A 72,089-nucleotide genomic window follows, 5' to 3' on the forward strand; every position below is an offset into this window, starting at 1 on the left:
CTTATAGTTGCTCGAAAATGAGGGAATGGCTAGGTTAAATTTGAGGTTTAATTAGATGCAATAAAAGTGCTTAATTATTATTTATTGGAGATTTAAAAGTGAGGGAATTATCATACAAAGAAAGGCTAAGGAAAAGAATCAAAAATGGAGAGTTGCCAAACATGTAAGGATTTGAATCAAGGAAGGCTGAAATTTTGCTATCAAAATGGAGGTAAAATATTGCTTAATTCATGAATTTTAACTCTTTAAAGTTTTAAACACTTATTATGTATTTTGATGAATTAATAATTTAATTTAGGATAGAAATTTTCTTGCATGCATGGCTAAGTCTTAAAATAAATTACTAACATGTTAAGCTACAATTTCTTAAATAAAATAGGCCTAGATTAATTTATCTCAATTGGTTACTGTAAGACCCGAGAATTTGAGTACCGTAATCTGAAATGAATTGAATATATTTATCGTAATCTGAAAATTAATCTGAAATGATTTATTGATTAATGAATGGGATATAAACGGGACACGTCGATATTAGATTTTGGAATGAGGAGTATTAATTGTGCGTGACCCGAAGGTCTCGCGCATATGCGCGGAAAGTGTGCGCGCATATGCGCCAGCCATGAGAGAAGCCAAGGAGGAAGTCCAGAGGAGTTGGCGCACATGCGCGATAAGAACGGGCGCACATGCGCGATAAGAACGGGCGCACATGCGCGCAACTGGAAGAGACTTTGGCGCATATGCGCCGGATGGAGGCGCGCATTTGCGCGAAGGGAGATAAGCCGAGATAGTAGGTCTCGCGCATATGCGCGAGACTTGGGCGCGCATATGCGCGAGTCATGCAAAACGTAAAGAAGCCACGTTTTTATGCAGGCGTGAGATGTATATATATATATATATCTATATATACATACAAACGTTGATAGATTCAACCGGAAGAAATCGAGAAAAACTTCTGTATATATGTTGAAAATCCTTACGCCTTTTTGCGAGAAATCCGTCCGTCTGATTTTAAATCTGAGGACAGTATCGTGTTCCTAGCGACGACAGCTACAACTGGACGTATGTTTTGTTACGTTTAGACACGATTTGAAATTATGATATTGTCAGAATGGGATAGAACTCATATATGATGTTCTTGTCATGTTAGACATCATAGAATCGAAGTCAGATTGAAGAACGGACTGGTTATGTAATTGTTATGATTTTTGGAATCAAGTTGACTGAGATTTCATATCAGATTTGTATTGTTATTGAGATTATGAGTTGAACTGATACTGATTATGAGTTCTGGTATTATATCTGTGATGTTGGGACTGACGGGGTTATCGAGACTGTATTGTTATGCCGTCAAAACGTCAGTTGATTGATATAGATCAGTTTCAGTAGTGACTTCGATTATATCGGGATATTATCGATATGGATTAAATTGTATATGATCCGATATGATCAGTTTATGTTTTGATTTGAGTATTGATCAGAACAGATTCTGAATTGAGTTATATATTGATATTGTGTCTATTTGGTATTGTTATTATCAGATTGAGAATGGACAGAGTTGAATTCGGGACTTCGTCTTCGTCAGAGCTGGAAGATAAAGGTATAAGTCAATGTGGTATTGGGAGATCGACTTGAGTCGGTTTAGACTTGAGTTTCCCTAAATCACATACTTTACTTTATTACATTGATATTTGCATTGATTGGACTGATATACTTGTCTTCTTGAATTATAGATAGCAGGTATCAGACGAGTAATATTGTGACAGAAGTGCCTGATAGTGGCGGGATCGCCACTGGCACATTGCACGATGTCTCAAGATAGGATATTAGCGATAAATCTACAGTCTATGACGGTTAGGTCAGGACACCGGATGTTTGGTTATATCGAGTAAATAGAATTGGAATTTCTTCTATTACGGAATTCGATATAGGAACACCATATTTGGTTATATCGAGTAAATAGAATCACAGTTCCTTCTATTACGGAATTCGATATAGGAACACCACATCTGGAAACCGGGATCCCTAGGCTAGGATTGAGTCTAGTCTGAGTCGTGGAGTCACGAGCATTGTCGACAGTTTGATATTAATTATGTTTCAGCTTTTGATATATATTGCTGTTATCTGCCATGCTTTTATGTTTATCATATGATTGCATGTTTCGTTGATTTATACTGGGATTTATTCTCACCGGACTTATCCTGCTGTTGTCTTTTCTGTATGTGTACATGACAACAGGTGGGACAGGTTCTGGGTTGAGGAGATGAAGAGAGATCGTGATTAGAGTGGAGATTCCGGACTTGGATTAAAGATAGGGTTGGACACTTGACATTAGATGTTAAACCTCAGTTGAATAAATGTATGTGATACAGGATTTGTACTTTTATATACTGAGATGTATATATATGTTTTATTTCACTACGTTCCGCATTTAAAAAAAAAATTAGACCCTGTTTTATAATTGATTGATTAGTCCCAATGATGATTAAGAACATGATTAGCGTCCGGGTCCCCACAGTTACACATTTTAATTTATGCTTTTAATTAATTATTGGACATAAAAGAACTTATTTACTACTTAACTCCAATTAATTAAATAAATTCTTAAACATTATTTTACATTAAAATAAATTATTCTTTGGTTTAAATTAAATTTAGGAATATTTTCTTATTATTAAATTTTATCTCACTACTCCAACTCCAGTCTGGCATCGCGTATTTAACCGAAAAGATAAAACTAAACTTCTGTGATTTAAAATAATTGATCATGAAACAAATTTTAAAATGCCTTAAATACTCCATAAATATAAAAGAAATTATTTTTAATTTAAATAATAGTAATTATGTATGGCTTATACGTAAAATACGTATAAGCTGATTTACCGGGTTCGACAAATCCCCTCCCCTTTAAAGAAATTCGTCCTCGAAATTAAAACTTAGCGAATAACTCGGGATACCGACTCCTCATTTCTGGCTCAGATTCCCACGTAGCTTCCTCCTCCGAATGGTTAAGCCATTTGACCTTCACTAGCTTGACCAGTTTGTTCCGAAGCTTCTTCTCCTGTCTGTCTAGGATTTTCACAGATCTTTCTTCATAAGACAGGTTCGGAGCTGCAATGGATCGAAATTGAAGACATGCGAAGGATTTGCCATATACTTCCTCAGCATAGAGACGTGGAACACATTGTGTACTCCGGCCAGATTCAGCGGAAGAGCAACACGATAAACTAATGTCTCAACTCTATCAAGGATCTCAAATGGTCCGATGAATCTCGGACTAAGCTTTCCTTTCTTCCCAAACCGCATGACACCTTTCATAGGTGCTATCTTCATGAAAATATGGTCGCCAACGGCAAACTCTAGATCTCTCCTCCTCTGATCCGCATAACTCTTATGTCGACTCTGAGCAGTCCTCAACCTATCACAGATCCTGACTACTACATCGGTAGTCATGCTGAATAATCTCCAGACCCAATTCTGATCTCTCCTCTATTTCATCCCAATGAATAGGCGATCTGCACTTACGACCGTACAGTGCTTCATATGGAGCCATACCTATAGACGACTGAAAACTGTTGTTATAGGTGAACTCTACCAATGGCAACTTCGACTCCCAACTCCCTGAGAAATCGATGACACATGCACGGAGAAGATCCTCCAAACTCTGGATAACTCTCTCTAACTGACCATTCATCTAAGGATGGAAGGCTGTGCTAAACAACAACTTTGTACCCACAGATGAATGCAGATTCTTCCAACAGGAGGAAGTGAATCTAGGATCTCGGTCACACACTATAAAAATGGGAATACCATGAAGTCTGACTATCTCTCGGATATACAACTCGGCATACTGAATCATGGTGAAAGTTGTCTTAATGGGCAAGAAGTGTGCGGATTTAGTAAGACGATCAACAATCACCAGATAGCATTTGACCCTCTGGCTGACTTCGGCAAGCCTACCACGAAGTCCATGGTAATATTCTCCCATTTCCACTCGGGAATAGGAAGAGGCTTGAGCAAGCCTGCTGGTCTCTGATGTTCCGCTTTCACTAGCTGGCACGTCAGACACTCGGATACAAAATGTCTGATATCCTTCTTTATTTCGGGCCACCAATACAACAACTGCAGGTCTTTGTACATCTTCGTACTCTCAGGATGAATAGAGTACGGCGACATGTGGGCCTCAGATAAAATATCTGCTCGAATAGAACTGCCGCTAGGAATCCACATTTTGTCTCGATATCTCACAATACCGTCACTAACTGTATACAAAATACTGCCCTTGACCTCATCTCTCTACCTCCACTTCGCCAACTGCTCATCTGCTGACTGTCCACTGTAAATACGGTCTAGAAGAGAAGACTGAATCGCCAAAGTAGATAGACGGGGAACTCTACCTCGAGGATATATCTCTAGATCAAACCTCTGCATCTCAAACGGAAAAGGTCTCGGAATCGCCATATGAGCCATCACTGCGACTTTCCTGCTCAGTGCATCCGCACCTACATTAACTTTGCTCGGGTGGTAGCTAATGTCACAGTCGTAGTCCTTCACTAGCTCCAACCAACGCCTCTGATGCATATTCAGCTCTTTCTACATAAAGAAGTACTTGAGGCTCTTATGGTTGGAAAAAATCTGGCAAATTTCGCTCCACACAAATTTCGCATTTTTCTTTGTCAACGACGTGAGTGGAACTTCGATATAGGAGAATCCCTAAATAAACTTCCGATAATATCCTGCTAGCCCAAGGAAACTACGGATCTCTGATTCATTATGCGGCACAACCCAATCTTTGACTGCTGCAACTTTCGCTGGGTCTACCTCGATACCGCTGCTAGAAATTATGTGGCTTAAGAATGCCACTTTCTCTAACCAGAATTCGCATTTACTGAACTTCGCGAATAGCTGGTGCTTCTGTAAGGTCTGCAAAACTGCGGTCAGATGTCTGCTGTGCTCCTCATGATTCTTTGAGTAGACGAGAATGTCGTCTATGAATACTATCATTAACTGATCAAGATACGGCTGAAATACGTGATTCATGAGATCCATGAAGATCGCTGGCGCAATCGTCAAACCGAAAGGCATCACAAGGAACTCGAAGTGGCCATAACGAGTCCTAAAAGCAGTCTTGAGAACATCGGCATCTTTCACCCTCAACTTGTGATAACCAGAACGCAGATCAATCTTTGAGAATACCGAGGCTCCCTGCAACTGGTCAAATAAATCTTCAATCCTCGAGCGTGGGAATTTTTTCTTCACTGTAACCCTGTTCAACTCTCGGTAGTCGATGCAGAGCCTCATCGAACCATCCTTCTTCTTCACAAATAAGACTGGCGCGCCCCATGGGGAAAAACTCGGGCGAATGAACTCTTTGTCAAGAAGTTCCTGAATCTGCTTCTTGAGTTCTGTCATCTCTGTTGGTGCTAATCGGTACGGTGCTTTTGAGATTGGTGTGGTACCTGGCATAAGCTCAATAGAAAACTCCACCTCTCGCACAGGTAGCATACCAGAGACGTCATCAGGAAAAACGTCTAGAAAGTCCCTAACAACTGGGATATCGGAGGTTGACTGAATGGGTGCTTCGGGAACAGATACAAAGGTTGCTAAAAACGCTCGACACCCTCTATGCATGAGCTTCCTAGCCTGGACACAAGGTATAATATGCGGTAAAGGAAAGTACATGTATGGCTCGAATAAGAACTGCTCTCTCCCAAGCGGTCGGACTAGAACAGATCTCCACTGAAAGTCAATCAAAACTCTGTTCCTTAATAGCCATTCCATACCCAGAATGATATCAAGTTCTGGCATCGGCAGTACGATCAGATCCGCATAGACAAGATTACCATGAAGTTCGAGGTATATGTCACGGATCACATTAGTAGCTTTCAGCTCCTCTCCAGAAGGTAGTACTACTAAATATGCTATGTCTAGCCCGATGGTCTTGACCTTGAGGAAATTTGCGGAAGTCTCGGAAATGAACGAATGAATGGCCCCTGAATCTATCAAGGCATTCGTAGCTGAACCCTGAAAGGTTGGAACATCAAGCTGAACCCAATATTTACAAGAACTAAACTTATAGACATGCGAAGGTCAAAGTTCTTCTAACCCAAATTCCCGAAATAACGCTGATTAGTGCATGCAATCCTATCACAAATTCTAAGTTCAAAACCTTAACCCAAAACATTAAATTCCAAATACAAACTTAAAGATTTAAGGTACCTGTCATGAGCATGGTCTCTGGGTTCGTCTCCGCTGCATGGAGGGCAAACACCCTGCCTTGGGTAGGCAGACTCTCCTGAGGGCAATTCTTCAGTAATTGGTCAGGACTACCACACTTGTAGCACTTCCCTGAGCCATACATACAAACTCCAGCATGGCGGCGTGTGCACTTGGCACAGACTGGATACTCCGGGGCTCTCGAGACTACACATCCCTGCTGTTGCTATTCTCTGTCCCTGGATGGGCCGTGGAAAGGCCTCTTCCTCTGATGATGTTGATGGGGAGGGCGTTGCGGTGCTTGGACTGGTCGCTTGCCCTGGCGATCTCTCTTAATATCATTCAGATCCTGCTCTGCATCTAGCACTCTGGAGACAGCGACATCGTAGGTAGTAGGGCCAGCCACCCTAACATCGCGGCGCAAGATCGGCCGTAGGCCAGCCAGAAAATGTCTCAACTTGGCTCCAGCATCATTGGCAATTAGATGCACAAAATGGCAACCCCTCTCAAACTTATGGATAAACTCCGTAACAGTCATGTCTCCCTGCCTCATGGTCATAAATTCTCTGGTCAACCTGGAACGCACCTCTTCAGTAAAATAGTTAGAGTAGAATACCTCTGTAAAGCGCGTCCAGATCAGAGTGGCCAAATTCAGGGCTATAGATGCCATTCCCAACATAAGCGAGCGTCTCCTCCAAACAGATAGGTCGTACAACTAACCCTATCCTCATCTCCAAGCCCCATGAATTCGAAGATAACCTCAAGGGACTTAATCCAGCCCTCGGAAATCATAGGATCTGTCGTCCCTGAGAACTCCTTCGGTCTCATCTTCATGAACAGCTCATAGGTAGCCTCAGGCCCCGTCTGCCTGGCTACCCCAGCATTGTTCCTCGCAACCTGTGCGAAGAACTGAGTCATTCCGTCTAACATCTGAGCGTTCATGTCCGATGGAGGGGGTGGTGGTAAGTCCCTCTCTTGCCTATGATCCTCACCGTCCTCATGAGCATTGTCTTTGGGTTCGTCTCCGCTGCATGGAGGGCAAAAACTTTGCCTTGGGTAGGTAGACTCCCCTGAGGGCAATTCTTCAGTAAGTGGTCAGGACTACCACACTTGTAGCACTTCCCTGAGCCATACATACAAGCTCCAGCATGGTGGCGTGTTCACTTGGCACAGACTGGATACTCTGGGGCCCTCGGGACTACACATCCCTGCTGCTGTTGTCCTCTGTCCCTGGATGGGCCGTGGAAAGTCCTCTTACTCTGATACTTCTGATGGGGAGGGCGTTGCAGCGCTTGGACTGGTCTCTTGCCCTGGCGATCTCTCTCAATATCATTCAGATCCTGGTCTGCAGCTAGCGCTCTGGAGACAGCGACATCGTAGGTAGTAGGGCCAGCCACCTTAACATCGCGGCGCAAGATCGGCCGTAGGCCAGCCAGGAAATGTCTCAACTTGGCTCCAGCATCATTGGCAATAATGGGCACAAAATGGCAACCCCTCTCAAACTTATGGATGAACTCCGTAACAGTCATGTCTCCCTGCCTCAGGGTCATAAATTCCCTCGTCAACCTGGAACGCACCTCGTCATTAAAATATTTAGAGTATAATACCTTTGTAAAGCGCGTCCAGCTCAGAGTGGCAAAATTCAGGGCTACAGATGCTCCTTCCCACCACAAGCGAGCGTCTCCTCCAAACAGATATGTCGCACAACTAACCCTATCCTCATCTCCAAGCCCCATGAATTCGAATATAACCTCAAGGGACTTAATCTAGCCCTCGGCAATCATAGGACCTGTCGTCCCTGAGAACTCCTTCGGTCTCATCTTCATGAACAGCTCATAGGTAGCCTAAGGCCCCGTCTTCCTGGCTACCCCAGCATTCCTCCTCGCAAACTGTGCGAAGAACTGAGTCATTCCGGCTAACATCTGGGCGTTCATGTCCGGTGGAGGGGGTGGTGGTAAGTCCCTCTCTTGCCTATGATCCTCACCGTCCTCATGAGCATTGTCTCTGGGTTTGTCTCCGCTGCATGTAGGGCAAAAACTCTGCCTTGGCTAGGTAGACTCCCCTGAGGGCAATTCTTCAGTAAGTGGTTAGGACTACCACACTTGTAGCACTTCCTTGAGCCATACATACAAGCTCCAGCATGGCGGCGTGTGCACTTGGCACAGACTGGATACTCCGGGGCCCTCGGGACTACACGTCCCTGCTGCTGCTATCTTCTGTCCCTGGATGTGCCGTGGAAAGGCCTCTTACTCTGATGCTGATGATGGGGAGGGCGTTGCGGTGCTTGGACTTGTCGCTTGCCCTGGCGATCTCTCTCAATATCATTCAGATCCTAGTATGCAGCTAGCGCTCTGGAGACAGTGACATCGTAGGTAGTAGGGCCATCCACCCTAACATCGCGGCGCAAGATCGGTCGTAGGCCATCCAGAAAATGTCTCAACTTGGCTCCAGCATCATTGGAAATTAGGGGCACAAAATGGCAACCCCACTCAAACTTATGGATAAACTCCGTAACAGTCATGTCTCCCTGCCTCAGGGTCATAAATTACTTGGTCAACCTGGAACGCACCTCATCAGTAAAATATTTAGAGTAGAATACCTCTGTAAAGCGCGTCCAGCTCAGAGTGGCCAAATTCAGGGCTACAGATGCTCCTTCCCACCACAAGCGAGCGCCTCCTCCAAACAGATAGGTCGCACAACTAACCCTATCACTACAATAAAAACGCCAAACGACAACGGATAAAATCCGTTGTCGTAGGCCATTTAAAACTGTTGTAACTGAGGGTATTGTTGAAAGTGTCTTCAACGAAAACGGTTTTAAACCGTTGTTTTGTCTATCAACGACAACGGTTATGCAATGGTGTTAAATCGTTGTAATTTCTACCAACGACAACGGTTTTGCAAGGGTTTTAAACCGTTGTTTTTAACCGTTTTCGTAGCTATTTTAAAACTGTTGTTAAATTCAGTGTTGTTAAATGGTCTGCTCAAAGACAACGGTTTTTGACCGCTGTCGTAGCTACAATTTGCGACGTTTTTAAAACCGTCGCAAAAGAAAAAGTGTAGTCGAAACTACAATTTGCGACGGTTTTGACAACCGTCGCAAAATATACTTGCGACGGTCTTCAAATAACAACCAATTAGCGACTGTTTAAAACCCCATCGCTAAATTTAGCATGAGTTTACATATTACCGTCGCTAAATTTAGCGACGGTATTTATGTGCAAAACCGTCTTTATTTAGCGACGGTTTATAGATTACGTCGCTAATATTTTAGGTAAAATTAAAAAAATTAAGAATTTAATAAATCTGTGTTTTCAATTGGTACAATCGTGTAAGAGATAAAAAATTTAAAAGTCGTGAAGTGATAAAATCGTGTAAGAGATAAAAATTTTAATTGTTTTGAAGTGGTAAAAAAATCGTGTAAGAGAGAAAAATTTTAAGTGTTGTCAAGTGGTAAAATCGTGTAAGAGATAAAAATTTTAAGTGTTGTGAAGTTGTAAAATCGTGTAAGAGACAAAAATTTTATTGTGAAGTTGTAAAATCGTGTAAGTGAGAAAAATTTTAATTGTTGTGAAGTGAAGTGGAAGAAATTCAAGTAAATTTGCATTTATTTATAGAGAGTGGTGAAAGAAAATGGGGGGAAGTGTAGGCGGGAAGGAATTTTTTTGAAAATGGCAACAGTTTTACTTAAACCGTCGCGAAATTATAAATCGGTGACGGTTAAATCTAAACTATCGCTAAATGTTGTGACGGTTTTTATTTAACTGTCGCCAAATTTAGCAATGGGTTTGGCAAATCCGTCGCTAGTTTTAAACATGCAACAGTTTTTTTAACTATCGCTAAATGTAGCGACGGTACAAATTAAACCGTCGCAAAATTATAAATCGGCGACGGTTTAAGTAAAACCGTCGCTACATTTAGCGACGGTTAAAGAAAAAACCGTCGCTAAATAGTTGTCGAATGTCTCAAAACTACGCTTATACAAATGTCGTTTACTATTTTTCTTGTAGTGAGAATCCAAAACTGTTGTTTTTAATAATTTTTTTCATTAGATAAAATTTTTGTATTAAATTTCTTTTAATTTATAATATATATAATAATAATTAAACCAAAAATAACAATCGAAAACAAAATATTTACCACGTTAAATCCGTGACTATGTTATGTTCAAAATCCATCTTCCAAAATATGCCAACGATAAACAAAAATTTTACAAATTTGAATTTAGTATTGCAATTGACCTTGATACATGTTCGTCATCAACATGGCAATGTGGCAGTAGAGTCCTACAATATCAACATTTTCCAAACAAAATATACGTATATACTGCAATCTTTTGTCATCATCGGCCTCGATCTCCTCAAACATCATCAACATTTATGCATCAAAACCTTCCCCTGCCATTTCATCCTTGGCATATAATCCACACATAGAAATCCCATTAAAAACCCATTTTCGTACTTACAGAGTTGCATTCCAAAATGGCGATTCCTTATCCAGCAATATTCGAATCAAACCTATTCGAGTAGATTCGTCACTCACCCAACATCCGGATTCGGATTTAGATCCAGGAGATTCTCCTTGCATAGTTTCTCGAGCATCTTGGCCCTCAAATCCCTAACAGATTCGACCGTCTGCATCACCGGAACTGCTTCATCCCATGCGTCAAAATAGCTAATCTCAGTTTGGGTCAAGATCCCGGTTGGAGTCGTTGGGAGGCTGAAGTTCTCGGATCGTGTCAAGTGCGTCCTCAGAGAAGAATTTCCACCCATCCATGAATGAGGCATGGACTTCACTTTTCTCAACTACAGCTGGCGCATGGAAGACATCATATCGTTGACCGAGATGCTCATAGGAGACATCGGGGAGACTCGGCTAGCTTCTGCTGCTTCGCAACAGTGATATTGCAATTCTTGTTGATGGCGTAGTAGAGGCCATAATCGGGAATTGTATCGGAGAAGCGCTGGTCAATTTCGGAGGAGTCAAAGCCAAAACAGAGCTCTATGCAGGCGGCGACGCGGCTTGAAGAGAAAGGGAGAAGGGGCGACTGGTTTGGGGTTTGGGATGTATGTGTATGTATTGTGTGTATATAGGTGTTATAATTTAAAAATTTTGGGTGATCAAAAGTTAATTATCCGTTCATATTTTACAAATTAATTAAGAGAAATTAAAAATTAAGTATGATTATTTTTTTACTTCACTAAATATAAATTTTAATTTTTTTTAATTTTTTACTTCATCAAAACTACTATGTCGAAGTAAAATGTTACAAAAATTTAGAAGTGAAGCCCGTGTTTTTTAAATTTTGAAGTAAAAAATAATGTTTTACTTCGTCGATGTTATTACCGAAGTTGAACGATATATACTACTTCATCATTAATAATCGCCGAAGTAACCAGTGGCGAATTAAAAAAAATAGTATAACATTACAAATTGTTAGTGATTGATACACAAATTGAAATAAAAGTTAATTAATGACAAGCACAAATGCATACCTTTACTACTTCCCATATAGCTTGTTTTTTCCCTTTCCTTTCCTTATTTGAATTATACAATCTTACTGTGAGGGCCTTGTTCCTGATTAATATTTTATTAACACACAATCAGGATAATTAGTATAAACAGCGAAAACGAGTTAAAATTTTGCTTTTTGGCCCAATAGAAATTTCGGCATGACCTCCCCGTAAATAGGACATACCGGAAAAATATAAAATAACCAAAACGACTAAATAGAAACCCTCAACAAACATCCAAAACAAAACAATGCCAACCAGGCACAATCACAACAACGATCTTCCACAAACACAATATACAACTACTCGGGGCATACCCCGGTAATACATAGACTCCATAATACATAAATATAATATCTGGGGACTCGATGACTGAACTCACAGAGAAAAACAATAAAGGCTTGAGCTCAAAACTCAAAGAGCTCTAGCGCCCCTCGGTGCTTCATCCTGAGCAGCCGAAGACGAACCACCTGCATGACCTGCTATGGAAACACAGAACAAACCACAGCAGTCCCAAAGGACAGGGGTCAAACCCCAGTACGAAGATCAAATAAATTACAGCATATATAAATGACATGTAATGAAATCAATGCAATGCATGTACGGGTGCAAGATGTATGGATATCAGGAGTCAAAGGATCGATATCAACAATCATAATATGCTCGAGCTGGTCCACGACTCAGTGGACCTGTCCACGACTCAGCGGACAGTGTCTGGGGATATGGCTTCACACTTGATGCCAGCAACTACCTAAGCCGGACCGAGTCAAGGTGCCCAAAATCCACAAGACACAATATAATATCATATACAGATCTCAATCGAATATCAACGGGTATCAATAACTGAAGGGCTCAATATGAATGTGTGCTCAACAATGTATATCAATCCATAGATTATTCCAATATATTTGAAAATCATGTTTTATTTTAAGAAAATAAGGAATAATCTTAAATTTGCATCCAAATTCCACAAAGAGCACATAATCACATAATTCACATAAAATCAATTAACTCACATCAATTAAATTACACGTCGACATAGACGCTGTAAGAAATCGATCAATCCGTACCTTAACCTTCAAATTAAATTACCACAATAATTACGAAGACCTCGGCGCTTCCTGGTTATCAAAACCTGTGGCAATTAATTTATTTTCATCAATTAAATACTCAACTCTCATCCAATTACAATTTCCAAATTCCAGCTTGGACCTAAGCTCGGTTGTAAGGCCATAACTCAACCAAAACTTAACCAAAGCATACTTATCATACATGGTTGGAATCCTAACGCAAAATCCCACATTTCATCAGAAGATACCGACACAAAAATCCGTCATCTAGATGCTGATAAACACCAAAAACAAGAAACTTTGAAAACAATAAATCTGTACAGATTCTGGTTCGACACCTTGTAGCATAAAATTCATATCTAATACATTATTGACCCAATTCAAAATCCGCCAATTGTAAATGAAAGACAACTCAAATATCTAAGTTTTCCTAGAAGAAATCATTCCCAAAATCTTAGTAGATAATTCCAGAATTAAGCAAGAACATGCTGTTACTCCCAAACTCGCGGACTGAATTCCCAGACTGAGCAGTTTCGGTAAAATGAGCATAACTCCCTCAATTCTTAATGGAATTTAACGGGTCAATTATCGTTTCGAAGAAAAGACATAGCTCTACAACTTTCATATAGATCACAAGTCCAGAATCCGAGTGAAAACAGGTAAAACTCGAATTACAGAATGTATTCTGCACGCATGAGTACAGAGTTCGGTTTTTGACACATTATGGTAGAAAAATCATATCAAATCCGTTTCTTATCCAAATTCGATGATTCTAGTGGCTATAGAAAGCTAACAAACAGAGCTACCAATTCTTTTTGAACCACAAGTCGAGATTCTTAACGCACAATACACAAAACTTCAAATTTCAGAAGCACAAAAACTGAACTCACCAAAATTCTGCACAGAACAGGGCTCACGAAATGGTGCTTCGATCTGCTCGCTCCCTTGATCAAAATTCGTGATTTCTGACTTGAATCGAAGCCTAGGATGTTAGAAAGACACCCCTTCAGACCGATCAAGATTTGGACACCGGACGAAGGAGATATCGCAACTTTCCCGCAGCTACTCCAAGGGTTGCGGGAATTGGGTTTCTTCTTTCTTTTTCCCTTTTCTTCCTTCTCTCACTTCTTTTCTCTTTTTATGCGATATGTGTGTATGTATATGAATATTTATAACTCAAGCCCATTTATCTCGGTCTGTAATTATTTTGCTCTCGTGTGTTATTAAATTCCAATATGCATTTTAATATCGTCTATAAACCGATATTTTCTAATACATATTTTTAAACACACTATTTAATTTTTGGCTTAATTATTTTAAATTCCTCAATTTAAAATAATTACTCTTAATTATCGCCAAATAACATATAATTAAATCGGGTCATTACACTTACACTCCTGCATACATCATTAACAGTCAACATATGAGTGTTTTATTCACTGAATTAAATTTGACATAAAAACAAAATGTTAACTTAAATTAATTACAAAAAAAAAGTAGTGCTGATGCACTAGTTATTTATATAGCCTAATTAAAGATAATAAAATTATATAACATTACAATTTTTTTTAAAAAAAAATTCTACGACAATAATAACCGTTGTCTATTAGCTTTTTTTTTGGGCTACGACAACGGTTTTAAAAACCGTTGTCCTAGCAAAAAAACCACACTAATAGACAACAGTTTTTAAAACTGTTGTCGTAGGCCAACAAAAACAAGCTAATAGACAACGGTTTTTAAAAACCGTTGTTGTAGTCCAAAAAACAAGCTACTAGACAACGGTTATTGAAACCGTTGTTGTAGCCCAAAAAACACGCTAATAGACAACGATTTTTAAAAACTATTGTCGTAGCCCAAAAAATAGAAGCTAATAGACAACGGTTTTTAAAAACCGTTGTCGTAGACATATCAATGACAACAGTTTTTAAGAAACTGTTGTCTATGAGCGGGTTTTTTGAGCCTACCACAACGGTTTTTCTTGAAACCGTTGTTAAAAGACAAAGCACAACGGTTTTTACAAAAAACTGTTGTCTTTGATGTGTTGTTGAATTAAAATTTTCTTGTAGTGTATCCTCATCTCCAAGCCCCATGAATTCGAAGATAACATCAAGGGACTTAATCCAGCCCTCGGCAATCATAGGATCTGTCGTCCCTCAGAACTCCTTCGGTCTCATCTTCATGAACCGCTCATAGGTAGCCTCAGGGCCCGTCTGCCTGGCTACCCCAGCATTGTTCCTCGGAAACTGTGCGAAGAGCTGAGTCATTCCGGCTAACATTTGGGCGTTCATGTCCGGTGGAGGGGGTGGTAGTAAGTCCCTCTCTTGCCTATGATCCTCACCGTCTTCATGACGATGCTCATCATCTCTCATACGCTCAGGAATGCGTCTGGGAGGCATATTGTTCCATACATAACCCATACGTAACTAACATGCATAATTTCTATTATTTCTTTAAAATTTAACAAAATACTGCATTATCATAATCTTGACATAAATCATTTCATGAAAACATGCTACTAAAATATTTCATGCTTTAAACGAAATGCGTAAACATAAAAATTACAGACCGAAGACGTGACTTCATGAGCTTCTCGAGATCAGTAGTAGTACAACCCTTTACAAGAACATTGGCTCTGATACCAACTGTAACGGCCCGTATTTCGTACTCATAATTTTGCGGAATTATTTAAAAATTTTCTCTTTAAATAAATAATATTCAACATTCATAAAATAAATTGATAAAATAGCTTTAACTTAAAAGTAACAGCAGAAGTAAATATTGTGTTCAAAACCACAACTTAAAAATAATTCATTAAAGTAAAAGTTGAGTTTGAGCATAAAAAGTAAATGATGAAATGTGAGGTCCTCGGGTTCCTACTACTGCTGACCCAAGCTAGCTCACTGGTCCCCGCCCTCGATCTCGACCTCATCAGTACCTACAACAATCAAGTCTAGTGAGTCTAAAGATTCAGCATGCATATATCGTGAATAACAAGTAAATATATCATAAAATCGCATGCAACGTAAAAATATCATATCGTAAAGCGTAATGTAAAAATCGTGTCATGAGTAATTAAAATCGTACGTAAAATATTTGCTCGATAGAGCCCTGTCACAAAATATCATATTGATATTTTTCTAGTAGAGATAATGTTATTAAGAAAGTGGCCTGTAACATAACATGAACGTCTGATCAGACTAAACCACAGTATACTTGGCGGTATAGATCACCACAGCCCTTGAACTGGATGTCCGTACCCATACATGAACTTGAACCGTTCGTAGGTCACCGAGTAGAGAGATCCCATAAGCGTGAGGTGGCCACAAGACATCGTATATATCTCTTAAATAAACATTTTATATTTTATGCACGTAATATAATTTATAACCCCCTGTTTATACCGAATGAGTTGGATCATTCCCAGGTTCGCTGCCACCTAATTCTAACATGAGAAACATGCAAATAATTTCAACTTGACCAACACTTCGTAACTGAACCAAAAACGAGACAATTACGCCCAACAAACTTAGTATCCAACCATGGGTTTGTATCATCCCTAACCAACATTTAACCATCGTTGGGACATGATTAAAATACACCTAAAATGATGAAAAATATATACCTAGGGCTGTAATACACGAAAAATGTGAATGGAGGCCAAAATCATGAAACGCTCTTTCGAGAGTCACTTCAGCACATTGCACCGTAAATTCTCGTATGACTTCTAACTTTCAGCAAATCACGAACGGTCAAAAACATGACCTTCCTAACTCATTGAGGTACTGTCCCATCCAAGTCAATAGGGTAAAAGCCAACCAAGAACTCATACATGACCTCTGAACCGAAGCCAAAGTTGTTGTCATAACACAGTGGCAGCAACTGCGCTTCCTTGTGTGGTTTGTGAAACCAATGGCCATTGGGGCCATAAGGGCACTTGGCCAACCACAACTCAAGAAAACACCTAGGACAACTCGAAGCTCAAACCGAGAGCACCAAAGAAAATTCTGTATTGTGATGTATCGAAATGTTTGTTGTCTTGCATCATTCCAGTGGCCATATGATCGACCATGGCTCGATCTAGACACGATGAGGTATTGTATGAATCAAGGCTAAGGCTAAAAGCCAACCAAGATCCACCCAAACCCCAAAAGCAGAAGCTCATCCCCCAAACCATAAATGAAAGGAACCGAGGGACATGTGTTTTGTTGTTATGAAAACTTGATGGATGCGTGAACCAAGCCTTGAAAGGCTGACTTGGTCATGTCCTAGACATGCTAAGGAAGGGTTCTAACCATGGCTACAGTCCCTAGAACAGCCATGGTTCGAACACACACCTTAGACAACCCAAACACAAAATCGAGCCTCAACTTGCAACTATGGGAAAGTTGCTATCAACTCTTGATTCCTGAGTGCATGTGTAAGGGCCAAGATCTTGATTCTGTTAATCTGTGATTTTAATTTTATTAATCTAAGATTATTGAGTTTGAATTGATGTAAGTATAGTCGGGCCATTCCGAGACCAGACTCGACAAATTGTATGAACTGCACAGATTTTGGGCCGAGAGTTTGGCGCCCGGGCGGAAGTGTTTGACCGCCCGAGCGCTTATGTTAAAAGCAAGAAACCCGAGCACCTCGCGCCCGGGCAGAAGTTTATAACCGCCCGAGCGCGATTGAATAAAATGAGAGGGCCGAGAGTGTCGCGCCCGGGCGGAACTTTATGTCCGCCCAAGCGCGAGTCGTGCTGCGGAAAGAATCATGCCACGTTTTGGAAACCATGCAATATATATATATATATATATATATATATATATATATATATACTCAGAATTTCAGATGAAATAACGATAGCTTCCGGGGGAAATTACGTTCAATTCGATTTGTGATCAATCCGCCCGTTAGATTTTAAATCCGACTTCGGTACTGTGTTCCTATCAACGCAGGCTACAACTGGACGTAAGTTTTATTACGTCTTGACATGTTTTGAAAATATGATGTTGTTAGAATTGAATACACGTCATATATGATGTTCTTGACCTGTTAGACAGCGTAGAATCGAAGTCAGATTAAGAAACAGACTGATTATGGAATTGTTATGAATTTCAGAATAAAATTGACTAGGAATGATATCAGATTTGTACGGTGATTGATTGTAAATTATTGGAATTAGTAGATATTGGTTTGGTATCACCAGTATCACAAGATTGTACTGTTATACCGTCAGAATTTGATAAAACAGAAATGTTGCGATTTGATTATAATATTGATACAGAATATTGATATTGTCATTGCAAGATTGTACAGTGATAGACTTTGAATCAAGACTTTGATTGTATCAGATCGACAGCACGAAAGGTATAAATAAATGTTGATTCGGGATTGCACAACTCGAGTTAGGTTTGACTTGAGTTTCCCTAAATCACATACTTTATTTTACTGCATTGATGTTTGCAGATTATCAGATTGATATGTTAATCTATTGACTTAGAACAGAGTCAGAATTTGAGTCTAGGGCAGATCAGCCTAGCTAGGGCAGAACCGCCGAGTCTTTGTCAGAACCGCGAAGACTCTAGACTTACGGTGTATCGATGAGCTTAGATGTAGATCGACGTCTATTGTAGACACTCGATACAGCATACCAAAAGTCTAACTAAGATCGGGATCCCTAGATTAGAAATAAGATAAGAAAGAGAACAAGTCATTGATTTAAATACAGATTCGTATTTGTTCATGTAGTCAGATTGGATACATGTTTTATTGACTGTTTATGCTTTTATATATGTTTTATATGATTGCATGTATACATTGTTTATAAGGGGATATTTATATCTCACCGGAGTTATCCGGCTGTTGTCTTGTTTGTATGTGTGCATGACAACAGGTGGGACAGGTACAGGGTCACAGAGATGAAGAAAGATCGAGATTAGAGTGGAGACTACGGACTTGGACTAGAGATAGGGTTTAAACACTTGATAGTTAGGTGTTGAACCTGAGATGTAAATTATTGTATGATGTATGAGATTTATACTTTTATACTGATATGTATAGGAGTTTAATTCCATTACCTTCCGCATATAAAAAAAAATTAGACCCTGTTTATTATAATTGATTAGATTAGTCCCAATGACGATTTAGAAGATGATTAGCGTCCGGGTCCCCACAACAGGTGGTATCAGAGCGATAGATCCTTTAGACTAAGATAGAAGAGGCTAGTGAGCGGGGTAGACTGAGGTTTTCTTTCCTGCTTTTGAATGCTAGCATGTCTTACTGCTTTAATACATGTTACTTGTTTATCTGATTTGATGTAGTAATATGTTTTATTGAGATTGGATCAGCACTGATGCTAGATCAGCAGTAAGATGATCAGAGGAGAATTGAAACAGAATTGTTGTATTTGTTAATCTATTTGATTATCAGATATGCCTCTGAGACGAGTCCCAGAACAGGGAAGTACACCAAATCCTCCAATGGATGTCACCCCGACTCCAATGGAAATGTTACTGAAACGATTTCAGTCATTTCATCCGCCAACGTTGAAAGGAACAGAGAACGCTGTGGAGTGCGAGAGTTGGCTTGATGATATAGAGATGTTGTTTGAATCATTGGAGTATACAGATGAGAGGAGAGTGAAATTGATTGGACACCAGTTACACGACGTTGCAAAAGACTGGTGGATTACGAGGAAGAGAGCCATGGAGCATAGAGGTACGATTATTTGGAATATATTTAGAACTGAATTTTATCAACGATTCTTTCCAGTGTCATACCGGAAGGATAAGGGGGCGGAATTTGCCAATCTAAAGCAAGGACAGATGAACATAGAAGAATACATGTCTAAGTTCTCCTCCTTGCTGAAATTTGCTCCACATGTGGCTGACAGCGAAAGAAGCTACTGCTGACCAGTTCATCAATGGCCTGAACCCCGATATTTTCACATTGGTGAACACAGGGCGACCGAATAATTTTACTGATGCCCTGAACAGAGCTAAGGGAGCAGAAGCCGGTCTGATGAGACAGAAAGGGGCTTCATTTGTGCCTCCAGCACCGAGACCACAGCAACCACCTCCCAGATTTGAGGGTGGCAGCAGCAGTGGAGGAAAGAAAGAATTTTTGAAAGCCAGGGGAAAGCCATTCAAGAAATCTGGCAGTAGTTCTTCCAGCTCCGGTGGTTCCAGACAGAGCCAGAGTTACACTGGAGTTTATTGTAAGACTTGCGGAGGAAGACATGCAACTGAGCAATGCCAGGGAGTAACTGGTAGTTGCAACATCTGTAAACAGCCGGGACACTTTGCCAAAGTGTGTCCCCAGAGAGGTTCCCAAAGATCTCAGGGGGCCGAGTCATCAGGATCAGCAGCACAGACGGAGAGACGAGCAGCTGCTGTTCATACATTCCAGCCAGCGCCAGCTCAGTCACAGCAGAGGCCAGGAGGTAGCCAGACTATTAGCCAGCCTCCGAGACAGCAGGCCAGATTATTCGCTTTGACAGAGGAGCAGGCCAGGAGGTAGCCAGACTATTATGTGGTTACTCTGCTTATGTACTGATTGATACCGGTGCTTCACACACATTTATTTCTGAACGATTTGCACTGAGTCATGCATTGCCTGTAGAGTCTTTAGCTACTGTAGTGTCTGTCTCTTTGCCATTGGGGACGGGTTTGATATCTGTAAATTCTGTTAAGTATTGTGTACTACAGTATGACGGGCATGAGATTGAGTTAGATTGTATCGTACTTGGATTGTCTGACTTTGACTTTATTATCGGTATTGATATGCTGACCAAGTACAGAGCGACAGTTGATTGTTTCCACAAGATAGTGAGATTCAGACCAGATATGGCCGAAGAGTGGAAATTTTACGGTAAGGGTTCTAGATCGAGAATAGGGGTGGATTTTTGGTATACCGTGGCAAAATATCGATATCAAAAAATTCATACCGGTACCGATACCGGAATTCCGAAATTTTTCTATGGAAAAAATTCACACCAATACCATAATGATACCGAAAAAAAATTCGATATACCGAAAAAATGTGGTATACCTAAAAAAATGTCGGTATGGTATGATTATTTTTCGGTAATTTCGGTATTTTTCCCACCCCTAATCGAGAATTCCTTTAATATCCGTATTATCTATGACTCGATTGTTACAGAAAGGAGCAGAAGGATTCCTTGTATATTCAGTAGATTTACTGAAGTCGAGTCCAGCATTGGCAGATCTGCCAGTGGTGCGTGAGTTTGCTGACGTCTTCCCAGATGAGATCCCGGGATTACCTCCAGTCCAAGAGATAGACTTCAGCATTGAATTGATGCCAGGTACAGTGCCGATCTCTAGAGCTCCGTACAGAATGGCACCAATTGAGTTGAAAGAATTGAAAGATCAGCTGGAAGATTTACTGGCCAAGGGGTACATCAGACCTAGTGTGTCTCCTTGGGGTGCTTCAGTACTGTTTGTAAGAAAGAAAGACGGTTCGATGAGACTCTGCATCGACTATAGGCAACTGAACAAGGCAACAATAAAGAATAAATATCCTTTGCCTCGTATTGATGATTTATTCGATCAGTTGCAGGGTTCTTCAGTATATTCCAAGATTGATTTAAGATCGGGATATCACCAGCTGAGAGTCAGAGATTCTGATATCTCAAAGACGGCATTCAGAACCAGGTATGGACACTATGAATTTATTGTCATGCCGTTTGGTTTGACGAATGCTCCAGCTGTATTCATGGGATTGATGAACCGTATCTTCCAGAAATATCTCGATGATTTTGTGATTATTTTCATCGATGATATTTTGATTTATTCAAAGAATATGAGTGAGCATGCTGAGCATCTAAGAACTGTGTTGCGAATTTTAAGGGCTGAGAAATTATATGCTAAACTGTCGAAATGTGAGTTTTGGCTAAGACAGGTAGTATTTTTGGGTCATATTATATCCGGAGATGGGATATCAGTGGATCCCAGTAAAGTGGAAGCCGTGATTTCTTGGCCAAGACCGACGTCAATACCCGAAATTCGCAGTTTCATGGGTTTAGCGGTATATTACCGTCGTTTCATTAAATATTTCTCGAGTATAGCTATACCAATTACTCAACTGACTCAGAAGAATGCTCCATTTGTTTGGTCTGAATAATGTGAGACCAGTTTTCTGGAGTTAAAGAATAGATTGACCAGTGCCCCGGTGTTAACTATTCCCTCCGGTACTGGCGATTTTGTGGTTTATTGCGACGCTTCTCACAGAGGATTGGGATGTGTGCTGATGCAACGAGGGCATGTTATTGCTTATGCCTCAAGACAGCTTAAACCACATGAGACCCGTTATCCAATTCATGACCTAGAATTGGCAGCCATTGTCTTTGCATTAAAGATATGGTGACATTATCTTTACGGGGAGAAGTTTGAGATATATTCTGATCATAAGAGTTTGAAATATCTGTTTTCACAATCTAAATTGAATATGAGGCAACAAAGATGGCTTGATTTGCTTAAGGATTTTGATTGTGAAATCAAATATTATCCAGGAAAATCTAATGCAGCAGCTGATGCACTGAGTCGAAAGGTATGTTCTTTATCTTTGTCGACGATTGGTGTTTCAAACTTGATAGAGGACTGCTGTTTGTTTGGATTAGCATTTGAAACAGATTATAGACCGTTAAGACTTTATACGGTGCAAGTAGAACCAGAACTGATTATGAAGATTAAAGCGGCTCAGAAAGTTGATCAGAATGTACGGAAATCAATATCGATGGTTAAAATAGGACATCGATCAGAATATCAGGTACGTGATAACGTCTTGTATGTGAATAATCGTCTAGTTGTGCCGAATTTTTCAGATTTGAGACGACAAATATTGTCAGAGGCGCACAACAGTCGATTCATTATTCATCCTGGTGGCAGAAAGATGTATAACGATTTGAAAAGGCAGTTTTGGTGGAAACAAATGAAGGCTGACATTACCGAATTTGTTTCCAAATGTCTGAATTGCCAGCAGGTGAAGGCAGAAAGAAAGAAACCAGGAGGTTTATTACAGAGTTTGTCTATTCCTGAATGGAAATGGGATCACATTTCCATGGATTTTGTGACGCAGCTGCCGCGGTCCTCCAAAGGTTGTGATGCGATTTGGGTCGTGATCGATAGATTGACCAAATCCGCGTGTTTTATACCGTACAAGATGACGTACAGATTTGACCAGATGGCAGAGATATATGTCAGAGAAGTGGTCAGATTGCACGGAGTGCCGAAGTCAATTGTATCAGACCGTGATCCATGTTTACTTCGCACTTCTGGCAGAGGTTGCAACAGGCTCTCGGTACGAAGTTACATCTGAGTACCGCATATCATCCACAGACTGACGGATAGTCAGAGCGGACTATCCAGACACTGGAAAATATGCTGAGAGCAGTAGTGCTCGATTTTAGCATTAATTGGCAAGATGCATTGCCTCTTTGTGAATTTTCGTACAACAATAGCTATCAGACGAGTATTGAGATGGCACCATTTGAAGCGTTGTACGGAAAGAAGTGCAGATCCCCTCTATATTGGGATGATATCTCTGAAGTGCCTGAGAATGGACCAGATATGATCAGAGATATGACAGAAAAAGTGAAGCTAATTCGAAAGAAAATGAAGGCAGCACAAGACAGACAGGCCATATATGCCAATGTTCGACGTAGACCATTGGTATTTGAAGCAGGAGACCGAGTATTTTTGAAGATTTCACCTTTCAGAGGAGTTGTCAGATTTGGAAAAAAAGAGAAACTGTCTCCACGATACATTCGGCCTTATGAGATTCTTGAGAAGATAGGAGATCGTGCCTATCGACTCGCTTTACCGCCTTCATTTTCTGGGATACATGATGTCTTTCATGTATCGTTATTAAGGAAATATCGTCCTGATGCTTCACATGCTATTCAACCAGACGAGGCAGAACTGGACGAGACGTTGAGCTACGTTGAAAAACCGATTCAGATTATTGATCGTAAAGAGAAACAGCTCAGAACGAAGACTATTCCACTTATAAAAGTTCAATGGACTCGTCATGGTACTGAAGAAGCAACCTGGGAAACTGAATCAGATATGAGACAAGAATTCCCAGAGTTATTTCGATAATGTAAATTTCTTATACAATTTGTATATATATACTCCTTAGAAATACGATTGATTACCTGTGATTTCAGGGACGAAATCGTATCTTAGGGGGGGATAAATGTAAGGGCCAAGATCTTGATTCTGTTAATCTGATATTTTAATTTTATTAATCTAAGATTATTGAGTTTGAACTGATGTAAGTATAGCCGGGCCATTCCGAGACCAGACTGGACAAAGTGTATAAACTGCACAGATTTTGGGCCGAGAGTTTGGCGCCCGGGCGGAAGTGTTTGACCGCCCGAGCGCCTATGTTAAAAGCAAGAAACCCGAGCACCTCGCGCCCGGGCGGAAGTTTATAACCGCCCGAGCGCGATTGAATAAAATGAGAGGGCCGAGAGTTCCGCGCCCGGGCGGAACTTTATGTCCGCCCGAGCGCGAGACGTGCTGCGGAAAGAATCATGCCACATTTTGGAAACCATGCAATATATATATAAGAAACGTATTCCCTCAGAATTTCAGATGAAATAACGAGAGCTTCCGGGGGAAATTACGTTCAATTCGATTTGTGATCAATCCGTCCGTTAGATTTTAAATCCGACTTCGGTACTGTGTTCCTATCAACGCAGGCTACAACTGGACGTAAGTTTTATTACGTCTTGACATGTTTTGAAAATATGATGTTGTTAGAATTGAATACACGTCATATATGATGTTCTTGACCTGTTAGACAGCGTAGAATCGAAGTCAGATTAAGAAACAGACTGATTATGGAATTGTTATGAATTTCAGAATAAAATTGACTAGGAATGATATCAGATTTGTACGGTGATTGATTGTAAATTATTGGAATTAGTAGATATTGGTTTGGTATCACCAGTATCACAAGATTGTACTGTTATACCGTCAGAATTTGATAAAACAGAAATGTTGCGATTTGATTATAATATTGATACAGAATATTGATATTGTCATTTCCAGATTGAACAGTGACAGACTTTGAATCAAGACTTTGATTGTATCAGATCGACAGCACGAAAGGTATAAATAAATGTTGATTCGGGATTGCACAACTCGAGTTAGGTTTGACTTGAGTTTCCTTAAATCACATACTTTATTTTACTGCATTGATGTTTGCAGATTATCAGATTGATATGTTAATCTATTGACTTAGAACAGAGTCAGAATTTGAGTCTAGGGCAGATCAGCCTAGCTAGGGCAGAACCGCCGAGTCTTTGTCAGAACTGCGAAGACTCTAGACTTACGGTGTATCGATGAGCTTAGATGTAGATCGACGTCTATTGTAGACACTCGATACAGCATACCAAAAGTCTAACTAAGATCGGGATCCCTAGATTAGAAATAAGATAAGAAAGAGAACAAGTCATTGATTTAAATACAGATTCGTATTTGTTCATGTAGTCAGATTGGATACATGTTTTATTGACTGTTTATGCTTTTATATATGTTTTATATGATTGCATGTATACATTGTTTATAAGGGGATATTTATATCTCACCGGAGTTATCCGGCTGTTGTCTTGTTTGTATGTGTGCATGACAACAGGTGGGACAGGTACAGGGTCACAGAGATGAAGAAAGATCGAGATTAGAGTGGAGACTACGGACTTGGACTAGAGATAGGGTTTAAACACTTGATAGTTAGGTGTTGAACCTGAGATGTAAATTATTGTATGATGTATGAGATTTATACTTTTATACTGATATGTATAGGAGTTTAATTCCATTACCTTCCGCATATAAAAAAAAATTAGACCCTGTTTATTATAATTGATTAGATTAGTCCCAATGACGATTTAGAAGATGATTAGCGTCCGGGTCCCCACAACAGGTGGTATCAGAGCGATAGATCCTTTAGACTAAGATAGAAGAGGCTAGTGAGCGGGGTAGACTGAGGTTTTCTTTCCTGCTTTTGAATGCTAGCATGTCTTACTGCTTTAATACATGTTACTTGTTTATCTGATTTGATGTAGTAATATGTTTTATTGAGATTGGATCAGCACTGATGCTAGATCAGCAGTAAGATGATCAGAGGAGAATTGAAACAGAATTGTTGTATTTGTTAATCTATTTGATTATCAGATATGCCTCTGAGACGAGTCCCAGAACAGGGAAGTACACCAAATCCTCCAATGGATGTCACCCCGACTCCAATGGAAATGTTACTGAAACGATTTCAGTCATTTCATCCGCCAACGTTGAAAGGAACAGAGAACGCTGTGGAGTGCGAGAGTTGGCTTGATTGATATAGAGATGTTGTTTGAATCATTGGAGTATACAGATGAGAGGAGAGTGAAATTGATTGGACACCAGTTACACGACGTTGCAAAAGACTGGTGGATTACGAGGAAGAGAGCCATGGAGCATAGAGGTACGATTATTTGGAATATATTTAGAACTGAATTTTATCAACGATTCTTTCCAGTGTCATACCGGAAGGATAAGGGGGCGGAATTTGCCAATCTAAAGCAAGGACAGATGAACATAGAAGAATACATGTCCTAAGTTCTCCTCCTTGCTGAAATTTGCTCCACATGTGGCTGACAGCGAAGAAGCTACTGCTGACCAGTTCATCAATGGCCTGAACCCCGATATTTTCACATTGGTGAACACAGGGCGACCGAATAATTTTACTGATGCCCTGAACAGAGCTAAGGGAGCAGAAGCCGGTCTGATGAGACAGAAAGGGGCTTCATTTGTGCCTCCAGCACCGAGACCACAGCAACCACCTCCCAGATTTGAGGGTGGCAGCAGCAGTGGAGGAAAGAAAGAATTTTTGAAAGCCAGGGGAAAGCCATTCAAGAAATCTGGCAGTAGTTCTTCCAGCTCCGGTGGTTCCAGACAGAGCCAGAGTTACACTGGAGTTTATTGTAAGACTTGCGGAGGAAGACATGCAACTGAGCAATGCCAGGGAGTAACTGGTAGTTGCAACATCTGTAAACAGCCGGGACACTTTGCCAAAGTGTGTCCCCAGAGAGGTTCCCAAAGATCTCAGGGGGCCGAGTCATCAGGATCAGCAGCACAGACGGAGAGACGAACAGCTGCTGTTCATACATTCCAGCCAGCGCCAGCTCAGTCACAGCAGAGGCCAGGAGGTAGCCAGACTATTAGCCAGCCTCCGAGACAGCAGGCCAGATTATTCGCTTTGACAGAGGAGCAGGCTAGGAGGTAGCCAGACTATTATGTGGTTACTCTGCTTATGTACTGATTGATACCGGTGCTTCACACACATTTATTTCTGAACGATTTGCACTGAGTCATGCATTGCCTGTAGAGTCTTTAGCTACTGTAGTGTCTGTCTCTTTGCCATTGGGGACGGGTTTGATATCTGTAAATTCTGTTAAGTATTGTGTACTACAGTATGACGGGCATGAGATTGAGTTAGATTGCATCGTACTTGGATTGTCTGACTTTGACTGTATTATCGGTATTGATATGCTGACCAAGTACAGAGCGACAGTTGATTGTTTCCACAAGATAGTGAGATTCAGACCAGATATGGCCGAAGAGTGGAAATTTTACGGTAAGGGTTCTAGATCGAGAATAGGGGGGATTTTTGGTATACCGTGGCAAAAAATCGATCTCAAAAAAATTCATACCGGGTACCGATACCGGAATTTCCGAAATTTTTCTATGGAAAAATTCACCACCAATACCATAATGATACCGAAAAAAATTCGATATACCGAAAAATGTGGATATACCTAAAACAATGTCGGTATGGTATGATTATTTTTCGGTACATTTCGGTATTTTTCCCACCCCTAATCGAGAATTCCTTTAATATCCGTATTATCTATGACTCGAATTGTTACAGAAAGAGCAGAGGATTCCTTGTATATTCAGTAGATTTACTGAAGTCGAGTACAGCATTGGCAGATCTGCCAGTTGGTGCGTGAGTTTGCTGACGTCTTCCCAGATGAGATCCCGGATTACCTCCAGTCCAAGAGATAGACTTCAGCATTGAATTGATGCCAGGTACAGTGCCGATCTCTAGAGCTCCGTACAGAATGGCACCAATTGAGTTGAAAGAATTGAAAGATCAGCTGGAAGATTTACTGGCCAAGGGGTACATCAGACCTAGTGTGTCTCCTTGGGGTGCTTCAGTACTGTTTGTAAGAAAGAAAGACGGTTCGATGAGACTCTGCATCGACTATAGGCAACTGAACAAGGCAACAATAAAGAATAAATATCCTTTGCCTCGTATTGATGATTTATTCGATCAGTTGCAGGGTTCTTCAGTATATTCCAAGATTGATTTAAGATCGGGATATCACCAGCTGAGAGTCAGAGATTCTGATATCTCAAAGACGGCATTCAGAACCAGGTATGGACACTATGAATTTATTGTCATGCCGTTTGGTTTGACGAATGCTCCAGCTGTATTCATGGGATTGATGAACCGTATCTTCCAGAAATATCTCGATGATTTTGTGATTATTTTCATCGATGATATTTTGATTTATTCAAAGAATATGAGTGAGCATGCTGAGCATCTAAGAACTGTGTTGCGAATTTTAAGGGCTGAGAAATTATATGCTAAACTGTCGAAATGTGAGTTTTGGCTAAGACAGGTAGTATTTTTGGGTCATATTATATCCGGAGATGGGATATCAGTGGATCCCAGTAAAGTGGAAGCCGTGATTTCTTGGCCAAGACCGACGTCAATACCCGAAATTCGCAGTTTCATGGGTTTAGCGGTATATTACCGTCGTTTCATTAAATATTTCTCGAGTATAGCTATACCAATTACTCAACTGACTCAGAAGAATGCTCCATTTGTTTGGTCTGAATAATGTGAGACCAGTTTTCTGGAGTTAAAGAATAGATTGACCAGTGCCCCGGTGTTAACTATTCCCTCCGGTACTGACGATTTTGTGGTTTATTGCGACGCTTCTCACAGAGGATTGGGATGTGTGCTGATGCAACGAGGGCATGTTATTGCTTATGCCTCAAGACAGCTTAAACCACATGAGACCCGTTATCCAATTCATGACCTAGAATTGGCAGCCATTGTCTTTGCATTAAAGATATGGCGACATTATCTTTACGGGGAGAAGTTTGAGATATATTCTGATCATAAGAGTTTGAAATATCTGTTTTCACAATCTAAATTGAATATGAGGCAACAAAGATGGCTTGATTTGCTTAAGGATTTTGATTGTGAAATCAAATATTATCCAGGAAAATCTAATGCAGCAGCTGATGCACTGAGTCGAAAGGTATGTTCTTTATCTTTGTCGACGATTGGTGTTTCAAACTTGATAGAGGACTGCTGTTTGTTTGGATTAGCATTTGAAACAGATTATAGACCGTTAAGACTTTATACGGTGCAAGTAGAACCAGAACTGATTATGAAGATTAAAGCGGCTCAGAAAGTTGATCAGAATGTACGGAAATCAATATCGATGGTTAAAATAGGACATCGATCAGAATATCAGGTACGTGATAACGTCTTGTATGTGAATAATCGTCTAGTTGTGCCGAATTTTTCAGATTTGAGACGACAAATATTATCAGAGGCGCACAACAGTCGATTCATTATTCATCCTGGTGGCAGAAAGATGTATAACGATTTGAAAAGGCAGTTTTGGTGGAAACAAATGAAGGCTGACATTACCGAATTTGTTTCCAAATGTCTGAATTGCCAGCAGGTGAAGGCAGAAAGAAAGAAATCAGGAGGTTTATTACAGAGTTTGTCTATTCCTGAATGGAAATGGGATCACATTTCCATGGATTTTGTGACGCAGCTGCCGCGGTCCTCCAAAGGTTGTGATGCGATTTGGGTCGTGATCGATAGATTGACCAAATCCGCGTGTTTTATACCGTACAAGATGACGTACAGATTTGACCAGATGGCAGAGATATATGTCAGAGAAGTGGTCAGATTGCACGGAGTGCCGAAGTCAATTGTATCAGACCGTGATCCACGATTTACTTCGCACTTCTGGCAGAGGTTGCAACAGGCTCTCGGTACGAAGTTACATCTGAGTACCGCATATCATCCACAGACTGACGGATAGTCAGAGCGGACTATCCAGACACTGGAAAATATGCTGAGAGCAGTAGTGCTCGATTTTAGCATTAATTGGCAAGATGCATTGCCTCTTTGTGAATTTTCGTACAACAATAGCTATCAGACGAGTATTGAGATGGCACCATTTGAAGCGTTGTACGGAAAGAAGTGCAGATCCCCTCTATATTGGGATGATATCTCTGAAGTGCCTGAGAATAGACCAGATATGATCAGAGATATGACAGAAAAAGTGAAGCTAATTCGAAAGAAAATGAAGGCAGCACAAGACAGACAGGCCATATATGCCAATGTTCGACGTAGACCATTGGTATTTGAAGCAGGAGACCGAGTATTTTTTAAGATTTCACCTTTCAGAGGAGTTGTCAGATTTGGAAAAAAAGAGAAACTGTCTCCACGATACATTCGGCCTTATGAGATTCTTGAGAAGATAGGAGATCGTGCCTATCGACTCGCTTTACCGCCTTCATTATCTGGGATACATGATGTCTTTCATGTATCGTTATTAAGGAAATATCGTCCTGATGCTTCACATGCTATTCAACCAGACGAGGCAGAACTGGATGAGACGTTGAGCTACGTTGAAAAACCGATTCAGATTATTGATCGTAAGGAGAAACAGCTCAGAACGAAGACTATTCCACTTATAAAAGTTCAATGGACTCGTCATGGTACTGAAGAAGCAACCTGGGAAACTGAATCAGATATGAGACAAGAATTCCCAGAGTTATTTCGATAATGTAAATTTCTTATACAGTTTGTATATATATACTCCTTAGAAATACGATTGATTACCTGTGATTTCAGGGACGAAATCGTATCTTAGGGGGGGATAAATGTAAGGGCCAAGATCTTGATTCTGTTAATCTGATATTTTAATTTTATTAATCTAAGATTATTGAGTTTGAACTGATGTAAGTATAGCCGGGCCATTCCGAGACCAGACTGGACAAAGTGTATAAACTGCACAGATTTTGGGCCGAGAGTTTGGCGCCCGGGCGGAAGTGTTTGACCGCCCGAGCGCCTATGTTAAAAGCAAGAAACCCGAGCACCTCGCGCCCGGGCGGAAGTTTATAACCGCCCGAGCGCGATTGAATAAAATGAGAGGGCCGAGAGTTCCGCGCCCGGGCGGAACTTTATGTCCGCCCGAGCGCGACACGTGCTGCGGAAAGAATCATGCCACGTTTTGGAAACCATGCAATATATATATAAGAAACGTATTCCCTCAGAATTTCAGATGAAATAACGAGAGCTTCCGGGGGAAATTACGTTCAATTCGATTTGTGATCAATCCGTCCGTTAGATTTTAAATCCGACTTCGGTACTGTGTTCCTATCAACGCAGGCTACAACTGGACGTAAGTTTTATTACGTCTTGACATGTTTTGAAAATATGATGTTGTTAGAATTGAATACACGTCATATATGATGTTCTTGACCTGTTAGACAGCGTAGAATTGAAGTCAGATTAAGAAACAGACTGATTATGGAATTGTTATGAATTTCAGAATAAAATTGACTAGGAATGATATCAGATTTGTACGGTGATTGATTGTAAATTATTGAATTAGTAGATATTGGTTTGGTATCACCAGTATCACAAGATTGTACTGTTATACCGTCAGAATTTGATAAAACAGAAATGTTGCGATTTGATTATAATATTGATATAGAATATTGATATTGTCATTGCCAGATTGAACAGTGACAGACTTTGAATCAAGACTTTGATTGTATCAGATCGACAGCACGAAAGGTATAAATAAATGTTGATTCGGGATTGCACAACTCGAGTTAGGTTTGACTTGAGTTTCCCTAAATCACATACTTTATTTTACTGCATTGATGTTTGCAGATTATCAGATTGATATGTTAATCTATTGACTTAGAACAGAGTCAGAATTTGAGTCTAGGGCAGATCAGCCTAGCTAGGGCAGAACCGCCGAGTCTTTGTCAGAACCGCGAAGACTCTAGACTTACGGTGTATCGATGAGCTTAGATGTAGATCGACGTCTATTGTAGACACTCGATACAGCATACCAAAAGTCTAACTAAGATCGGGATCCCTAGATTAGAAATAAGATAAGAAAGAGAACAAGTCATTGATTTAAATACAGATTCGTATTTGTTCATGTAGTCAGATTGGATACATGTTTTATTGACTGTTTATGCTTTTATATATGTTTTATATGATTGCATGTATACATTGTTTATAAGGGGATATTTATATCCCACCGGAGTTATCCGGCTGTTGTCTTGTTTGTATGTGTGCATGACAACAGGTGGGACAGGTACAGGGTCACAGAGATGAAGAAAGATCGAGATTAGAGTGGAGACTACGGACTTGGACTAGAGATAGGGTTTAAACACTTGATAGTTAGGTGTTGAACCTGAGATGTAAATTATTGTATGATGTATGAGATTTATACTTTTATACTGATATGTATAGGAGTTTAATTCCATTACCTTCCGAATTTTTAAAAAAAAATTTAGACCCTGTTTATTATAATTGATTAGATTAGTCCCAATGATGATTTAGAAGATGATTAACGTCCGAGTCCCCATAGCATGGCCTTGAACCAATGGACCAACATGACTCCAACACACTGTAGTACGTGCCTAGATGCAGCCTTGAGTGCCTGGAATCTAGCCAACCTCCTGAAACCACAAAAACAATCAAAACCGTGAGGCAACAAGTGATGGCCGAGAAAATTCTGCACAGATTTTTCAAGAAAGTTGCTGTCATATTTCGAAATTTGCTTCATGATTTATCAACACAACATAGTTTAAAAATATGTATAAGACTTGATTGAAGAGAAAAGAATAACATATACATGCCTGGAAATTTGTTTAAGAAAGAAAACAAATTATACGACGAACACGGCACGGCGGAGACGGAGTTCCTTTTCTTTCTTGTTTTCTTTCAAATTTTTTTGAACTTTTCACTTCATTAATACTATTCTGTCGAAGTAAAATGATACAAAAAATTAGAAGTGAAGCCCGTGTTTTTTAAATTGTGAAGTAAAAAATAATGTTTTACTTCGCCGCTGTTATTACCGAAGTTTATTGATATATACTACTTCATAATTAATCATTGCTGAAGTAACTAGTGGCGAAGTAAAAGCCAAAAATTCTACTAGTGATGGCTAGGCTAATTTTGAGGTTTAATTAGGTGCAATAAAAGTGCTTAATTATTAATTATTGAGGATTTAAAAGTGAAGGAATTATCATACAAAGAAAGGTTAAGGAAAGGAATCAAAAATGGAGAGTTGCCAAACATGTAAGGATTTGATTGAAGGAGGGCCGAAATTTTGCTATCAAAATAGAGGTAAAATATTGCTTAATTCAGGGATTTTAACTCTTTAAAGTTTTAAACACTTATTATGTATTTTAGTGAATTAATAATTTAATTTAGAATAGAAATTTTCTTGCATACATGGCTAAGTCTTAAAATAAATTACTAACATGTTAAGTTACAATTTCTTAAATAAAATAGGTGTAGATTAATTTATCCCAATTGGTTACACATTTTAATTTAGGCTTTTAATTAATTATTGGACATAAAAGAACTTATTTACTACTTAACTCCAATTAATTAACTAAATCCTTAAACATTATTTTACATTAAAATAAATTATTTTTTGGCTTAAATTAAATTTAGGAATATTTTTTTATTATTAAATTTTATCTCAATATTCCAACTCCAGTCCAGCCTCGCGTATTTAACCGAAAATATAAAACTAAACTTCTGCGATTTAAAATAAATGATCATGACTTAACAAATTTTAAATGCCTTAAACACTCCATAAATATAAAAGAAATCATTTTTAATTTAAATAATAGTAATTATGCATGGCTTATACGTAATGTGATTTACCGGGTTCTACAGTCCTAGTGTTTAGAGAGGGGTGGGCGTGAGTTGTGAGTACTGGGGGAAGGGTTTGGGGCCTTTTTATTTTAATTAAAACAAGTGGTGTAAGCTTAGACCCATTAACATTGTATATTAGGCCCACTAAACCCATTAAGTAATGTTTAAATATTTTATTTAGAAAAGGTTGTGAAAATATTAGTCGAATTATCAAAAAGTTGATATTTTCGTCGAAAATCGAATACGTTTAAAAATACGTCTTGTCATTTAAATTCACCTCAAAACACATCATTTTGGAGGATACCATATAACATATACAATATTTTAAATAATTATAAATAATTATTTAATAAAAATATTTTTCATTTTTCAGCCATCTGTCTCCGTTCCTCGATCGCGTCTCGAATAAATTTTAAAACACAATTTTATGTATTCTAACAGTGAACCCTACTTTTAAACATGTAATCATGGATATAACAATTTATTCATGTCATTAAAACCATTTAATTAGTCGTTTCTCATTGTCCCTAGATTTGCATGCAGTTGTATTACGTCATTGTATTTTGGACCTTACAATAACCAACTTCAGTGACTGCAGTAGATAGAAGATTTTTCACAACCATGTCCAAGTTGGAAACACAGTGTGCATTAAAAGTCACAGAGACTGGAATAACCAACAAAGAAGGTGGCCAGATTGTGATTTAAAGGTAAGATACAGCGGCAGTCAGAGATGCAGGAACTCGCAGCTGTTGGTGGTGGAGTCGTGAGTAGAGGCACAGAGGTGACTCGTGCTTGCAGCTTGGGTGGAGACCTCAGATGGATACTTGAGTGGCAAAACTATGACACAGATGCATGAAGCAACAGCACAGGCACGACATATGTGTGATGGTAGCATAAGAAGGCTCCATGATTGGAGCAAGTTTGGTATTGCAAATGTTTATGGATTTTCATTAGGGCAAATTCACAAACACCTTTAAAGCACAATACGGATCAAAGTGATTTATGGGTTAAGAGGTGACAACAGTGCAGGGAGTAGAGAGCAAGAGTGGTTGTGAGTGAAAAGTGTAAATAACACACAAAGAATCACAAGAAAGTGTAATAAAAGATTTGGAGATAAGGTTATTGGATTCAAAATTTAGAAGTTAGATGACAAATTTTTTAATTGATTGAAGATTTTTACGTAAGCATCGGGAATAAATTTGTAGTAAAAGGTGAATGGGAGAAGAAATTTTTTTTTTTGATTTGAAATTGGTTTGGGGTGGGCTTTGCTTTTTGGATCCTGTCCAAAAACAGATGACCCAAGTCAAAGCAATTTTGGGCCACATTTTTACAAATAGGTAAAGTGAGATAATAGATGACTTTATATACAAGCATTTTGGTCCAAATGACCAATGCTTGTGAGGACATTTGTTGGGTTTATTTTAATCAGACCCAAAGTTGGACGGGTACAAAACTTATTCATGCCGAAAAAGAGGGTGAGAAGGAGCAAATCAGATAAAAAAGCACATTAATTCAAAATTGGTTTGAGTGGATAAAATGATGTGTAGATAGAAGAAGAAAATGGAAAAAAAACATGAGTAGATCGTCAGTCGAGGAGAGAGTGAGAAAAACTATACATCAGAGAGAAGAAAAGGAAGACATCCATAGAAGGAAAACATACAATCTATCACAAATTTTAGCAAACTCTCTGCAGAATTCTAATAGCTTTAGTCAATCATTTTCATAATTTTATTTCAGATTTCGTTAGCTCAAGTCATCTTCTTTCATATTCATGTAACGTCCTCTGCTGGAAATTAGAATTAACTGGAAAAAATATGAACAAAGATGCTGAAACTGAAAGCTACAATATTTGCAAAGTGTTTGCTTGAGTTTGCGAATGAATGAGTCGGTGTCCCTTTTTTTTTATCCTTCCTCTTGTTGTCTTCAACACTTCTCGTTAGCTTTTTGCACAACATTTATCGTGGCTTCATGACCTAGTTACAAGCCCTTGACTTGTCAATCCTCCCACCTTACCTTAAATGGTTCGTAGGACAGTTGATTAATTTTTTGGGCGACAGAATTTTCAATTTGTAACGATTTACTAATTACCAAGCCTAAATCCCACGACCCAATACAATGAATACATATTATTTTCCCATACAATTTTCAAGAATTTGATCTAAATTATAATTTGAGGAAAAATAAAATAAAAATGGGACACTGGCTTTAAAATAGATCCGTTGAAGAAATAAATTTCATTGTAATAACTCGTAAAATAGTAAAGTACAAAATATTACCAAAATGATAAAATGTAATGATATTAGCTAGTCTAGTCTCCTAGCTTCCCCTAGATAGCGCCTTCTCCGCAGTGTCCATCTCCTCCAGGATTCTCTGCTTTCTCTTCACAGGCATCGGAGCCGTCGGGCCGAAGCTAATATAATGGCCCGAAACAGCATTCAGAGCCGAATACATCTCGCGGAACGACGACCGACTCAGCAGGGTTTTCTCCTTCCTGTACTTCGCCACCCAACCGTTGGAGATTTCCCTCAGCTCCGAAACCGCGGCGGCGATGTTGGGGTCATTCTTGTCCAGGGTCAGGGTAGCTCTCACCTTTTTTATCGCCTCCGCCGTCTCCTTCGCGTATTCATCGTCCGAGGCAGCCAATGCGTGTTTGACATGTGATAGAAACAGGAAACCGGCTGACAGAGATATGAGGTCGCGGCGGTGAATGGGTAGCGAGGCTATGGAGGGTGGGGCAGTTGGGTTTGAGGTGAGTCTTGACTTGACTGGGGGAAAGGATTTACTGGAGGCGGCGGCGGCGGCGGCGCCTGTGGGGGTAATGAGAGTTGGGGAGGCCATGGGTTGTTGAGTTTGTATAATTTTTGGCGAAGCGTGTGAAAATAATTGGTTATGGTTGTGTGTAATTTTTGCCACGTAGGCTTATCGTCTTATCTTGTTTTGTAGTTTATGGATGAGAGAACATCCAACGACGATATTATGACATGCTCACCCTAATGTATAACTTTCACAAAATTATATTCATTTTATGTCTATTAAATTCATATTTATAATAGAAAAATGATATATTTTTACATTAAAATAATAAATTTTCATAATCGCGTTTGATTGAAAATTCGTCTAACAAAATTAATATATGAAACGGTCTCATAAAAATATTTTTGTTGATTTATATCTCCTCCAAGATTATTTATGCAACCACATGGAAAGTTTTCTACATTTGGATTTTTTTCAATATCAATTTTATGAATATAAAAATATGATTATAAAAATTTTAATTTGGTAAACCATTTTAAATTTCAAAATAAATATAAGATTTTGTGGAAATGTTTTATAGTAAGTTTTGCTGGGACATCATTTTCTCGTGTCTAAGACGTAACAAAAGTTTAAAATTTTTAATTTCGACATTCGAAACTTTGTTTGAGAGTCGTATGTATTTAAACATCCTTAAATAGTTTAGAATTTTTATTTGCCTAAATTATGATGGACACCAAATTAGAATGAGATTAGCGTTGTTGGCCTTTCCCATATATCCTTTTGAACGGATCTCCTATTTTTATCGTCAAATCAATTACACGATCAGAGATTGTGTTCCTTGTTTTGATTGCACAAAAAATCACAAACAATTCGTGCGTTGAGACTAGGACACCGGAATTTAAAAAATTCGGAGTCGGTGAAATGGCGCATTGTTGAGGATCGGGTTGGGTTTAGAAAGGGGGTTGATTAAACTCAACGGCAAACTTAAATAATTCTTCTGAATGATGTGCTAAAATCATGTTAGAGATATTAGCAATTCTTGTTCAAGTTCAAAGACCAGCAGATCACAAAATAATGTGCGGAAACGATCTGTTGGTTAGTGGGTGAAAAATAGTAAAGCAGAAAAACAATAGAATAAAGTTTGTTTCTGGAAGTTCGAAGATAAATCTTTTACGTCTCCCCTTCTTCTGTTTCTAGAAGGTATCACTAAAAAACTTTGGTGAATACAGTACAATAGTTGTACACACCCACTTCAACAGGACTTACTCTTCGCCTACTGAAACTCTTAGTTTTACAACTCAACTACTTGAAAGATCTTAAGTTCTGGAAAGGACTCTTTTTCAGTTACAAATTCTTCTATCAATGAAATAGTGAAGTGAATAGCTTAATGGAGATACGACGAAAATAGCTAGCACAATATGATCTCAACGATCAAGAGTATGCAATGAAATGTGTGCTGCTTTTTCAGTGTTGAGCTTCTTGAGATGACTGAAAGTTCTAGTGATGCTCAAATGATATTGTTTTATTTTGATTCGTTCACTTCTCTATATTTTAAAAGTGCTTCGTCTTCATATATATAGACTTTATCCAACGTCAAAATCTAAACGGCTCTCTTTACTTTTCAGTGGTTCAGCTTTATTGCCGAAAATGGATCCTGCAGAATACATTAAAGCAATTAGTCTCAGTTCATACTAAAAATAGTAAACCGTCTTAAATGTTCTCGTACAACATTTAATGGCATTTAATGAAGCAATAAATGCTAGTATCACGTTAATAAATCAACGGTAATATTTAGAGACTTTGAGGTACACAAGATTCTATTAGTGTATATTTCGAATTTTTGTATCCTTCTAGTTCTGTTTTTAGCTGAGAAGTCATTTGGTTATGCAGCACTTGATAAGTGTTGCTACTGGTTTTAGCGCGATACAAGTGCTTCTGTTTTTCTGCTAATTTACATCTACTGGTTTTGTGCTAAACCAATATCTACTTGTTTTTCCTTAGCATCTCCACAACAATTTTAATTCTAACAATTTCCCCCTTTGTGGTGATGCCAAAACCTAGATGTACCATGTTAGTGAAAAGCAGAAAAAAAATAATGAAGCAGATAGAAACAATTAGTATCCTATAAAATCAAGTAAAGCACAAATTAGTTAATTAAGACACAAATAATATTAGTTTGTTCCAATATCTCTGAAGGTAGCATCATCTGGATTTTGATCCCTTCCATTTGAATGAGGTCTGCTGCTACTTGCTCCAGTTCTGTCTTCTTCCCCCTTTTTGGCATTATCAGCAATGACCCTAGCAATTAAGTCATCCATTCGCCCAGATTGGTTGTGAATACAATTAGTCAGCATCTCTAGATATGGAGCCTGATTAGAGAATCAATCTTGGCATCCATCAGATCCATGGAGATTGAGCGAAAAATATCATCATGTTCGGTGATTCTGGTTAGTATGTCAGATTGAGCAAGCGTGATCTGTCTGGAACTTCTGGATATAGCATGTCGAAAAACAATGGTCTCAACATACATTTTATGCATAGATTCTGCCGTGGTCTGTATTTCTTTGGACATGCGTTCTCGGAAGAATTGAGCACCATGAATTTCTGCGGCATTTTCATGAGACAGCCTCTTGACTTAGTCAGAGAGATTGGCGAGATCCCTTTGTAGAGCATCAATCTGAAATTCTAAGTCAAATTGTTCCACAACTGGTGAAGGGGTTCTTGCAAGCAATCGTTGTTTAATGTCTTCTATCCTAGCGATGCGTTCAGGAGACTGCAGAGAAGGAATAATGAGAGCAGTAGAAATTACAACTTCTGCTTGAGTGATAACAGCTGGTTCTGGTTCAGCAGAAGGTCCTTCTGAAGCAGTGGATTGATCTGTTGGCCTTTCTTCTGGTTGCTGCAAATCAGCAGCAGGTTCAGGTATGGCTTGTGGCTCAACAGTACTCAGTGAAGTATGCAACAAAGTTGCCATTTCAGCTTGATGAGCTTCTGAAAAATGCTCAAGTGCTGGAAGAGATGAAGAAGCAGTAGTCGTAACATTAGCAGTGACTGCAGCAGATGTAGTAGCAGTTGCAGATTCTGGAATGGATTGGACTGGAGGAGGATCAGTAGAAGTAGTAATCACTGGCAGTGAGTCATCTTGTGCTGCTTGAGTCTGCACAATCGATTCGATTACTTCTTCAACTGATGCCAGATCATGAACAGAGATCAGAGAGGATGATTGAGTAGGAGCTTCTACAGGTGTAGGAGTACTAAAGACCTTGACTTCAGAAGAAGCTTTGGCCGGTTCCTCAACTGACCGAGTCTTCAAAAAGGTAGGGACAGTGGTGATACTGAATGTTGGAGGCTGAGAAAAGGCCTGTTCCTTAGTAGCAATTTGTTCAGATAGAATTGTCAGCTGCTCCGACAAAATTTGAATGACATTCTGGTCATGAAAAGCAGTAGGACTAGTAGAGTCAAAGTTTGACTTCAATGTTTTCAGAACAGTGTTCATCTTCTGCTGTTTGAATTTATCCAGAATGTAATTTCGACGATTTATAGCTTCTATCACATTTCGAGTTTGGCCAGCAGCAAAGACCTTTGTCTCATTTTCCACAGTTTGAGCATAAACACCAGTAATTTTCAAAAAGGTGATTGGATGGTAGACTCGCACCTTAAGCCAATCGTCAAAGAATTTCATGTCTTTTCTGATTGAAATATCAATTTCTTCCAGATGAAGATCAATTGCTGTTTGGATTGATGATGGGACCACCGGTGATTGAGACAACTCAGTAATCTTACCTTTCCCTTTTTCAGAAGAGGCAGGGACTATTGGTTTAAAAGCAGAAGAACCAGTAGCCGATTCTCGAATAACCACAACAGAAGTTGGTCTGAAGCTTTGAGCAGTTGAAGGCCCTGTTTCAATGGTTTTAGCTTTGGTAGATGAGACAACTAATGGAAAAACCTGTCGAAGAGGGACATTTTCCAATTCGACAAGGGCTGTTGTTTTCTTGATGCGGATGGTGCTGCAAGGATTTTTCTTGGATGGAGTGGGAGGCAGTGAAGCTTGTTGAGTGGGTGTTGCTGATTCTCCAGATTCTGTTTTGTCGGAATCAGACAAAACCACAACTCGCTTTCTTTTGATTTTCTTCTGGCCCTCAGCCTGAGATTCTCCAATCTCCTTCTTTATGGCCATAAATTCACCAACAGTTGGCTTTGGCCTTAAAGCAAGCACACTATCAGCATCAGTCATGGTGACCGAAGAACCATCCTCTTCTGTTGTTCCAGGAAAGCCAGCATCTTTCAACATTTTACTGATTTGCACAGCAAATCCAGTACTCTTCCTTAGAATCGTATCCTTCATAATTCGAAACAGAAAACGACTCCAATCCACTTTCTTTTCTGAAGTGATGGCCACCATCACTTGAACCTTCTCTTTGGTCAATTTGTCAAATGTTCTAGCCTTAATCAACAAAGATTTGCCACGATATCAGCGAGTATCTGGTACTCAATTTTCAGTAGCTTCTTGAAGCAGGAAGGTGAAAGCTCTTCACCCGTAGCTGAAAAGATTGTTAAAGCAGTAGACATTTCTTCCTTAGTGATATTCGAAAGCTCGGAAGGTCCAGAAATTGGTAGAAAGAAAGTGGAACCAAGGAATGCAGCATCAATGGAGATTGATGTATCTCCCTGTGTATAGTTAATCTTTCCTTCGACAACTTATGCTTTGGCATAAAAATCTAGAAGAGCAGACTTGTAGATAATAGCAGGTGATTCCAAGAAGTTTCGAAGTCCAGATTTGTCCAATGATTTGAACATTTTTACAAGGTTCTTATCCTTAATGGTGAGAACAAATGCAAAATTCACCTGATAAGCATTCAAAGTATAAGCTGCGGCCATTTCTGAATTTGAAAGAGATTAGAGGTATATTTGCAGTAGATGCGAGAAAGCAGTAGATGCAAGAAAGTAATCTGAGTTCGTAAAGAGTAATGAAATAAAATGAACAGTTAAAAATAAAATGTACAGCCGTTTGTAAACATAGGGACACGTGTCGATATGTTTAAGGTCGATATAGAGAGAGAGAAACAGGTGTGTCAGTTACTCTATACATTTCAAAAAAAAATTTAAAATATGGAGGGCTGTCCGAGGTGGTTTCTAAAAGAAAAAAAAGAGAGTTTGTCGTTTTATGATAATGTCTACTGCCAAAACCAGTAGACTTTGTTGTTTTATCAAAAAGACAGACATTCTATCTGTTGTCTTAAAAAGAATAAGAAAATCTTAGTCTGACTCAGTTACTGTTCCCCCTCGATAAATGCAATTAATAAATGCAGGGATATGATATGTGAGATCAGGATAGATGAATCTTGGAATACGTGTAGTCAGATCGCCGTCTCTTTAGTTTCCTCGAAACTCTATATAAATGCCTGCATATTCACAAACTAAGTCATTCATTTACTAAATTAATTCAAATGATAGGTGTGGATGATCTCTCGGAGTCTTCTCCAGAGTCAGAATCAGCAGAGAAATTCCAAAGACAACTTGAAGTCTTTTGTAAGCAGATGTTTGACAACATCTTTTTCCAATACATTAGTGCTGGCAAGACCCAAGCTTTCTGGATTCTTTTCGAAGAAGACCATCGTTTTCCAAGTTATAAGGATTAGGAGGAAAATCCTCAGTTTAGAAATCCTTATAGTCTTTAGATAGGTTTCTGCTGAAGTACTTTGCAACAAGAAAAGTATTTCAAGCTGCTGATATCCACAAATGTAGTAGATAAACTCAATGTAATGCTTCTGGTTTTATGAAAGAATGTTCCTCTCTTTTTTTGACATATTTTGTTTATCTACTGCTTTTAATGAATGTTAGACAATAATAAGGATAGGAAAAACTTAGTCTGTTTAAATCAGAAGGCGGTTCTGTAGACTTGAGATTTTTCATTCCGCGTCGTTCAATGTATTGGAATGGTTTCTAATAAAATTTTAGTTGAAGTACTTGGTGTTCCTTTATTCCTTTCTGTAAATAACTCAATGTTAACTGAATAAAATAAATAATGAGATAAATTCAGAAGGAAGTTGGTCGTCTTCTGATAGCTTCTACTGGAAGATAAAGAATGCCTTGTTTTGAAAAGACAAATCACCTTCTGCATCTGACAAAAAAATCACATATAATCAGAATAAAGTTCCCCCTAAATTAATGTAATTATTAAATGTCACATCTTGGTAAGTGAACCGTCGATGACTTGATTCAGAACGCTTCGTATTACATGCAAAAGATATGATTACCTCGATCTTTGGAACCTGGTTTATTATCTATAAATACGGGCATAGAGGTTAGGCATATAGTCACCTTCAAACAAAATGGCAAGAGAGAATAGTCCTGATTTGGCTGATGAGTTCATGAAGAGGGTGACCGCTGCAAGGAAACAAGCGATTGAAGACAAGGTGCTGGAAAAAGTACTTGCCACCTGGTCTAAAGTCTAGGAGCTTCAGTCCTCCTTTGAAGATGGGTTGTATGCTACTACCAAACAGCTGGTAGCAATGGAGAAGTATTATCGACGTCTCCATAATGCTGACAGCGAAGACGTCTTCTCTGATGATGGCGTCTACCTCCTCATGCTCTTAAAGGAGCAGAAGACTCTGAAAAAGATTGCTTTTTCAGAGGAATTTTTGCGTACCTCCACCGGAGAGCTGACCACTTGGTTGGAATTCTAAGAGAGAGTACGTTAAGAAGGAAGTAAAGAATGTACGCCCCCGCTTATATTATTAATGAAATTTTATATTTTGCCTACTGATTGTCTCTTTTGCTAAGCTTTTATTTTCTGCAAACTAAGACTGAACAACAAAAAACAAAAAAAAAAAAAGCCACATTATATAACTGAGATGAAGATAACAAATAATTAAGTTAAGTCTATCAATCCAAGTATATTTCGGAAATAAGAAAACTTATTCTCACGCAGAGGTTTCGTAAATATGTCTGCTGCTTACTGATCAGTAGGAATATATTCCAGACGAATGTTCTTCTTTTGCACATGATCTCTAATAAAATGATTTCTGATATCAATGTGCTTAGTTCTGGAATGAAGTACTGGATTATGTGATATAGCAATTGCACTGGTATTATAACAAAATATAGGTGATTCAGAGGCTTGAACTCCATAGTCTTTAAGTTGTTGTTGTATCCAAAGTATTTGAGAACAACAGCTTCCAGCAGCAAGATATTCTTCTTCTGCAGTAGACGTGGCTATGGAAGTCTGTTTTTTGCTGAACCAGGAGATCAACCTATCACCAAGAAATTGACAAAAACCACTTGTGCTTTTTCTATCCAGTTTACATCCTGCATAATCAGCATTTGAGTATCCAATAAGATTAAACGACGAGTCCTTGGGATACCAGAGACCTACATTCTGAGTTCCTTTCAAGTACTTCAAAATACGTTTAGCAGCAATATAATGAGATTGTTTTGGGTTAGATTGAAATCTCGCACTAATACAAACAGCAAACATAATATCGGGTCTACTGGTAGTAAGATATAATAATGAGCCAATAAGGCCACGATACTGAGTTACCTCTACTGGAATTCCTCCTTCATCTTTATCAAGTTTGGTAGATGAACTCATAGGAGTGGAAGCAGTGGAGCAGGCTTCCATCCCAAACTTTTACAATAGTTCCTTTGTATACTTAGCTTGATTTATGAAGATTCCAGTATCAAGTTGCTTGATTTGAAGTCCTAAGAAAAATGTTAATTCTCCCATCATGCTCATCTCGAACTGTTCCTGCATTAACTTAGCAAACTTTGCACATAATTTGAGGTTAGTTGACCCAAATATGATATCATCAACATAAATCTGTACTAATAATATGTGTCTGTTTTTGACTAGGGTAAACAAAGTCTTATCTAAGCTACCAACGGTGAAATCATGATTAATAAGAAATTGTGAAAGTGTGTTGTACCAAACCCTAGGTGCTTGTTTCAGACCATACAATGCTTTGTGTAATTTAAAAACATGATTCGGTAACATATGATCAGAAAAACCTAGAGGCTGTTCAACATAGACTTCCTCTTGTAGTAAACCATTGAGGAATGCATTCTTCACACCCATCTGATATACTTTGAAATTTTTGAAAGCAGCAAAGGCTAAAAATATTCTGATAGCTTCGAGCCTGGCTACTGGTGCAAAGGTTTCATCATAGTCTATTCCTTCTTCTTGTCTGAATCCTTGTGCAACCAGTCTTGCTTTGTTTCTTATAACTGTTCCTTCCTCATTTAGTTTGTTTCTGAATACCCACCGAGTTCCAATGACAGCTTGGTGAGAATGTCTAGGTACTAGAAACCAAACTTTATTTCTCTCAAATTGATGCATCTCTTCTTCCATAGCTTCTATCCAACTGGGATCCAGAAGAGCTTCTTCAATCTTTTTCGGTTCATCTTGAGAAATAAAAGCAGCATGCATGTATTCATTTATCATCTGCCTTCTGGTCCTTAGCGGAGCTGCTGGATTTCCAATTACCAAATATGGAGGATGAGACTTTCTCCAAATGAAAGGATTTCGATTATCTTCATATAAATCAGTAGATTGTTTTGGAGTATCGGCTGCTGGTTCTGGAATGTCGGCTGCTGATTCTGGAGTGCCACCTACTGGTTCTGGAATATCAGCTGCTGGTTCTTGAATGTGCATGTCTGGTACTGGATTTTGAATATCCTTGACACTTACTTCTGTATCATCTTCACTGTCTAATTCCAGATGAATCATGTCTAACCTTTTACTTAGATTAGATATGTTAGTAATCTCGGGAGCACTGTTGTCTTCATCAAAGACCACATGAATAGATTCTTCAACATTGAGTGTCTTATTATTGAAAATTCTAAATGCTTTACTAACTGCTGAATATCCAAGAAACAAACCAGTGTCAGATTTTGAATCAAATGCAGCTAAATGATTTTTGCCATTATTGTGCACAAAACATCTACAGCCGAAAACATGAAAGTAAGATACGTTCGGTTTACTTCCTTTCCATATTTCGTAAGGAGTCTGGTTGTTTCTCTTGTTGATCATTGTTCTGTTTTGTGTGTATCATGCTGTATTAATAGCTTCTGCCCAGAAGCGCTGAGAGATGTCTGCATCTGCTAGCATTGTTCTAGCAGATTCTTTAAGTGTTCTGTTTCTCCTTTCAGCTACTCTATTTTGTTGAGGCGTCCTGGCAGCTGAATATTCATGATGAATGCCCTGTTCATCTAGATATATCTCAAGAGTCTTGTTAGTAAATTCAGTACCTCGATCACTTATGATTCTAATGACAGAAACTGATTTTTCATTTTGAATCTTTTTCAGAAGTTTGATCAGGAGGCTACTGGTTTGATCTTTTCCAGCAAGAAAAATTACCCAAGTAAATCTAGAGAAATCATCAACAACAACAAAGGGTGTATCTCATTCCCTCTAAGCTCATGATAGGGATTTGACCAAACAAGTCCATATGTAATAGTTCTAAACATCTTGAGGATGATTTGCTGCCTTTATTTTTGAAGCTAGATCTTACTTGCTTACCAAGTTGACATGCAGAACATACATGATTCTTAAAAAATTTTATGTTTGGCAATCCATCAACTAAGTTCTAATTTTTGACATTGTTGATAGACTTGAAGTTCAGACGATTTAATCTTTTGTGCCACAGCCAGTGTTTATCACTTAGAGATGCAACTAAACATGTAGAAGCAATGATATGATCTATGTTCCATAAAATTTTATAGGTGTTGCCTTTTCTTACTCCGGTTAAAAAAGTAGAGTCATCAACATTTTTAACTGTGCAAGTGTGCTTCTGGAATGCTACTGAAAATCCATTATCAAATAATTGACTAATACTGATCAAGTTATAACAAAGATTTTCCACTAAGAGCACATCCTTAATAGTAATATTACCATGGATAATCTTACCCTTACCTACGGTTTTACCTTTTGAGTTGTCCCCGAAGGTTATCTCTGGTCCAGCACAACTTACTACTTCTGATAGTAGACTTTTCTGTCCAGTCATATGTCTTGAACATCCACTGTCCAAATACGATGTTGAGCTACTAATCTTGGTTTTCTTCACCTGTACCTGCAAACAGAAATTTTAGTATCTGGTACCCAATTTATTTGGGTCCAAGCCTTATTAGTCCCTTTGGAACCCACATTTGCACAATTCTTGTACTTCGGGTATCCATGGAGGTGTGTGCAACAAAGGGTCTGCTATTTCTCACATTATGCATCTTAAAAGGTTGTTCTTTCCTTCTGTTTCTATTGTCCGTCATGTATCTCTTTTGAACAGGTCTAGAATTGTAGTACTGGTAACTGTTAATCTTCATAGAAGATTGTCTTCCTGAGTTGAATCCTCTACTAGATCCAAAACTCTGGTCAACTCTTTCCTTAGGTTTAACATAACCCAGACCATAATGCATCCTGTTGTTCATCTGATTTACATTTCTTTCAATGGAAGCAGTAGGTACTTCTGGTTTCTGTACCACACTGGATTTCACAAAGTGAATGTACTTCCCTTTGCACATATCCAGTTTTGGTTTAGTATTCGTTTTAGAAGTTCCTTCATTATTACAAAATCTGAGACCACTCCTGTCTCCAGATTGTTTTTGTAACTCTTGCATCTTTTCGAGTGAAATAGAGGACTTGTTCCAATCATTCACCAGTAGCGATAGCTTCTGATTTTCCGAAAGCATCGTCTGGTAATCTGCTATTACTCTTTCATTCTCAGTTTTTAGTTTACTCATCTCAACTTGTAGATCATTACAGCTTTTTACTTGCAAGAAAGTTAACTTACTGTTCTGATCTTTCAAGTTCTGATTTTCGATCTTAACTTCCTCGAATGATTGAGAAAGTCTAGAATACTCTTCTGCCATGTCGTGTAATGCGTTGACTAACTCAGTGCGTGTAAATTCATCAGAGAAAAAGTCAAATACCTCTCCAGATGTCGAGGTTGATTCAGTATTTGCCATCAGACATTTGATCTCATCTTCATCACTTTCACTTGAATGGCTTTCAGAACCAGAAGATTCAGAATTTGAGTCTGCCTATTTGGACTTACTTTCTTCTGCAATCATTGCCTTTCTGTCTCTTCAGGTCTTTTTATCATTGCGTTTGACACCCTTCTTCCTATGGTCATCCTTCTTTGGTTTTGGACAGTCAGCAATGAAGTGTCCTACTTTTCCACAGTTAAAGCATGCCATATCACTAGGTGATGATTCTTTTTGAAATTGCGGTTGGGACTTTGAAACGTTCTGTGATTCTTCCTCATGAATCTGGAAAACTTCTTAACAAATAGTGACATTACGTCATTGCTTATCTGTTCAGCACTTCTCTCAGAAGTATTCTCTATAGCAGTAGCAGAAGATGAACTTGGGGCAACTGTAGCAGTAGAGTTAATAGTAGCTGCAAGAGCTTTGGTGGGTGGATTTGCTAAGGGCTCTTCTCCACTTCGAACTTCAATTTCAAACTCATATGCCTTCAAATCTGAGAATAAGTCATGTAGTTCGAACTTGTTTAGATCCCTGGAAGCTCTCATTGCCATTGTTTTGACGTCCCATTCTCTGGGTAGGACTCTCATTACCTTTAATGCAATTTCTCTATTGCCAAATTCTTTCCCAAGAGCTGAGAGTTCATTGACAAGGCTGCTGAAGCGTTCATCAAATTCATTCATGGTTTCTCCAGCCTTCATCTTCATATTCTCAAACTTCTGCATGGCTAAAGACAGCTTGTTTTCTTTTGTTTCTTCGTATCCTTCACAGATCTGAATTAATTTTTCCCAGATTTCCTTGGCAGTATGGCACATCTTGATTTTGCTGAAGGTATTTTTGTCGAGTGTCTTATACAGAATATCCTTCGCAATGTTGTCAAGATTGGCTTTCTTCTTGTCCTCACTTGTCCATTCATATCTTGGTTTTTCAAGCATCTGAGGTGCACCTTCGGTGATAGCAATAGCTGGATTTGGTTTTAAGATCTTTAATGGACCATCTGTGATGACATACCACATATCATCATCTTGAGCCGCAAGATGAGCTTGCATTCTGATTTTCCAATCATCGAAGTCTTCTTTTGAGAACATTGGAACTTTGCTGAAATGAGCCATGTCTATTAAATATTTTTCAGAACAAGAATAACCAACGCTCTGATACAACTTGTTGTGGATCGGGATGGGTTTAGAAGGGGGGGTTGAATAAACTCAACGGCAAACTTAAATAATTCTTCTGAATGATGTGCTAAAATCCTGTTAGAGATATTAGCAATTCTTGTTCAAGTTCAAAGACCAGCAGATCACAAAATAATGTGCGGAAACGATCTGTTGGTTAGTGGTGAAAAATAGTAAAGCAGAAAAGCAATAGAATAAGGTTTGTTTCTGGAAGTTCGAAGATAAATCTTCTACGTCTCCCCTTCTTCTGTTTCCAGAAGGTATCACTAAAAGACTTTGGTGATTACAGTACAACAATTGTACACACCCACTTCAACAGGACTTACTCTTCGCCTACTGAAACTCTTAGTTTTACAACTCAACTACTTGAAAGATCTTAAGTTCTGGAAAGGACTCTTTTCCAGTTACAAATTCTTCTATCAATGAAATAGTGAAGTGAATAGCTTAATGGAGATACAACGAAAATAGCTAGCACAATATGATCTCAACGATCAAGAGTATGCAATGAAACGTGTGCAGCTTTTTCAGTGTTGAGCTTCTTGAGATGACTGAAAGTTCTAGTGATGCTCAAATGATATCGTTTTATTTTGAACCATTCACTTCTCTATATTTTAAAAGTGCTTCGTCTTCATATATATAGACTTTATCCAACGTAAAAATCTGAACGGCTCTCTTTACTTTTCAGTGGTTCAGCTTTATTGCCGAAAATGGATCCTGCAGAATACATTAAAGCAATTAGTCTCAGTTCATACTAAAAATAGTAAACCGTCTTAAATGTTCTCGTACAACATTTAATGGTATTTAATGAAGCAATAAATGCTAGTATCACGTTAATAAATCAACGGTAATATTTAGAGACTTTGAGGTACACAAGATTCTATTAGTGTATATTTCGAATTTTTGTATCCTTCTAGTTCTGTTTTTAGCTGAGAAGTCATTTCGTTAAGCAGCACTTGATAAGTGTTGCTACTGGTTTTAGCGCGATACAAGTGCTTCTGTTTTTCTGCTAATTTACATATACTGGTTTTGTGCTAAACCAATATCTACTGTTTTTCCTTGGCATCTCCACAACAATTTTAGTTCTAACACGCATCAACGCAAGAAGAACTCACGCCGAATTTTCGTGCGTTGAGACTAGGACACCTGAATTTAAGAAATTCGGAGTCAGTGCAATGGCGCCTCGACGCAAGAAGAACTCACGCCGAATTTTATTTCTCAAACTTGATGATGGCTGAAACTTTTTCTTTGAGGGAGGGAAAGTTTTCATGCAATTTTTTGTGTTATGTTATCAACCTTCGATAACATATTTATTTAAAATTACACAATTTGTATGCAACTAAGATTCTCAATCTTAATTTCATTAGGATTCTAAATTTTCATTAATTAAAATTCTCATATTTTTATTATATTTTGTATTTATCGTCTTTTGTTAATGCGCGATATATTTATATTTAATATAAACATCTTTATATATCCATATAAAGTATATATATAATATTAATAAATCTATATATACATGAACATTTAATATATGTATAGACATATTAATTCAAATTAATAATCATTATTTAATTACTTTAATTAACTTATCAGTTAATCAATTCTTGACCTTTCTAAATATTTTATGAGGATTGTGTACATGTTATAAGTCATTACCACTAGTACTATTTTTTAATCAGTAAATTCCAAATGTGCTAAATAAATAATTGTGAATTCATTATAATTGTGATCAACGATCCAACATCGTCGATGTAATGAGGATATATAACTTGTTCATATAAAGAAAATTGAAAATTTCGAAGATCAAAATTCCACTATTCATATTTGACAGCTGCTAGTTTTGTGAACTCTTTCACCAAAACAAGCGGTTCCACTTTCATTCCTCAATTAGTAATTAAGATAACTTTCATTTCTTTCATCTTATGGAATAAACTTATAAACTCCTTTATACTCCCAATCTGTTTGATCTCCATCAAATTTCAATCGTCAAATTCAACTCCTTGAACTTTGATTATCTCAACAGGAACACAGAATTCGATACTTGTGTGAACCTCAATGGCTCAGGGATACAGCTAGCTATGGGTTCACATCTCCATGTGATTCAAGATAATATTTATTATTATTTGGGTTTATCCTAATTAGTCTCATTCTTTTCATCAATACCTTGATCAAAAATGTCAGAACTCATTTCTGATTGCACCCATCGGATAATGGTAAGAGCGTCTAGAAGTATCGTCTCATGATCCTCTAGGTATAACTGATAGTGCCTGCATGAACCTTAAGTTATAGTTAGCGTATATTACGGTCCTTTCAACTCATATATCATGATTTATATTGAGAGTTGCATAAGAATTCGATAACGATCTGATGTATTTTTGAGTAGTAATAGTAACATCGTATGCCCAACTAGGAAAACACATTTCCCTAAAACACATTTCTTACTCTGACCAGAGACTACTTTCACTATTAACTCATCAGATCACATAGGATATCTTCAAACGTAGGAAAATATTGAATTTTCAACTACAATGAGTTTGCTCCCACGTATTTTGAAACTACACTCAACATCATCACCTAACGATTCTCAATGGATTTGGTAAACGGATCAAAAGTGCATGTTAGTACGTAGAGTCACTATATTGTTCCGGGTCAAAGGAATAATGTAGTAGAACCATGACCAGAACTATTCAACTCGACAAGTAATAACTACTTGGACATCCCGAGTGTCGGTTGTTCAGTGAATCATCAAATGATCATCCATCTGTATGAATGGATATATCCATACCCTTACCAATGAAACATGATGTTTATATCACAGATGTTAGCCTCAAGCTCAAGAGACTTTTTTCGTTATTTTAGGCGGATAATTCGATTAAAACCTGTTTAGAATATATGGTATACTTCCTAATAAGTTTCATGGTCTTACGTTGAGAGAGAGACTTCATGATACCTGTTATATATTCAAGTACTTTATATATGCTGTTTGTTTGAATATATAGATAAAATAAATGTCATAGTTGGATCATTTTTACATCAGAGTCAACAAAACTTATACCAGAAATTGGCTATCTGAACAACTACTCTAAAAAACTTTTGATCAGGGATCACAATATGTCCGAGTAGAACAGATACCGTAATTGGATTTGACTCACTGGAAGCGGGTATGAAGATGTTGAAATTAATATATGGGTTTGTGCTTGAGTGGATACACGTCGGTTAAAGGGTTTTATAACACCCGACTCATTACCCAGCACAAAAGGGTTTTATAAGACCCTATTTTTGTCGGTAACCCAAAACACTACCCGACACCGACGCGAACTTGTTATTTTCGAAAATTTCCCAACCCGGTTAGTCGATTCGGATACCTGAAACCAAACTCCCACCCGTAAATAGATTAAATTCAACTTTTTTGTTTAATTTATAATATAAATGTATCCATTACAAATTAAAGATGCAAAAAATTTGCTACAAATGTAGTTATCATTAGATTCTGGTACAAACCGGGCAGGTATGTTCAAAATTGAATGAGTTGGATCTATGCTATGCACTCCACCTCTCTCTTTTGATTGACACGTGTACATTATATTTCAATTTGATTTACCTTTATGTTTCAATTTCAAAACGTTCTTGACTGAAATAATTGACAGAGTGTTTCAATTTGATTTACCTATTATTGAAACGTCTGCCCTTTTTCGTTTTCTTAAAAAGTGCTAGAATTTTTTTTTTCCTTACTTAAATTTCGGCCAACATGCTACACAAGAAAATATTTTTATAAAATATTTTGGACATCATTTTTAAATAAAACAACCCACTATACATTTGAGAAATACAGCCCATACTATAATTTCTCAAAACATAAATAAAAAGTCGTAAAATCTTCAACGTAAATCATGAACCATAAATCGTAAATGCGGAAAAATAGAAGCGCTGGTCCTCGGGTTATGTGCACCTTCAGTCCAGTCAGATCATCCATCAAGACCTCCATTAACATTACTATCAATCACCTACATCAATCACACCTAGTGAGTCTAAAGACTCAACACGTCATATTCTTGATACCAAATAATACGTATAAAACCACACGCAACAGTGAAAAATATTTGTACTTAAAATATCATTTTCATGAAGATGCATAACATAAACATTTTCATGATGCATAAAAACATTTTCATGATGCATAAAAACATTTTCATGACAGGCATAAACCTTAACTTTTTCCTTATCATGACATAAAACGTTTTAACTTGATCATAATCATTTTCCTTTTCCTTTTCCTTTGTTGAATTCAGATCGTTAATTGTGACTTTCTTGATCATGATCATGAGGGTCGATAACCACAGTACTGGGCGGCGGGGGACACCAGCAACACTCTCACCGGTCAACTGGGCCCTGGCCTATCATGATTCGAATAGAAATACGATCGTTGGGGCTCCTTCTGGAACCTTTTCCCATAAATGGGCTCCTCTCGGGGCCTTTTCCCTCACGATATTCCCATTCTTCCGTTACCACAAAACCGTTACCACTTTAACCGTTACCATATATTCGCAATGATGGAAACACGATCGTCGGGCTCCCACTGGGACCCTAACCCTCACGACGTCGCCAACATTAACGAATTAGTCACAATAACTTCACATCCTTCAACATTTTTCATTTACATCACTTGAAAACTCATGAATAACATTTACAATTTTCTTTTTTGAAACCAAGCATGCAACATGTATTTTAAATGTCTTCTTTAAATCATAAAAATCCCTTAGACATTTAAAAATCATAATTAAATCATGAGAAATTCATAATCATATAAAAATGATCATATTTTAATAGAAACAGGCATTTCGGGCACTGCCATGACCTTTACTAATTTCCCGGTGTAAAAAGATCGTTTTACCCCTGGACTCGACATTTTAAGTTTTCGACTTTTTTCTTGATTTCTTGACTCTAACATGTCCCAAATAATTATTTAAGCTTACGTGAATTTTCTAATATTTTTATTTAGCTTAATTCGATGACTCTTAAATTTATCTTTAAATATAACGTTTTAATGCGTTTTAATCCCGAATTAAACCAAAATTTCATATAAAATTCCCAAATTAAAAACTTAGACTTATAATAATTATTTAAGCTTAAACCTATTTTTTCATGATTTTATAAAGCATAAAACTAGGCGTTTCGATTAACTCGTTAATTAGCGTTTCGTGCGGCGATTAAATTCCGAATAAATCCAAAACTCGTTATTTTGATCCCAAATTTTAAACATAGCATTTTTAAGATTTATTGTACCCTTCCAAGTCATGAGCCACCCCCGTGGACCCTTGGATCATTTTTTAGTTCTTTAATTTCGAAATATGACACCCTACCGAACGCACCGAGCCATCTTCTAATTTACTCGAGCCACGCCCGAGCCATCTTGAGCCAAAACCTAGCCAACCCATCTAGGGACCCTACTGTGCAAGCCCAGCCCAAAAAACCGGCCCTGGCCCGCTCAAAAACTCACTGAATCTTGGCCCAATTCTGCTAGTGTGTTGTCCTAAGTGTAACAGGTTTCCTAGCTGCCTTGGGACACTACCAGCCCTTAACCATTGAGCACTCATGACCCTTACTGACCCTAGACCAGTCCCAGACCCGAGAGACCCCCAGCCCGAGCCCCTGAACCAAGCAACAAGCCCTGCACGAAGCCACAGCAGCTGCGTGTGCAAACTTTCCCTCACGGCTTCCATTGTTTCCTCGAGCCAGCAGCGACCCAGCCTCTCCAGCCCCTTGCCCGACTCCTGCCCATGACTCTTGAACCCTGATGGACCTACCCAGCTCGCCCTTAGCCCTGCTGCAGCCCCCTCCCGAAACCCAGCAGAAAACAGCGCATGGGGGAGAGTCCCTCCTAACGTGGACTCTTCCCCAACCGCCTCCCTCGACCCTAGCCGCCCTAGGACTCTATCTAGGACCTAACCCTGACCCCTAGGACCCAGCCTCCATACCTGGTCGAATCCCTTGACCCCGTGCACAGTGGCCCAAACTTGAAGACACACCCAAGCCATGCACTCTCGTTCCCTCTCTTGCTAAAATCCCAGCCTTATTCCTTTAGATTTGCAACGTTTTTGGTGAGTTTTAGGGCTCTAGAACACATGGAAAAACATCCCCTAACCAATCCTAATCATGGCAGCCCCTTCAACATATACTAAACATGAATTTGGGATATAAAACCATAAGTTTACCACATGTATGTGAAATATTTCGAAAATATTCATAAGTACATCATGTTTTTCACACAAACGATTTTAAATAATTACTATGGTGTGAATGATGAGAAAAAGGAGAATATGGCGTGCCTTTGCGTTTTAAACGCACGAAAAAAACGTTGATGACGAAGAACGGCGACGAACGACCTTGGCTTGATTTTCTTTGCAACTTATGAATTTTCCTTGATGAATATTAGGTGTGTGCCGTGTAGAATATGCTGGAGAGAGTTTGTAATTGTAGGGGAAGGTGGGGCGTGTGTTTTAGGGATTATGGGGTGGGTTATGGGGTTTAATTGTATAATATATAGTTTAATTAAACACTAATCAAGCATTGGCCCATTAAGAGGTTAATTAGGCTCATTAGTACTTAATTAAAATATTAAAAATAACTTAATTTAAATAAGTTTGTGATTTTATTAGCAGGATTGCCAAAGCGCTCGCATTTTTGTTGAAATTCCAACACTGATAAAAATTACGTCCCGACGTATAAAATCACCTCAAAACCTCTTATTTTCAAAAATAGGAAAAAGCATCACCCTTAATTTAAATAATTAAAAACAAATAACAAATAAAAACATTTCCATTTTTCAGCCCTCGGTCTCCGTTCTTCGATCACAACTTGAATAATCCTTAAAAATACAATTTTATGCAACCATGAAAAATATATTTTTAAACATGTCAATATGCACCACATAATTAATTCATGCAATTAAAACATTAATTTAAAATACAAGAGAAATTTAATAATTGCATGCATGAGGTTTACGTAGACCTTTAAATTTTCGGGGCGTTACAATCTTCCCCCCTTAAATTGAATTTCGTCCTCGAAATTCGCTTATTCTTGATAAACAAACAATCTATTATTTCATATCGTATCGCATATAAAAATTCTAAAGCATATAAATCATATATTATCATAAAACTATTAAACATGTGACGTAAACATTAATTCATGTACTTAGCAGGTAATATCATAAAATCATATAAAGCATGTAAACTTACAAGTTTGAGGTTTTACGACTGATCTTTCTGGCGCTGATGGTGGCACAACCCTTTACAGAACCATTGCTCTGATACCAACTGAAACGTCTGCCCTTTTTCGTTTTATTAAAAAGTGCTAGAAATTTTGTTTTTTGCCTTACTTAAATTTCGGCCAACATGCTACACAAGAAAATATTTTTATAAAATATTTTGGAAATCATTTTTAAATAAAACAACCCACTATACATTTGAGAAATACAGCCCATACTATAATTTCTCAAAACATAAATAAAAAGTCGTAAAATCTTCAACGTAAATCATGAACCATATATCGTAAATGCGGAAAAATAGAAGCGCTGGTCCTCGGGTTATGTGCACCTTCAGTCCAGTCAGATCATCCATCAAGACCTCCATTAACATTACTATCAATCACCTACATCAATCACACCTAGTGTGTCTAAAGACTCAACACGTCATATTCTTGATACCAAATAATACGTATAAAACCACACGCAACAGTGAAAAATATTTGTACTTAAAATATCATTTTCATGAAGATGCATAACATAAACATTTTCATGATGCATAAAAACATTTTCATGACAGGCATAAACCTTAACTTTTTCCTTATCATGACATAAAACTGTTTTAACTTGATCATAATCATTTTCCTTTTCCTTTTCCTTTGTTGAATTCAGATCGTTAATTGTGACTTTCTTGATCATGATCATGAGGGTCGATGGATCCATCTACATATAACCACAGTACTGGGCGGCGGGGGACACCAGCAACACTCTCACCGGTCAACTGGGCCCTGGCCTATCATGATTCGAATAGAAATACGATCGTTGGGGCTCCTTCTGGAACCTTTTCCCATAAATGGGCTCCCTCGGGGCCTTTTCCCCTCACGATATTCCCATTCTTCCGTTACCACAAAACCGTTACCACTTTAACCGTTACCATATATTCGCAATGATGGAAACACGATCGTCGGGCTCCCACTGGGACCCTAACCCTCACGACGTCGCCAACATTAACGAATTAGTCACAATAACTTCACATCCTTCAACATTTTTCATTTACATCACTTGAAAACTCATGAATAACATTTACAATTTTCTTTTTTGAAACCAAGCATGCAACATGTATTTTAAATGTCTTCTTTAAATCATAAAAATCCCTTAGACATTTAAAAATCATAATTAAATCATGAGAAATTCATAATCATATAAAAATGATCATATTTTAATAAAAACGGCATTTCGGGCACTGCCATGACCTTTACTAATTTCCCGGTGTAAAAAGATCGTTTTACCCCTGGACTCGACATTTTAAGTTTTCGACTTTTTTCTTGATTTCTTGACTCTAACATGTCCCAAATAATTATTTAAGTTTACGTGAATTTTCTCATATTTTTATTTAGCTTAATTCGATGACTCTTAAATTTATCTTTAAATATAACGTTTTAATGCGTTTTAATCCCGAATTAAACCAAAATTTCATATAAAATTCCCAAATTATAAACTTAGACTTATAATAATTATTTAAGCTTAAACCTATTTTTTCATGATTTTATAAAGCTTAAAACTAGGCGTTTCGATTAACTCGTTAATTAGCGTTTCGTGCGGCGATTAAATTCCGAATAAATCCAAAACTCGTTATTTTGATCCCAAATTTTAAACATAGCATTTTTAAGATTTATTGTACCCTTCAGCCACCCCCGTGGACCCTTGGATCATTTTTTAGTTCTTTAATTTCGAAATATGACACCCTACCGAACGCACCGAGCCATCTTGAGCCAAAACCTAGCCAACCCATCTAGGGACCCTACTGTGCAAGCCCAGCCCAAAAAACCGGCCCTGGCCCGCTCAAAAACTCACTGAATCTTGGCCCAATTCTGCTAGTGTGTTGTCCTAAGTTTAACAGGTTTCCTAGCTGCCTTGGGACACTAGCAGCCCTTAACCATTGAGCACTCATGACCCTTACTGACCCTAGACCAGTCCCAGACCCGAGAGACCCCCAGCCCGAGCCCCTGAACCAAGCAACAAGCCCTGCACGAAGCCACAGCAGCTGCGTGTGCAAACTTTCCCTCACGGCTTCCATTGTTTCCTCGAGCCAGTAGCGACTCAGCCTCTCCAGCCCCTTGCCCGACTCCTGCCCATGACTCTTGAACCCTGATGGACCTACCCAGCTCGCCCTTAGCCCTGCTGTAGCCCCCTCCCGAAACCCAGCAGAAAACAGCGCATGGGGGAGAGTCCCTCCTAACGTGGACTCTTCCCCAACCGCCTCCCTCGACCCTAGCCGCCCTAGGACTCTATCTAGGACCTAACCCTGACCCCTAGGACCCAGCCTCCATACCTGGTCGAACGAATCCCTTGACCCCGTGCACAGTGGCCCAAACTTGAAGACACACCCAAGCCATGCACTCTCGGTCCCTCTCTTGCTAAAATCCCAGCCTTATTCCTTTAGATTTGCAACGTTTTTGGTGAGTTTTAGGGCTCTAGAACACATGGAAAAACATCCCCTAACCAATCCTAATCATGGCAGCCCCTTCAACATATACTAAACATGAATTTGGGATATAAAACCATAAGTTTACCACATGTATGTGAAATATTTCGAAAATATTCATAAGTACATCATGTTTTTCACACAAACGATTTTAAATAATTACTATGGTGTGAATGATGAGAAAAAAGAGAATATGACGTGCCTTTGCGTTTTAAACGCACGAAAAAAACGTTGATGACGAAGAACGGCGACGAACGACCTTGGCTTGATTTTCTTTGCAACTTATGAATTTTCCTTGATGAATATTAGGTGTGTGCCGTGTAGAATATGCTGGAGAGAGTTTGTAATTGTAGGGGAAGGTGGGGCGTGTGTTTTAGGGATTATGGGGTGGGTTATGGGGTTTAATTGTATAATATATAGTTTAATTAAACACTAATCAAGCATTGGCCCATTAAGAGGTTAATTAGGCTCATTAGTACTTAATTAAAATATTAAAAATAACTTAATTTAAATAAGTTTGTGAATTTATTAGCAGGATTGCCAAAGCGCTCGCATTTTTGTTGAAATTCCAACACTGATAAAAATTACGTCCCGGCGTATAAAATCACCTCAAAACCTCTTATTTTCAAAAATAGGAAAAAGCATCACCCTTAATTTAAATAATTAAAAACAAATAACAAATAAAAACATTTCCATTTTTCAGCCATCGGTCTCCGTTCTTCGATCGCAACTTGAATAATCCTTAAAAATACAATTTTATGCAACCATGAAAAATATATTTTTAAACATGTCAATATGCACCACATAATTAATTCATGCAATTAAAACATTAATTTAAAATACAAGAGAAATTTAATAATTGCATGCATGAGGTTTACGTAGACCTTTAAATTTTCGGGGCGTTACATTTATGTTTAAGAATGTTGAGTATCAAACTAGTCCGAAATTTATGGAGATCTCGTTGGATCGATTTTATTTATATGAGATTGTATGTGAATATTTATGTGTTGTGGTTTGTCTATTAAGTTAAGCTCAAAATTAAATCGATCTTTTAAAGTTTTGGTTATTGAGCTTTAATATGTTGGTTCCATGTGCAGCAACTTGATATAATAATAAGAAAATAAAGTATAAAACTGGACACCGAGATTTACATGAAAAATCCCTAATGATTATTAGAGTAAAAGCATCGGGAAAGATGAAAAGAATTTCATTATAATATTTTATGATGTATAACCGCTCACTATGTTTCCAAAAAGAATATAGTGTATTAATACATGAAAACAAACACCTCACAGATATTATGAACTAAGCACTCAAATGCTATAAGATGAGAAAGAACTCGATAAAGGGATAATCTGAAATGAGAAGAGGGAGCTCTATATCCATGTGAAAATGCGTCTTCTGCCTGAAAATTCTGCTGCAGCCAACCATCTCATTTAATTATTCAACTTTGCTCTGACCTCTGCAGCCAACTACCTTATCAACTTTGCCGACATTTCTCTCATTTGAAGATTTGATTGATAATCAAACACATCCTTTCAATCTTGCATTCCATGTTGCTTACGTTTTTGCTAGGCCAGCATAGAATTTACACAACTCAAACTTATCAAAGTTTACTGGTTTTGTCAGAACATCAACTATTTTATCCTTTTTATGGATCTTCTGCATATCCACACTTCCTTCTTTTACTACTTCTCGAATAAAGTGAAATTGAACCCCAATGTGTTTAGTTCTAGAATGAAAGTTGGATTCCTTGCGATGTGCAAGGCACTTTGATTGTCACAAAGAAAAGGAACGTTATCTTGTTTGTACTCAATCTCCTCCAATAATCTTTTAATGCATATCGCCTCTTTGCAAGCTTGAATAAATGTCATGTATTCTGCCTCCGTTGTAGATAGCGTCACAACTATTTTCAGTTTTGAAACCCAACTTATTGCTCCCCCTACAAGTGTAAAAGCATAACCCATAATAAATTTTCTCTTATCAGAATCACCTGCATAATCTGAATCGACATAGCTCCTGAGTGTAAAATCTGATCCTCCATAACATAATGCAACATTTGTGGTCCCCTTAATGTATCTAAAGATCCACTTAACAGTACTCCAATGCTCTCGTCTAGAATTCTTCATATACCGACTAACTGCTCCCAATGTTTGAGCAATGCCCGGTTTGTACAGATCATGGCGAACATCAAACTTCTCACTGCTGATACATATGGTACTCAAGACATTTTCATCTTCTCTGCTTCACTGCTAGGACACATTTGAGGATAACTTGAAGTTAACAAGAATAGGGGTCGAAATTGGCTTACTATCTTGCATGTTGAAGCGTTGCAAAACTTTCTTCAAATAATTTTTCTGAAAAAATCAAATCTTTCTGTTACTTCTGTCTCGGTGAACTTGCATCCCTAGAATCTTGTTTGATGGTACCAAGTCCTTCACATTAAATTCCCTAGCCAACTATGCCTTCAATACTTGGACCTGATCTTTGTTGGGCATGCTACGAACATATGGTCTACATACAACAACAAAATGATATAATCATCAACGGACCTCTTGAAATATGTACAAGGGTCTGCACTCAATTTGTTGTATCCAAGGCTCTTGATATAGGAATCAAATCTCTTGTACAACACCTCGGCACCTGTTTGAGACTGTACAGAAATTCTTTCAACCTGCAAACCAATTTCTCTTTGTCTTTTTCAGCAAAAATTCTGGCTGGAGTATATAGATTTTTCTTCAAGATCTCCATGAAGAAATGTAGTTTTCACATCTATTTGTTCTAGATGTAGGGCAAATACCGCATACAATGTCAACAATAATTTGACTGTTTGTAAGCCGAACCACAGGAGAAAACATCTCATTAAAGTCAATTCCTTCTTTCTGAACATACCCTTTTACTATTATTCTAGCACGATACTGTTTCACTTGGTTATTGCCTCACGCTTGTGATAGGGGATCGGTTACGGTGACCAGAAGCGCAACGAAAGTCAAAAATTTTATTTTTCAAGCATAATTTTCGGCCACCTACATTTTGTGCAACAAATACAATAAAAACACATAATGTCATACATAGGGTGTTTTAGAAGTTTTACCTATCAATCACAAGGATTGATGTATGGCTCCAACTTTGTTGTTGAACAACAAAGCTCTTGTGTGGCAAGAAAGATCTACAAGCTTCCTCCTTACTCCAAAATTAGGCCCACCACTAACTAGCTAGAACCCTTCTTATTTTGCACTAGAAAAATAAGAAGATTTTTCAAAGAGAAGAGATGAATTCCTCAACAACTTGAAGAACCAAAAATGAAGAAAAAAAAACTTGGAGAGAAAAGGGGTGAAGTTTCGGCCATAGTCATCTAGGATGGAAGGAGAATGAGTTCTCTTGGTTTTGTGAAAAGTAGAGACCAACTTTTGCATGCCAAGCCTTGGTAACCCAAAAAGTAGTCTTCAACCCTTCACCTCCCATGCATGATATATTATATGGTTTTTTATCAAAATAAAAAACCATGGACTAGATTTAATTATCTCAAACATATTTGAGACTAATTAAACATTACTTGAATTTACCCAAGTCCCACTAGTTAAATAATTAATTTAAATTGAGCTCTACAAGACTCAATATAATTTAATTAATTCAACACTTGAATTAATTTAATTATTTGGACTCTACTAGGTCCACTAGTGTTTAATTAATTCAACACTTAAATTAATTTAATTTAGTCCATAATAATGTTTATGAAAATCACAATTTTCAAATACATTATTCACTTGGCCAAATTTTAATTTAGGAACACTTCCATAAATTAAAATATACATTTATCTCATAGAAGTCATACTTCTATTTTTCTTTACACTTATAAACTCATTTATAAGCCGTTCAACACATTGAACTATTTTCTCCTTTATAGAAGTCATACTTCTAATTTTCCTTGCTCTTATAAACTCCTTTATAAGCCGTTCAACACATTGAACTATTTTACTTCTCAACGGGATCTAGAAAGCTAGTACTTGTGTGGCCCTCAATGGTTCACTGATACAACTAGCCGTGGGTTCACATCTCAATGTGATTCGGACTAAACATGTCCTTATTTGAGCATACCCCAATTGCTCCATTCTTACTTATCAACACCTTGATAACAAGAACGTCAGAACTCAAGTCTGATAGTACCCAACCAATCATGTTAAACGCCTAGCAGCATCGCTTACATGATTCCCTAGGTATCAAATGATAGTGCCTGCAAGAACCATTCAATTATGGTTAGCGTACAGTACGGTCCCTTCAACTCATATATCCCGATCGATTCGACAACCATTGGTTTATCGAGAGTTGTCCATGAATCGATACTATGTGTCATGTTGTAGTTGCATCGATGGTGTAATCTATGAAACCCCTTTCATAATTACAACCATACTCTGGCCAGAGATTTCAACCTACATACACATGATAACACATAGGATATCCATACCCGAAGGTAAGCGGTGAATCCCTGATTACAATGCATCGACTCCTATGTGTTTCGACAGAACACCCAACCTTGCCACCTGATGACCCCATGAGAGTCGGTAAACAAGTCAAAGTGTAATTCTAGCACATAGAGTCTCAATGTTGTCCCGGGTCATAAGGACTAATGTTGTACAACCATAAACTAGGACGTTTCCACTCGATAAGTGAGAACCACTTGGAAAGTCCTTTAATGGAGGGTTGTTCAGTGCACTCTACCAGGAGCACCTATTTGCATGCTCGGACATCACAATGTCCCCTACCAATGAAACATGGTACTCACATCGCAGATACTAGTCTCTAACTCGAGCGGCCTATATCCTTCTTAGTGGCGGCTGAATCGACTAGGAACTGTTTAGAATATACAGTATTACAAATATGATTTTCATGATACTCATCATATGAGCATCTCATATTCTTTCTACTATTTGTATATTCAAGGGCTTTATCTATGCAACTAGCATGGGTATACAGATAAAGATGTGCCAAAATAATAATTTCAAATATTACTAAAATAAAGATTGCTTATACATAGAGTTTCATTGTGAACAGTCGGCCAACACTTGGCTCGACGGGCACCTACTCTAACAATCTCCCACTTGCACTAGAGCAAACTACCCATATGCTTTAAACCCATTGATTCGCGATGCTTGACGAATAATGGTCCAGGTAAAGGCTTAGCTTGTGGATCAACAACATTATATGCGGAGCCGACTATGTCAAAGGACACTTCTCTACTTTCCACAATCTCTCCGAGGATGTGGTACTTTCTCAATACATGTTTGGACTTCTGATGAGACCTTGGCTTTTTTGCTTGAGCTAAAGCTCCCGTGTTGTCACACAACACTGGGATAGGTGCAACTCAATTAGGAATGACGTCCAACTCTTAGACGAAATTTCTTATCCAAACAGCCTCCCTTGCTGCATCTGATGCAGCAATGTATTCGGCCTCTGTGCTGGAATCCGCAGTATTGTCTTGCTTGGAACTCTTCCAAGAGACAGCAGCACCATTGAGCATGAATACAAACCCAGAGGTTGACTTCAAGTCATCGATATCGCTTTGGAAGCTAGAGTCGGTATAGCCTTCCAATTTTAGTTCTCCACCCCATAGATCAAGAACAATTTATTTTCCCTTCTCAACTACTTGAGGATGTCTTTCACAGCTTTCCAGTGTGGATGACCAGGGTTCGATTGATATCTACTCACTACACTTAGTGCGAAAGCCACGTCAGGACGTGTAGATATCATCTCATACATGATGCTACCAATCGCAGATGCATAAGGAATGCTTTGTCATCGCCGCTATCTCTGCATCAGTCTTGAAAGACAGACTTGGATAGGGACACGCCATGACACATTGGTAGATGTCCTCTCTTGGACTTATCCATCGAGAACCGCATCACGATGGTATCAATGTATGTGGACTGGGTGAGACCAAGCAATCTTTTCGATCTATCTCTATAGATCTGTATCCCAATACAAATGATGCTTCACCCAAGTCCTGCATCGAGAACTTTCTCGCTAATCATATCTTAGTTGATTGCAACATTCCTACATCATTCCCAATGAGTAGAATATCATCAACATAAAGCACCAGGAATGTCACAACACTCCCACTGACCTTCTTATACACACAGGGTTCCTCAGGATTCTTAGTAAATCAAACTCTTTGATTGTACTATCGAATCTAAGGTTCCAACTCCCAGATGCCTTCTTTAGACCATAAATAGATCTCTGAAGTTTGCGTACCATATGCTCACTTCCGATAGATGTAAACCCTCCAGGTTTGAGACATGTAAATCTCTTCCTTAATATCCCCATTAAGAAAGGCTGTCTTGACATCCATCTGCCATATCTCATAGTCATACCATGCAGCTATGGTTAGCAAAATCCTTATGGACTTGAACATTGCAACTGGTGAAAAAGGTTTCCTCAATGTCAACTTCTTGTCTTTGAGTATATCCTTTTGCCACCAATCGCGCCTTGAAGGTCAATACCTTCCTATCCGTCCCAAGTCCCTATGGGAACCGTTCCCTCAGGTGGATCTATAAGATCCCACACTTGGTTCGAATGCATGGAATTCATCTCAGATTCCATAGCTTCAAGCCATTTGGATGAATCGGCATCAGATAACGCTTCCTTGAAGGTCCTTGGATCACATCTATGGTTAGGCTCATCATGGCCCTCTTCAAGAAGCTGACCATACCTCATAGGTGGTCTCGAGACTTTCTCGGATCTTTTAGGAGCTTGTATCTCCTCACTTGGATCTTCGGGTGTGGGTTCTATAATTGTGGGTGTCTCTCGAACCTCTTCGAGTTCTATCATCTCCCTTTTTCTATCCAATTGAAATTCCTTTTCCAAAAAGGTCGCATTCCTAGAAACAAACACTTTTGTTTCTTGGGGATGATAGAAGTAGTATCCAACCGAATTCATTGGATATCCCACAAAGTAGCATAAAATGGATCGACTATCCAATTTATCTCCCACTACCTGCTTCATAAGCAGGGCACCCCATATTCTAAGATAAGAATACTTAGGAGGTTTACCCATCCATATCTCATATGGTGTATGCCTTTGAATGGACATTTAGTGGAATATCTTTTAATTTTAAGTTATAGAGATCGTTTTCAAGTTCTCAAGTACCAATTAAACATTCATTCTTGTAAATTTTGCAAACAACTTTGCTAAATAAACAAGAATATCCATTTTTATCACCATAGAAATGGAAACATTGTTTTCACCAAAAAAGGTACAAACAAAACATCTCTTAAAATTAACTTAAAATCATTGTTCAACAATAAGTAAACATTTCTTAAGGTCTTGGCAGCAACTCTTGCTCCATAGCCATTCTCAAGAAGGTCTCACCTTCCTTAAGCTTCCTACTTCTTCCCATCACCTGTAACCCATTATAGAGATGTGAGCAACATTTTGTCACACCCTTACTCTATACTTAGCATGATTACCATAATCAAAGTAGGATTTGAATGATATAACTATTTTATGAAGCAAATCAAACAAGAGGCATCACTTTGACGGTTTGTAAAAAATTTGGCATGATGTCCCTATATTTTGTATAAGCCCAAACCAAGCAACAATAACAAAATGTAATACACTAACCCTCAAGCAACATAAACAATATATACTTATAATCATATCCTTGCACATAAACATATTCTGTATCATTATACCATAGACATACACCTTGTCAAACTTGTTTCAAACCCTGACATTACACTCATTATAATACATATGCGGAAGCTATACAATAAGAAGCCCGGTTCTTGTCGAGGTGAAGCACGTCACTAGAATCCATTGGCGAACCGGCATCCTACGCATCTTCACTACCTGATCCTGTAATACATGAGCTACGTGAGTTTATAAACTCAATAAGTTGGCACTTGTACGTATCAATATGCATCGAAGGAACATACATATCAAGTCGTGATCAACAATGAATCTTAAAAACATGTCATACCATAGCATATATTCAATGTTCATTTTTGTACTTGAGCCTCATTAGTTGACCTGTACTATTGTGCTTGCTTTATTATATAGCTACTACTGTGTTGGACGTCAGGGAGCAACCTTTGGCAACCCCACGCCCCATGAACATATATTGGCCAATAGCTTTGGTGGACTTAAAACCACCCATGATGTCAACAAGCTCTATATTATGTAAATCAATCTTTTTCTTTTCATGTTCATGTTCTTGTTCATGACATAGCACCCATCATCAATATTCATGAGTTCCTTACATATTTAATACATAACAATGGAATATGGTGCTATGTTTTCATCAATAAACATACTAACAATGTACATATATCAATAGACAATGAGATGCATTTGAAATTCATAATATTACTCATGTATTACTTCAAGAACATGCCAACTTACAGTCCAAGCGTACGAATACTTGTTTCAGACGATGTATCTCGCTCCTATACTGTAAAATATATCAAAATCCCATCACTATATAAATACTAGATGAAAATCACTCCTATACATGTAGGATAACTAAAAAGGAAGAAAACTTACACCTATATGATGTTCTTGAGGTGGAGTACTAAGATCTATCTTCAAAATGATGAAGGAAATGAAGAAAGAAGCTCTTTGGAGAAGTTTTCTAAATGTTTCCTTCGAGTTTTCTGTGAAAAAGGGGAAGAGGAGCTGATGGAATGGTTTAGAAACCCGTACTTATCTTATTTTATACTGGGCGGCGCTCGGGCGGTCATTTTCTACCGCCCGAGCGCGGAATGTTCTGTCCGAAACCAAAAATGCAGAACCATTGGCGCTCGGGCGGTAATTTATTACCGCTCGGGCGCCACCTATTCTGCTTCTGCGCACTACTTCGTCAAAGATCGCTCCGGAAACGTACCTTCCGTTCATAATCTGAAAAAATGGTAAACTACAAAGTTGTAGCCCTATGTCTTGGCTTGAATCTCCCACTGGTTTCAGGTCATTTGGAGGTCTGAGTAAAAAGTTATGCCCATTCTCCTAACATGTGTCAGTGAAGGAATGACGGTATACACGACACACTTCGGGGCACTTTTGGCTTGTCTTCCACAATGATTTGGACAAAACTCAAAACGTCAAAGTTGTAGCATTATATCTTAGCTTTCTAATGGTTAAGGCCTCACACAATTTGGATCAATATTCAAATCATTATGCTAAAACCCGTACGAACTACCATATCTACACCTCATTTCCTACCAACTTCATAACACTATTTCTATGTACACATCTTACCATCACTATTTTGACATTTATTCATTCTCAATGCACCATAACAATATAAAAGTCATGTTCAATCTCAATATTGATACTTCAATCATCACGTGAAATCTAATAAGGTAATTAACTACAAAATAAACGACATAAACGTGTTATAATCATTTGTACGAGTAACCGGGCATTACAATTCTCCCCTCCTTCAAAGAATTTCGTCCTCGAAATTTGACGTACCATATAGTTTGGGATATCTCTGTTGAATCTCGTCTTCGCGTTCCCAAGTTGCTTCTTCGATTGCATGATTTCGCCATAACAGTTTCACCAAGGGTATTTCCTTGCCTCGTAACACTTTTGATTTCCTATCGAGGATTTGGACCGGTCGTTCTTCATATGAGAGATTCGAAGCTAGCTCCAATGGTTCGTAATGAAGAACGTGAGAAGGATTGGCCAAATACTTTCGTAGCAAGGAAACGTGAAAAACATTGTGAACATTTGACAAGTTCGGAGGTAAAGCAACTCGGTAGGCTCTGTCTCCTATTCTTTCCAAGATTTCAAATGGACCGATATATCTTGGACTCAATTTTTCCTTCTTACCAAAACGCAAAATGCCCTTCAATGGTGATATCTTTACAAATACATGGTCACCACCCTGAAATTCCAAATGACGACGTCGCACATCAGCATAACTTTTCTGTCGACTCTGAGCAGTGTGCAATCTTTCTCTGATCTTGGTTACCAATTCAGCTGTCTGTTGTACCAATTCAGGGCCTAACAATTTCCTTTCTCCTATTTCATCCCAATGTACTGGAGATCGACATTTTCTACCATATAATGCAGTATATGGTGCCATTCCAATGCTTGACTGATAGCTATTGTTATATGTAAACTCAGCCAACGGTAGTTTACTGTCCCAACTACCTGGGAAGTCAATAGTACATGCCCTCAACATATCTTCTAAGATCTGATTCACTCGTTCTGATTGTCCATCAGTTTGAGGGTGGAATGCTGTGCTGAATGACAATCGAGTTCCCATAGCATGATGCAAGCTTTTCCAAAATGCAGATGTAAATTTTGGATCTCTATCTGATACAATGGACACTGGGATGTCATGAAGCCTCACTATCTCCTTGATGTATTCTTCAGCATATTGATTCATCGTGTATGTGGTCTTCACCGGAAGAAAGTGAGCTGATTTTGTAAGTCGATCGACAATAACCCATATAGCATTGAATCCCCTTTGTGTTCTTGGCAGACCAAGGATGAAATCCATTGTGATATGTTCCCATTTCCACTCAGGAATGGGTAGCGGTTTCAGAAGTCCTGCTGGTCTTTGATGTTCAGCCTTGACCTGTTGACAAGTTAGACATTGTGCAACCAATTGAGCAATGTCCTTTTTCATACCTGGCCACCAAAATAATGGTTTCAAATCCTTGTACATTTTCGTGCCTCCTGGATGGATCGAATATGGAGTAGCATGAGCATCAATAAGAATATCAGTTCTGATTGTTCCTTGCTTTGGCACACACAATCTACTACGATATGTCCAAATTCCTTTCTCATTCAATTCAAAGTTCGAATGTCCTTTTGCTTCATCTCGCTGCCTCAATTGTTGTAATTCACTGTCTATACTTTGTTCGGCCTTGATTCTATCTGCAAGTGTTGGTCGAACCATGAGAGATGATAACTGAATTGCAGCTCCCTTTGGAATAACATCAAGCTTCAAGTTCTGCAAATCCCATAAAATCTGCTCTTGTACTTGCATTGCAGCAATAGAACTGGACTTTCGACTTAACGCATCTGCAACAACATTGGCTTTACCTGGATGATAATTAATAACACAATCGTAATCCTTCACCAATTCCAACCAACGTCGTTGTCTCATATTCAGTTCTTTTTGCGTGAATAAGTATTTCAGACTCTTGTGGTCTGTGTAAATTTCACACCGTTCACCATACAGATAATGGCGCCATATTTTCAATGCAAATACCACTGCTGCCAGTTCTAAATCATGTGTGGGATAGTTCTTTTCATATTCCTTTAATTGCCTTGAAGCATAAGCAATTACCTTCCCGTGCTGCATTAAAACTGCTCCTAAACCTTGTTTCGAAGCATCACTGTATACCACAAAATCTCCTGGTCCTTCTGGTATAGCAAGGACTGGTGCTGAAGTCAATTTTAGCTTTAACTCTTGAAAACTGCGATCACATGCTTCGTCCCATACAAATTTCACATTCTCGGTCACAGTGGTAGGTCGTAGCCAGTTATTAACAGCTTCAATCTTGCTTGGATCCACTGATATGCCTTCTTTTGAAATGATGTGACCCAAGAATGATACTTGTTCAAGCCAAAATTCACATTTCTTCCATTTGGCATACAAATGTTTATCTTTCAAAGTTTGCAAAACTAATTGCAAATGTTCTCGATGCTCCTCTACAGTTCGTGAGTAGATGAGAATATCATCTATAAACACAATCACGAACCTGTCTAGGAATGGCTTGAAAATTCTGTTCATTAGATCCATAAATGCAGCTGGTGCATTTGTTAGTTCAAATGGCATTACAAGAAATTCATAATGCCCGTACCTGGTTCTGAAGGCAGTCTTAGAAATATCATCTGACTTCACTTTTAATTGATGATAGTCCTGATCGTAAATCAATCTTCGAAAAGATGGCAGCTCCTTGTAATTGATCAAACAAATCATCAATTCTGGGGAGTGGACACTTATTCTTGATTGTCACTTTGTTCAACTCCCGATAATCAATGCATAGACGAAGGGTACCGTCTTTCTTTTTCACAAACAAAACAGGTGCACCCCACGGTGAAAAGCTCGGTCTAATAAACCCTTTATCAAGCAACTCCTGTAACTGTTCTTTCAGTTCTTTCATTTCTGTAGGAGCTAATCGATAAGGAGCTTTTGAGATCGAATGAGTTCCTGCTACAACATCAATAACAAATTCGATCTCTCTATCTGGGGGTAAGCCTGTTACATCATCAGGAAATACTTCTGGAAATTCACAAACGACATCTGTATCTTTTAGTTCACGAACCGGTGGATCAATAACTAAAACAGATGCTAAATATCCTTGACACCCCTTCTGTAATAATTTACAAGCCTTCATACAAGAGATTATCTGAAGAGGTAAGGATATACCTGCACTTGCAACTGTGAATGGTTCAGCTCCTACTGGCGCAAACTTGATCATCTTTAAGCCACAGTCAATACTAACTCTGTACTTCGAGAATCAATCCATTCCCAATATCACATCAAAATCAGTCATCCTAAGAACAATCAAGTCAGCATACATCTGATATCCTTGGACATAAAGTGGACACCCTCGTACAATTTGGTCTGTCTGTAATTCTTGCCCGGAAGGTAAGGATATGGCGAGTTGTGTCTCTGTTGTACTTGGTGTAATGCCCAGTCTCTTTACAAACGATTTCGAAATAAAGGAATGTGTGGCTCCTGAATCTAGTAAAACAATAGCAGTAATACTAGAAATCAAGAACATACCGGTGATCATCGATGTATCCGCATCCACTTCTTCTTTGGTCATGGAGAAAAGGCGTCCTTGTACTTTCTCAGAACTTCCTGGACAATTCTTGGCGAGATGTCCTGGCTTCTTGCAACGATAACAGACATTAGAACCCTGCATACACTCCCCGCCATGGAGTTTGCCACATTTAGGACAAGGTGGCCTGTCCTGTTCTTTACGTGGAGGGGGACCCTTGCCACGGGGTTCCTCTAGTCGAGTACCTCTGCTATCAGTCTTTTTGCCTTGTCCTGGTCCTTGGCTCTTCTGAAAGTACTGCTGCCTTCGTTGTTGTCTGTCTCTGTCAATGTCATGTTCATCTTGTTCTGCCATAAGTGCTCTTTCTACTATCTCCCCATACGTAGCAACTTTCGACATTCGTACATCTCTTTTAATTTCCGAGCGAAGTCCTCGCATGAAATGTTCGCCCTTACTGGTGTCATCTTGTGTAATATATGGTACATATTGGACTCCAGCCTCAAATTGTTGTATGTATTCCGTCATTGCCATAGTTCCTTGCTTCAAGTTAAGGAAGTCGCTGGCTTTCTTAGCTCGTACGTCTTTACTAAAATACTTGTTGTAAAACACGGTTTTGAAAGTTCCCCATGTCAGTGGTCCAACCGGTAATGCCACTTTTGCACTTTCCCACCATATTCTTGCATGTTTTGTTAAGAGAAAGATGGCACAAGTCACTTGGTCAGCATCATCCATATGAAGGTAGGAGAAGATGGACTCCAATGACTTAATCCACTCTTCTGCTACTGCTGGATCGGTGCTTCCCATGAATTCCGGAGGATTCAAACGTCTAAAACGGTCATATACGTCTGTTTGAACAGGCACATGTCTGTGTACTATGGCTTGAGCTTGTGCCTGTTCATGAGTAGTCCGTTGCATCTCCAGTAGC

General features: G+C 38.6%; 1 protein-coding gene and 1 long non-coding RNA gene across 2 annotated transcripts; both read right to left on the bottom strand.

The window, feature by feature from the left end:
• Positions 1-11,829: 11,829 nt before the first annotated feature.
• Positions 11,830-14,175, bottom strand: LOC140814132 (uncharacterized). Its single transcript, XR_012114073.1, has 2 exons — positions 13,687-14,175; positions 11,830-12,861 (listed from the first exon to the last, which is right to left on the bottom strand). It is a non-coding gene; the product is annotated as an uncharacterized lncRNA (long non-coding RNA).
• A 21,836-nt stretch (positions 14,176-36,011) lies between these two features.
• LOC140813960 (photosystem II repair protein PSB27-H1, chloroplastic) lies at positions 36,012-36,699 on the bottom strand. The gene has a single exon (XM_073172793.1). The coding sequence runs from the start codon at positions 36,632-36,634 to the stop codon at positions 36,113-36,115; it is 522 nt and encodes a 173-aa protein (XP_073028894.1). The 5' UTR covers positions 36,635-36,699; the 3' UTR covers positions 36,012-36,112.
• Positions 36,700-72,089: the final 35,390 nt, after the last annotated feature.

The sequence above is a fragment of the Primulina eburnea genome, chromosome 15, assembly GCF_022965805.1.
Source record: "Primulina eburnea isolate SZY01 chromosome 15, ASM2296580v1, whole genome shotgun sequence".
Classification (NCBI taxonomy): Eukaryota; Viridiplantae; Streptophyta; class Magnoliopsida; order Lamiales; family Gesneriaceae; genus Primulina; species Primulina eburnea.

Excerpts from the sequence above, each read along its gene's own strand:
- LOC140813960 (XM_073172793.1), bottom strand. The coding sequence starts at position 36,634 with ATGGCCTCCCCAACTCTCATTACCCCCACAGGCGCCGCCGCCGCCGCC.